Consider the following 72089-nt stretch of genomic DNA (forward strand, 5'->3'; position numbering starts at 1 on the left):
GCACATCGGTGGGTCTGATAACATGATGGAGGGGACCAGCTGGCCTTCAGATAGCACCGCATATTTCCAAAGCACTTTCTTATCTAGCCCTTTAAGTAGACTAGTACAGTGTGAAGAGCACTACCCTAGGAGTCAGGAATTTAAGCGCTAGCTCTGCCACTTACCAGCACTATGACCTTAAAGAGGACACTTAACCACTCCAGGCCTCAGCTTTTAGCATTTGTAAAATGAAGATAAGAGTAGTACTGTTCCTACAGAGTTGTTGTAGGGATGAAATAACGGTGCTTAGCACAGAGCCCGGCTTATGATAAGCATTCGTTAGCTTCCTCCGCCTCCTCCCCCATCATCCTCATCCCCATGTAACATACAAAGACTTGAAGTGTGACTGCCAACAAAATTAAGCCTGAACCTCGGCTTTACCACTTACAGGTCATAAGACCTTGGGCAAATCACATACCTCCCTGAGCCTGCTTCCTCATCCTCAGTTTAAAGCAAACTTGCCGATCAAACAAAATACAGTGTGTGGAAAGTATACAGTACCATCCAGATGCTCATTTTCTGTTTGAAAGAGCATCACCCCATTTTTACAGACAGGAAAAGGGACCTGAGAGGTAAAGGCGTTTTATCCAATGAAGCAATTGCAAACCAGGGATGAGAACCCAAGACCCCTCTACTCTCAAGCCAGGGCTCTTCCCACTCATGTCCTCTGGGAGCAGCAGTTGGTCCTCTACCCAGAAGAGAGGGTCCCATCCGGTCCCAGCAGCGGAGACTGCTGATGTGTGCTTCCCTGCTGCTCACCAGCCAGAAAGGCAGCAGCACAGACTGAGCCCCTTTCAGGCAGATGTCAGAAGCGAGAACTTCACAGCCTTCTCCTAACTCCTGTAGCAACTGAACAGTATTTGGAAATAGCAGGCTCCAGCTGTCCTCATACTCGAAATACTTTCCTATCCCCACTACCAGCCGACCTCGGCATCTGAACCTCCAGCAGGTGAGCATTGTTCCTTTAAGCCTCAGTCCTTATTCAAAAGATGAACTCCCTAGGACCTGCCTACAAGGCCTGCTACCAAGGATCAGTCATCAGCTCAGTAGTAGGAATCAGATTCTCCAGCTCTTTCTCTCTCTGGGAGGGGGGAAGAGGGAGATTTAAACTACAGGACACTGCTCAGGCCTCCTGTACAGCTAGAGAGCACTGGGAACAGCAGAGAAGACATGATAAACAGAGAGAGGGACACAAAAAGGGTAGGCTGATAAAGCAACTCATCTGTACCCTGTCTGGGGATGGAGGGACAGGGAGGACTGAAGAGACATCCCTAGAATGTTAAAAAGAGCACGGATTTGAATGCAAAGGTCAGGGTTCCCATGCTATCAGCAAACTTCTTAACCTGTCTAAGCCTCAGTTTTTTCACCTGTAAAATGGGAGGATAATACCATCTACCTCACCAGATTATATTGTAAGAAGAAATAATGTGTATGAACATGCTTAGAAATCCCTACCCAGACATAAGGGATTATTAGGACTCCAGCACTAAAGGCACCCAGTGAACCTCCCAAGGGAGGCTTAAGGGCGCAGTGACCTTGACAGCTAATGACCAGATGAGATGCAACTGGCGTGCCTCCCAGCCCCTCTGCTGTTAAGTGGAGCATGTCATGCACCTGCCATGCTTCATCTCTCAGTCTTTCTCCAGCAAAAGGGGAGTTTACAAGCTCTCCCAGAGGCCAGCAGTAGGTCTTAAGATCTCTGATCCCAGAGCAGAGGAGGTGGGCAATGGGCAGAGGTTCTTGAGACTACATGTCTTTCTGGCCACAACCTCCAGACAGACATAACACCCCTGGCACAAGCTGGGGAGGCAGAAACAATTAGGTTGACCTCTCAGAGACATGGCTCTGGAGTCATTAAAGCGGTGACATAATTGGCCTGCCAAATCTGAGACCACAGACACACATCCCAGCAATATGGCAAAACAGTTGTCTCAGGAAATAAAGCAATATATAAATAATTACTGAGACTATTAGCTATTTTTTCTCTCTCTCCCTTCCCCATCCCTGACACTACTGGGATCAAAGGCCCCACAAGGGTGACAGTCAGAGGAAGAGAGGTGACAGCGGAAGGAATAGCTGGGGCCAAGGACTCCGTTTGGCCAGAGGCTGAGAACGCTGCAAAAATGTCTGCCTGCAAAGCCCCAAGGGGCGCCACAGTCTTCTCTGTGAGGACAGCAGGCAGGGATAAGCTACCTCCAGTAAGAGATGGAAAAGAGATGAGACTGGTGATAGGACAGAGAGGTACCTAAGGCCCTCTTGTCAGGACCCCATGACTCAGCCCCAGCCCCAGAGAGGTGACTGGCCCCAAGCAAGGCTGAGCTTCCCAGTGTGTGAGACAGGGAAGTAGAGAGAGTGGCAGGATGCTGGGCTGTGCATTCCACCCTGCACGGGCATTCCCACCATACCTTCCTCTTTTCTTTTCCCAAATAAGCCCTGCACCTAAAGTGACAGGAATGGGGACAGTCATTATACAGAGGTAAAATCACACTTGGTAAGGAGGGAACAAGCCGGCCACATTAGCCCTCAAACCAAGCAATTTAAAGTTCTTTGTACTCTCCACTAGAATTTGTTTAATTTATTTTATTAAACACTTGCTTTATGCCAGATACTATTATACAAATATTAACTCATATAATCTTCATAACAGCCCTGTAATGTAAAGACTATGATACTTCCCATTTTACAGATGAGGAAAGCAGGATATTAGATAAATTGCCAAAAGCAACACAGCTAGTATATGGTAAACTCAGGATTTGACAAAACTACAATGAGGTATCACCTCACACCGGTCAGAATGGCCATCATCAAAAAATCTACAAACAACAAATGCTGGCGAGGGTGTGGAGAAAAGGGAACCCTCTTGCACTGTTGGTGGGAATGTAAATTGATACAGCCACTATGGAGAACAGTATGGAGGTTCCTTAAAAAACCACAAATAGAACTACCATATGACCCAGCAATCCCACTACTGGGCATATACCCTGAGAAAACCATAATCCAAAGAGTCATGTACCACAATGTTCATTGCAGCTCTATTTACAATAGCCAGGACATGGAAGCAGCCCAAGTGTCCATCGACAGATGAATGGATAAAGAAGATGTGGCACATATATACAATGCAATATTACTCAGCCATAAAAAGAAACGAAATTGAGTTATTTGTAGTGAGGTGGATGGACCTAGAGTCTGTCATACAGAGTGAAGTAAGTCAGAAGGAGAAAAACAAATACCATGTGCTAACACTTATATATGGAATCTTAAAAAAAATGGTTATGAAGAACCCAGGGGCAGGATAGGAATAAAGATGCAGATATACAGAATGGACTTGAGGACACAGGGAGGGGGAAGGGTAAGCTGGGACGAAGTGAGAGAGTGGCATGGACATATATACACTACCAGATGTAAAATAGATAGCTAGTGGGAAGCAGCCGCATAGCACAGGGAGATCAACTCGGTGCTTTGTGACCACCTAGGGGGTGGGATAGGGAGGGTGGGAGAGAGACGCAAGAGGGAGGAGATATGGGGATATATGTATATGCATAGCTGATTCACTTTGTTATAAAGCAGAAACTAACACACCACTGTAAAGCAATTATACTCCAGGAGGGAGGGAGACGAGACGCAAGAGGGAAGAGATAATGGGGATATATGTGTATGTCTAACTGATTCACTTTGTTATAAAGCAGAAACTAACACACCATTGTAAAGCAATTATACTCCAATAAAGATGTTTTTAAAAAGATCAGGATTTGAACCCAGGCTAGCCCAATTCCAGAGAAGAGACCATGCTCTTAACCTCTGTGTTATGCTTCCTGACAGCTGAAATTCAAACTGTACACCTGCTATGTTTTGCTGGAATTCTATAGTTGTTTGTGGGCATCCTCTACCAGTCTAAGCATTGATGGTGGGTTCCATAAGGGCCAGGCCAGGCGTTGCTGGGTCACTGCCAAATTCCTAGGGCCTAATATAGGGGCTCAATGATTAAATGAAGTTATTCATGAATTACAGATTCAATAAGTATTCTCTGAAAACCAACTAAATGCCAAATACTATGCAAATGTTTAGGTTGGCGGAGAAGTAGATAAGACCCATCTCCTTACCCCCAAGCTTGCTTTGTTTGTGGAAAAACAAATAACTGCAATACCTTGAGACAGCAGCTATTTTCAATGTATGGACAGAATTACAGACAACTCTGGGACCAGGAAAGCACAGAAGCAGGACTGTTTCGTTCTGCCTGGCGAAGTCAGGGAGAGCTACTGAGAGGGGAGGTGACATTTGAGCTGCAACTTGAAGGAGAAGTAGGTATTCACGAGCAGAGAACAGGTGTCAGGTGGCAGCATCCCAGGCAAAGAGAAAAGCATGAGGGAAGTTAGCAATGTGCTGGGGACAAGTAGTCTGGTGTGGCTGGAGTCTAGGATATGTGAGTGGGAGTAGCAGAAAGATACCTCTGGATAGCTAGGTAGGGGCCTACTGATCAATTCAAACTTGATCCTATAGCCAGAGGAAAATCAGCAAACTCTTAAGTATGGGAAAGATATGATCAGATTTGTGTTCTGGAAACCTCATAATCACTGAGTGAATGACAGAGAAGAGCATGAAGTCAGGGAGCTCACACAATAGGAGGTTACAAGAGTCCAATAGAGTGATGGCAATGTCCCAAACTCAGACAACAGCTATAGGAATAGAGAGAAGGGAATGGAGGTGAGAAACGTTTTCGAGGCTGTATTGACAGCACTTGGTGATGGGATGTGGGAGAGTGATGGAAAAGGGGGATTCAAGGATGACTCCCACTTTCCTGGCCTGGGAAACTGCATAGATGGTGTTGCCAAAGACTAATATAAAATATGTGTGGTAGATTAAGATGGGAGTGGTGATGAATTTGGTATTAGATCTGTTACGTTTGAGGTATGTGTAAAGGGATTACATACCAGTGGTGATGCCCAGTAAGGCAGTTGGACACATAAGTTCAGGAGGAAGGTAGAAAGAGATTAGATTTGCTATTCATGGCTATACAATTCAGTCACAGAAACTATGTGTGTGAGTGTGATTGATCTTTTTTAAAATGACCCAGACCATAACTTGATCCATCCTATGTTGAAAGGGAACTCTCTAGGTCTTCAGATGAAAAGATATGGCTTGCTTTTCTATGACCCCATTATCTAAACTTTTCAGTAGGGGGATTATTCCCATACAACATTTCTAGATGATTAAGGAAAATCAATCACTGATATGGACAAAGCAGAGGGTTGGCTCCCATTCTGAGGGCATTGAGCCAGAGACCCTGGGCACTTCCTTCCCATTTCCAAAGCTAGCTGTCTGAGATGTATGGGCTGCCATAGTGGAAAGCAGCTCCATGGACTCTACATTACAGAAGGGCCTTCATCTTTCTTCCAGTTGTCCCCTGCCCCTGATGACTCATTGACTAGAGGCCCAGAGCAAAGTCTGGCAATAGCTTTTTCTCTTCTGAGGAAAATTAAAAAAAAAAAGAAAAAGAAAAAGGGCGTTGATGGTAAATTGCTTGGTGACTTTGAGTAATTTATCCTCTCTGTTGCTTGGGAAATAATGGTATTTAGCTGATCTATTTCACCAGAAAGCTTTGAGAATGAAATGAGCTAAAGAGTATGAAAATGCCTTTTAAAATATATTGTATTGTAGGTGAAATAGATCATAATTTCAAGCACCAAGATCCTTGGACTGTACTTTACAATCTATCATTGTTCCAATCAAAAGTGATATTTTTACTCTGCCTTCATTTACTTTCCTGTATATGAAAGAAGTGACCATGGAACTTTGTTATTTTGAAGTGTTTGTATATTTGGGGTAGGGTGGGGAGTACGTTGGCTTGTCAACAAAGTGAATTTTTATAAATGGCTTTGGCATAAGTAAGCACTTAAAATGCTAAGTATATTTTTTATACTACCTGACATTATTCTTTTAATCTTTCATATATCTTCCTCCAGTGTCTCTTTTGCTACAAGGAATTCATTCAGGCATATACTACTGAACCCAAGCCCCTGTAAGGAAAGGGGAAAAAAAAAACCAATCTCCCTGTGCCTCTGTGCCTGCTCTACAGGCAGAAGGGCTCCTTTATTTAAATTAATAAAATAAAAATTAAGGCGTCGTTAATTTTCTAGGGCTGCTGCCTTCAGGTGCATTTAAAAAAAGGAGCAAGCATCAATCCCTGAGATGTCTATAGTTCTCAAAAGCCAAAAATGAGCATGAAGACGTGCTAATATCAAGCAGAGACAGTACTGCACAGGTGAGGAAGGAGGAAGACATGCCAATGAATAAGAGTTCTTCAGCCCATAAAAGGTAAGCCTGGATAAAGCCAACAGACTTGCAATCTGAATGAAATAGCAAGAAAGGTGAATCAGGACACAGTGAAATTAATGTCATAATTTTGGTTGGCCCTGCCTACAGTCCAGAGTTCAAACATGCCAGTCTAGAATCTCTAGGCCTCCTCAAGCCCCAGATTCCCACAATACAACAAAATGAAATGGACTTAAACAGCCTGAGACTTGTCCTTTTGCAAACTAGCCTAAGACGTCAGTAAACAACTTCTAAGCAGAGAAAACATTTCCGGTGATGCCACCACCGTTCTTCAGTCTCATGGACTAAAAGCCTGGGTCATCTTACCTTCCACCTTTCCTTTGCCCCACATGATGAAATCGAGTCAATAAGCCCAGTTTATTTATCTTCTACGTGGTGTTGCTGCATATCTTACTGCATTTTCCCACTGCTATTAGCCTAGTTACAGCCCTTATCACTTCCTGTCCAGACCACGCGGTAGCCTCCTGGCTGGTCCAACTGCCTCCAGTCTCTCCATCCTGCACACTGTCACCAGATTCATCCTCCCTCGACATTATCCTTTGCTCAAAACCTCCAGTGCTTCCTCACTGTGTACAGGATAAAGCTCAGACTCCTCTCCCAGGCCTCCTAGGCCTTTCCTTAGTTGGCCCTAACCACATTTTCAGTGTTATCTCCTCCATAAACCCTTCACTCTAGAAAAACAGCTACTTGCAGTTTCCCCCGGCACAACCTATGCTTCCCCCACATTTGCCTGTACCATGTATTCAATCAAGAATATATCGGGAGATTGGTATTGACATGTATACACTAATATGTATAAAATGGATAACTAATAAGAACCTGCTGTATAAAAAAATAAAATTTAAAAAATATATAGTTCCTGCTCTAAACTACCTCTCTAAATATTACCCATCCTTCGAGATCTAGCTCAAATTCTACCTCACCCAACAAATATATTGGGTTGGCCAACCCAATATGTTGCATGTCTAGTATGTACCAGACATTTTAAAGCCTTTGCTAGCCTTTGTAGTCTTTGATGACTGCTCCCTTCCCTGAGTCTAAATAATTCCCTTACATTAGTATTAGCCATGGTTTTCTGTCTATACATTTTTTTCTCTTCCCAAGTAGATTAAGCTCCTTGAGAGCAGGGACTCAGTTCTGTATTTCTTTCCATCCAACCCTCACTCCACACCCTGCAAATAACACATTGCCTTGTATAGGATAGCAAGGCAATAAACATTTCTTTCAATTATTTTTATAACAGCGTATTTACAATCAGAAATCTTATTGCTCTGGGAGGGAAATTCTGTCAGGCAGCATCGAAGCAGTCTAAATGAAGCAGGGCAAAAGTAAAACAAGTTGGTTATCTCAGCCACAGTACAATTGAATTCCAAGTCTAGAAGGCAAATATATCTTGCTGATTAAATGGAATGGCCTGGAGATATAAAGAACGCCTACAAAAAACATTTAGGAGAAAGATATATAGGAGAAAGAGAAAGATGACTGTAACTTATAAAGGAAAATCAAACCATTATATCATTGGGATAAACTGTTCCTGGTTTTAGTCAGAAGAACTAATTCAAAACTCTCAGTAACTTCCAGTTAGGAGTTAGTTTTAGGCTTCCTTACAGACTGTGGATTAGTGTAAAGAAAAAACACGGAGATGGGCTGGCACAAGAAGAACCTGCTTCTGGACTTTTTCCTTTACTCTGTCTTTCCCTCCCTCTCCTGTTATTTCATCCCTGCTGGGGTCCCAACCACCACTAGAGCCCATATATGCACACACGTGCATACACACACACACACACACACACACACGCTCAGGTTTTGAACATTAGAGTGTGGGTATGTGTGCGAGAGAGAGAGAGAGAGGGAAAGAGAGAGAGCCATTTAGCTGCCTTAGTAAATGTTGCTCCTCCCTGGCCTCCTTGGAAGACTCAGATTAAATTGGTGAGTGTGGGACTATAGTCCTAACCTGAAACCAAATGCCAGAGACTCCGGAGCTTCCTTCCTGAACCGCTCTGCCTTACTCAGTCCAGTCCAAGAAACCCTGTGGGTGCTTAATTAATAAACAGTTGTAGAGCAGCTTTGATGGCTTTCAAGCTGAATCAGACACAAATCAGGATGGAGTTAACCCAACAAATGTTTTCCTCACTAATGGAAGGAGGTTTCTAAAGAGGAAATAGAACATTAAGGTCTGGGAAATGGTCCATTGTTGGAGAGTCCAGGGAAAACCAAGATTAAGTCATCAAGCATCTTCATCTGAGTCCACAAAGTAAGAAAACCAAGAAAGACAGGTTTTCACCTTCTCCACTTCACAGGGGAACTATAGAGGCATGAACTTAGAGAGAAAGCAAATTGCAGCTAACAAACTAACTCTTTCTTGTGAAGCCTTTCAAAATAGGCTTTGTCACTGATTCACAACCATTTTTTTTTACCCCCATACCATTCATACAAACAACATCCTCCAATCAGCAACACATCTCATTGCACAGCATAATTTACTGTGGGAACTTCCCCTGGGAAGTTCTAATATGTTTATGGGCACCCCCAGTGGAGAACCACTGAGCTAAACTAGGGTGATCAATTCATCTAAACACAGGAATCAGAAAGCACCAATGTCTTTGACACAGGGCCTCAGATAAGGTTCTTTATTTCAAATATATTAATGTCCAAGTAATTGACTCTGCTAAATATATTACACTGATAGGAACACCCTCAGTGTATCAACATTGGAAAATGTTAGATCTTAAATCCTTCAAAAGACATATTACGAGTATTATTCACAATCTTGCCTGAATTTGTAAAAGTAATATCTTTTATTCCCTCTTGCTTCAAATTCTGAATGGTTGTATATGGCTCTGGGTGGATGCCCCTCCCTATACAGTATATAATTTCATCACTCTGAAGTAGTTTGGCAGGGGTTGTAAATTTAAATGTCTTCAGGGGCCAGAGGCAGATAATGTTAAGTGTGTAGAATGGTTGGATACAGGACAATTGGGAGTGGTGAGAATTGTGGTGATCAGGAAAGGATGTGCTCAACCAAAGGACTTAAATTCAAAACTTTGTAAAACTACATGCTGGCTAAACATAGGTTTCTAAGGTTGGGACTCAACTTTTGGGTACCTCATTTCCTGCCCCTAGTTAGTACTAGAAGGGAAGTGGGATGGGCTTGATGAGTCCTCAATGGCTTTCAAGTAGAGTATTTGGTCATGCTGTACTTAATGTTGCAAATCAACCAGAACTCTTTAAGGATCAGATTCTTTTTTTTTTTTTTAAATTTTAGAGTCACTTACTTTTTATTTATTTATTTTTTAGATTTATTATTTTTCTTTTCTTTTTTTTTCCACTTTGCTTTAAGGTTTAATTAAATATCACCTATTTCTGTGATAGCAACATCTATATAAATAACATGAGGCCAGTAAAATTGCATAGGATTCTGAAAGTCAAACTAGTCTCTATCTCCCTGGTATTGTCACAACACTAAGAGGCCAAAAGGAGAAGAAACATGGTATCAGGAGCAATTTGGTTTGTACATCTCACACGGTACAGTTTGTAATAGGTTCACGGAAAAGTCAGGTTGCCCTTTCTTTGACATTTGTTTTCTTTTATCAACATAGATGTCAGATTTTTTTATATACAGCAGGTTCTTATTAGTCATCAATTGTATACACATCAGTGTATACATGTCAATCCCAATCAGCCAATTCATCACACCACCATCCCCACCCTCCCACCGCTTTCCCCCCTTGGTGTCCATACGTTTGTTCTCTACATCTGTGTCTCAATTTCTGCCCTGCAAACTGATTCATCTGTACCATTTTTCTAGGTTCCACATATATGTGTTAATATATGACATTTGTTTTTCTCTTTCTGACTTACTTCACTCTGTATGACAGTCTCTAGATCCATCCATGTCTAAACAAATGACCCAATTTTGTTCCTTCCTATGGCTGAGTAATATTCCATTGTATATATTGTACCACATCTTCTTTATCCATTCGTCTGTCGATGGGCATTTAGGTTGCTTCCATGACCTGGCTATTGTAAATAGTGCTGCAATGAACATTGGGGTGCATGTGTCTTTTTGGATTATGGTTTTCTCTGGGTATATGCCCAGTAGTGGGATTGCTGGGTCATATGGTAATTCTATTTTTAGTTTTTTAGGGAACCTCCATACTGTTCTCCATAGTGGCTGTATCAACTTACATTCCCACCAACAGTGCAAGAGGGTTCCCTTTTCTCCACACCCTCTCCAGCATTTGTTGTTTGTAGATTTTCTGATGATGCCCATTCAAACCGGTGTGAGGTGACACCTCATTGTAGCTTTGATTTGCATTTCTCTAATAATTAGTGATGTTGAGCAGCTTTTCATGTGCCTTTTGGCCATCTGTATGTCTTCTTTGGAGAAATGTCTATTTAGGTCTTCTGCCCATTTTTGGATTGGGTTGTTTGTTTTTTTAATATTGAGCTGCATGAGCTGTTTATATATTTTAGAGATGAATCCTTTGTCCGTTGATTCGTTTGCAAATATTTTCTCCCATTCTAAGGGTTGTCTTTTCATCTTGTTTCTGGTTTCCTTTGCTATGCAAAAGCTTTGAAGTCTCATTAGGTCCCATTTGTTTATTTTTGTTTTTATTTCCATTACTCTAGGAGGTGGATCAAAAAAGATCTTGCTGTGATTTATGTCAAAGAGTGTCCTTCCTATGTTTTCCTCTAAGAGTTTTATAGTGTCCAGTGTTACATTTAGGTCTCGAATCCATTTTGAGTTTATTTTTGTGTATGGTGTTAGGGAGTGTTCTAATTTGATTCTTTTACATGTAGCTGTCCAGTTTTCCCAGTATAGATTTATTATTTATTTATTTTGGGCTGCGTCGAGTCTTAGTTGCGGCGCACGGGATCTTCCTTGAGGCATGTGGGATCTTCCGTTGTGGCACAAGGGTTCTTCATTGTGGTGCATGGGCTTCTCTCCAGTTGTGGCATGTGGGTTTTCTCTTCTCTAGTTGTGGCACTCGGGTTCCAGATTGTGTGGGCTCTGTAGTTTGTGGCACATGGGCTAGCTAGTTGAGGTGCGCAAGCTCAGTATTTGTGGCATGCGGCCCTGCAGCATGTGGGATCTTAGTTCCCTGACCAGAGATTGAACCCATGTCCCCTGCGCTGTAAGGCGGATTCTTTACCACTGGACCACCAGGGAAGTCCCTAAGGATCAGATTCTTAATGAGGTTCAGTAAAAGTTAATTTTTCACACCTTAATACCACTCTCCTTATTCTATCCTCCAGGACAGAAGTTTTGCATGGTTCTCCTTTAACTGAAACATCTCCATAACATTTCTTTCATTCACCATCAACATTGTCTCTAGCTATTTTCTGGAGAGCTATTCTGGCATTTTGGACAGTATGGAGCTACTGCCCTAGCTTGGCCCTGTTCTGAGATCAACACAGGTGAAAACTCCAAGAAACAGTCACTTTAGGCTGAGTTTCTGATGGTAGGGATGGGCATGGAGCTTTAGAGTTAGCAAAATAAATCACTGGCATGGTCGTGGGGCTCTCTTTTCTCACCTTCTTAACCTTCCATCCTTTAAACTACAGCATGAGATAATTCAGGAAGTCCAGATAGTTACCTTGTCCACTGGGTGAATACCCTGAACCACAGTCTTTAAATGGGTTTTACATCACTAATTTGAACAGTCCTAGAAATGGAACTGCATCATGTGGCAGAGGCCGTAGCAACTAAAATAATAGTATGCAACGAGAAGCTGTGCTGCCCATGGCAGCTGCAGAGATGCTTTAGATGTAACATTTCTTAGAGGCCAGAGGTCATTCCAGGTGTTGTGCATAGAATAGTACCAAACACATTTTAGCAATGCTAAAAAAAACCAGCTGGGGAGGGGGGAGGGATGAATTGGAAGATTGGGATTGGCATATACACACTACTATATATAAAATGGATAACTAATAGGTACCTACTGTACAGCACAGGGAACTCTACTCAATACTCTGTAATAACCTATACGGGCAAAGAATCTGAAAAAGAGTGGATACATGTATATGTATAACTGAATCACTTTGCTGTACGCCTGAATTGTTGCAAGCAGGATCCAATGTGGGTTTTGAGCAGGGGATTGACAGGATGGGGAGAGTTCGATGAAGATTATTTTGGTAATCCTACCGCTTGTGTTTGAGAGGCAGGATGTGTACTGGTTAAGCTCATAGTTTCTGGAGTCAGACTCTCAGCATTCTAATCACAACTCTAAGGCTATCTGTGAGGCCTTTTGGGCAATTTGCTTAATTTCCCTGTGCCTAGTTCCTTCATCTATAAAATGAGGATGGTAATAACACTATCTACCCTACAGTTTTGCTGTCGGGATTAAACATGAAGCGCATAGAATATGCAATGAATACTCAAATAGATTAGCTATTATTAATATACTTTCCTCTTAAAAGCTATTTTAAGAGTAACAATTGAAATCAATGCTGAATATTTAAAAGTCTGAAGAGATCTTAAACAAGTCATGTCTGCTCTCTAGATCTTAGCTGACTCACCTGTAAAATGAGGCGGTGGGATGATATCATAGATTTTTCAAGCATTTTTTGGTAGCACAACTTTTATTCAAGATCAGTTGATGCTTCTTTTTACCTAAATCTTGGTATATGGGAATGGTATCCAACATATGCCTTAGGTTCTCTTAGTGCCCAAGACTAAGAGTCGTCCTTCCCATGCTGCCTTGACTCCACGAGACCAAAACTGTGGAATCAAAGTCTCCTGCCCCCAGTTCATCTGCTCATGCCAGCTGCTAGAGGACAGGAGAGATCATCCTTTAGCAGTGAAAGCTGCAGCAAGCATCTGAGGGCAATGTGTTATTTATCAATGGTTCCATTTTGTTCCCCATCAAACCTAACTGGTCAATGGAATTACCCAGGCCAGCTAGTAGGTAAAAGGACTAACGTTATTGCATTGGCTTGCTTTCCATCCTGGCCTGTTCTTATGCTGAAGAACATAAGAAGCAATCTTAGGGTAAGACTGCTCTAAGAAGTCTGGCCTAGGAGATCAGCTCCAAGCTGGGAGAGGAAACTCCAGTACTGTTCCTTCTCCACTGGCTGGGGCCTCTGGAGAAGTCACATCACCTCTTTGAACCTGAAGAAAACAGAATTTGCTATCACCGTCCCTGCTTCTCTCACAAAGACACTGCATGAGGGGCAGAAACAAGATAGTCCAGGGGCCAGAGAAATGGAAAGCAGGGACTACCATTAGATGATAGCCTCTCTCCATTACCATCTTTTAAGTGAAGTGTTTCTCCAATTTTGGACCACTGATCACTTGTAGCGAAGTCATCTGGAGTGCATGTTAAAATATTAGATTCCTAAGTGCTACCCAAACCCACTGGAGCTGAATCTGTGGTAGTGGGGCCCGGGAATTTCAATTTTAATAAGCTCCCCAACTGATTCAGTTGTCCACTAAACTTGCTTTAAAGCCTCTGGTCTAACCAATCACTAGCTCCCTGAATACACCTTGAAAGACTGATTAGCTATTTGTGGGGGGCATCTCACTTATGGACAAGTTAGTTATTGACTGGAAATAGGTGTTAATTGTTGCTGAAGGGAATTGAATTTCTGGCAAAGTGGTTAGGCGCATAGGAATACGAAACCAATATAAGCTATGTAAATCTTAGCATATATTTCTGTTTTTAAAATAAGGTGACTAGGTTTGGTAGTTCAGGGAAAAGCTTGAACCATATGAAGCCTGAATTACCTGAAGAGAGGGTCATGTTTCTGTCTCCAGGAATAATAATAAAAGGATAAGTGAAAAAATTCCTCTGATTGCGCTCTGTACATTTCTTGAGCTCCTTGAACTCAAATGAACTATTTTACAACTAAGGAGACTGGGGCTTAGAGAGTGGAAGTCATTTTTCCAAGATCACATAACTAGTTAATTGGTTATAAGTATTAGATGTCACTGTTGGGAAGACCAAACTTCCTTGGCTTGTTTGCCTATCTGCCCACATTTCCCTCCCCTCCCCCAATTTTGAGAAGAAAGCACCATTTCTCCCACTATATTTTTGCCTTCCAATTAGGGTTTATTGCTTGTCAGCTGAAGCAGAAACTCTTCTGAGAGTTTGGGCAGAGCATCTAAAGGAGATCTGATGGCACTTTGTGACTGAAAGTGAAAAAGCTCAAAAACCACTTTTCACAGATCTTTAGCTGCTCTGATCAAGCTTCCAAATTGTTGAAGCTAGACCTTTGGCTTCACAGCTTTCTACTGGAGCAGGCAGGAAAGAAAAGTTTTTGAATAATTTACAAGATATATGAGTAAATATGGTATTCAATTAAGCATATAGTTATATGAAGGATAATCAAACAATTGTACTTGCCATTCTGTTTGGCTGTAAATGCTGCCTGTACTGCAACCCTACTTTAGAGATGCCTGCTAGACACTTGCAAGAGAAAGACAGTGCAGTTAATGGTAAAAATGGCCCCTCTCTAAAAACAGAGTTAAAGTGAACATATGCCTTCAACCCTCTCAGGAAAATGAGCCAAAGCCAGCCAGTAAAACGTAGCTACACAGGCTGCCTGTCAGAGAATTTTCATGCATCGATAAGCAGCAAAATGCATTGAACATACGGTGCTATGGCTGGAAAGGACCTTCTAGATCATCTAGTTCAACTCTTTCATTTTATAACTGAAGAAACTGAGGCTCAGAGAAGGAAAGTGATTAAACCAGGGTCACACAGCCAGATCATTGGTTATAAACATTCCCTAAATCAAACGCATTGGTGGCAAGGCAAGTTTAGTGAGATGTCAGAATTATAGACCAGTTTTTAAAATGCATTTCTCTTAAGAATTCTACAAAGTTTATACAATAAATAAGTAAACATAGTATTATGTAAGCTAGTAGTTCATAACTTCGGCTGGTCATCAGAATCATTTGGGAAGACTCCTGGGCATATAGCCAGAGAAAACCCTAATTTGAAAAGATATATGCACCACAATGTTCACAGCAGCACTATTTACAATCACCAAGACATGGAAGCAACCTAAATGCCCATCAACGGATGAATGGATAAAGACGATGTGGTACATATACACGATGGAATATTACTCAGCCATTAAAAAGAATAGTGCCATTTGCAGCAACGTGGGTGGACCTAGAGATTATCATACTAAGTGAAGTAAGCCAGACAAAGTCAGATATCATATGATATCACTTATATATGGAATTTAAAAAATGATACAAATGAACTTATTTACAGAACAGAAACAGACTCACAGAAAACAAACTTTTGGTCACCAAAGAAGAAAGGCGGGGGCAGGATAAATTAGGAGTTTGGAATTAGCAGATACAAATTACAATGTAAAACAAATAAACAACAAGGTCCTACTGTATAGCACAAGGAACTATATTCAATATCCTGTAATAAACTATAATGAAAAAGAATATATATGTGTGTGTGTGTGTGTGTGTGTGTGTGTGTGTGTATATATATATATATATATATATATATATATATATATAAAACTGAATCACTTTGCTGTATACCAGAAAGTAACACAACATTGTAAATCAACTATATATCAGTAAAAATTAAAAGAATCACTTGGGGAGGCTTTTTAAGTGAATCTGCCACTTATTAAGTATTCTCATGCAGGGCCACTGTATACAGCTGTGCAGGTTATGCATTGCACGAGAGTGCCCACCAGTGGGGGCCATGAACCCTGGTATGGGCTGCGTCTGCTTGGAGGAAGGTGTACCTTTTTCTGAAATTTATACAAAGACGCAATATGGATTAGCATCAGCCCCATCTCCATGGCTCCCACCTCTCTCAGGTATTACTACCACTCCCTGCTCTACCCCAATATTCTTGAACCCTCTCCCGATCCTAAAATAGGCTCAGTTTGGTGGTTGCCTCTTCTGTGTCTCTGGGCAGAAAAAGCCCTTTCAATGGGTAGTAACCTTTCCCCATGCTCCTCACTGAAACTATGTCGTTGCTTAATGCAATGGTTTTCAAGTTATATTTATAATTAAATGTGCTACTGTACTACTACATTGTGTATCTTATAAAACAACACAAAAAAGAAATCTGAAAGTGTACCAAAAAAAGATGAAATTGACCATGCTTTAAATACACTCCAAAATCTTTTTGCTCTCACTGAAAAAAAAAGTAGTAAAATCATGCCTTTACAGAGAGCAAGTGATTTAATAAACTTTGTTAAATCTTAGTTTGATTCTTCATTCTCTAGCTATCTGAAGTTCCAATTCTAAGTTCAATAATTTCAATTCTTGGTATTAATGGCTGTCATAACCCAAAAAAAGATACTTCACAAAGACTTTTGGCAAATTTTTTTAGCCCACTTCTTATCAGTTTATTAATTAGATTGTTGCTGTTTTGATTTGGTGATATGACTGACAACAAGCTTATTCTAGGAATAGAACCTTCTAGGAGCAGAATGGCTTTAGTTCTGCCATTTTCTTATTGTTCTCTTGTGTGTACAGTATGTTTCTCCTTAATCCCTGGTTTATTTGCAGGAAAAATTTTAAACTATTTGCTCTTTTTGTTTTAGGTTGATTAAAACTAGAAAACATAATCTGTAATTCCACATAAGCAGACACACACGAGCTCCAATACATTTCAAGAATGTGAAGAATAAATGAAGGAATGAGGATGATATCATCAACCTCTTCTTGTTCTGTAACTTCCATTCTGCCCTTCACATCCTTCCCTTATTATCATGTCCTGTGATTGGCTGAGTTCCTCCAATTCCCTTCTGAAATCTAGTCCTATGGTCTCTTCATATCCTGTCTCATACTAATCACAGGAGAGGTTACAGCAGTTGGGAGGGAGACATGGACCAGGGAGGGCTTCTCAGGGAAAGGTACAGCTCAGCTGGGCCTTGAATAATGGGCAGAATTTTCAAGGAGATGGAGAGAAAAGGTATCCCAGGAAGAGGCAACAATATGAGAACTGTCAACACGAGTGGTGGTTATGTTCATAGACTTTGGACACAAGCGGGTTTCTGGACTTTGATCCCTAGTTCTGGCCATGAACCTCATCCGTCTCACATGTCACCATTGACTCCCTATGCCCACCTTTCTCAGACCTATCCCTTGAATCAGAATTTTGGGGGATGCCACCTGGGCATCTGTATTTCTCAAGCTAGGTTTGAGAATCACCAAAGTAAACCACGGCCATGACCATGGTTATATGGTATTTTTACCCACATCCTGTCACTCCCTATTGCAATATTGCATAGTGGTACCCTATGGCCTCCTGAGTTAAATCCATGTGCCTTAGTCCAGCCTCTAGCACCCTCACCTCACCCATCTCATCTTGGTGGGCTAAGATATTTTCTTGAGCCAACCCAAACACATCTCCCATTAGCATTTTTTAACACGACATTCCACTCCCTTGATGATTCATCCCCCATCACTCTCTTCAAGGCCCAGCCCAAAACACATAGCCTCCAGGAGGTATTCCCCATATTCTTCTACCCCACCCTGCTTACCTTATAGTCCCGCATCACCTCCAGCTGTAATCTCTTTGTACCACAGTCAAACCTCACCTATTTTAGATCAGCTCAGCATTCCAGTGAATGAAAACAAAAATCAAATTTGAAGAATGTGGAACTTGCAATACTTTTTAAGTGCATGTATCCACCTAAACTGTTTACTCATAGAGTACTACCAAATGGCAGCCAGGCCAGGTCTGCTTTATTAAGATTTGGGTAAAATTGTAACTAGTACAACAATTAGATACATTATAAGTTAGATACATGTGAGCTAATTCAGTACATGTGAGCTAATGGGTTACTTAAAAACAGTTTTATTAAATACATTAAGCACTCTCATATATGGAAAGACACATACCTGGTGCTATGTCCCGTCACCTGCCATATCCTTTCTCCAACCTCAGGGAAAATGTGCACTTAAAGTACTCCCCGTGTTCCTCCACGCAGTCTCGCCAGGAAATTCTTTCATACACACATACACTATCTTCCACCCCCTTCCTATATCTCCTCTCTAGGCCAGCTCTTGATCTGTTATACCAGAAAATAAACCTCTCCACCACTCAGCCATATAGCTCTAACTAGTCATTCCTCTAATAACTTTAAATAATGGGGTCAAGGGATGGTGCTATGGATACACCAGCATCAGAACTGGTGCCATTAACTTCTAAAGCCCTTAAAATGTAAGGGAACAGTGTTTATTAAGTGCCTACTATGGACCAAGTACTATGATATGTGCTAAGCATACAGAATTTCATTTAATCTCCCAAAACATAGGTGCTACTATTACCATTTTATAGATAAGGAAGTAGAAGCTCAAAGAATCTAAGTCATACTAGCTAGAAAGAAGGACACTTACCTCACCTCAGAGTCCTTCCCTTATCACTCTTCTCCATAGTCTGGCAAGGTTCATTCAGACTCTCCAAGTCTTCACCAATCTCCTCTTTGATCCTCAAACTCAATTTGTTTTTGCTCCAGGACTAGCCTTCAAAATACACCAAACAAAGTATTATCTCCATTCATTGTCTTTCAAAGAGTAAAATGGTATTCCAGCCTATCATATTTTTTATTACTAATAGCCACTATTTCAAACATATCCTGGGTTAAATTGTCTTTTATGATCTGGCTTTAGAAGGAAGGCACCATACATGCCTTCTTTCTACAGGAAAATGCAAACCAAGTTTCCAAAGTTGATTTAAATGTCAGCTTCTGGAATTTGAACCATTAAAGGATTTGTACCCATGAGTGAGCTCCTTTGTAAAGTTGCCCATTTTGTTTCTCCAGTTAGACTGCTTTCTCCTTGAGTACACTACTGTTAATGTTGCCATTAGCTAACAGGTTTTCTTCACATTCCCTGGTATTACCACCTGATTCCTCCCCTGACTCAGTTGCTGCTACCCCACCCCATAACTCAAAGGGTGAGGGGAGCCAGCACCATACTAAAAAAATAAAAATTATTTAGAGCTCTCCATAAAAGTTTTGCTGGCACATAAAGAAAGACATAAACCAATTGAATAGAATAGAAAGCCCAAAGATAAACCTTCATATATATGCTCAAATGATTTCTGACAAGGCTGTCAAGACCGTTCAATGGGGAAAGGACAGTCTTTCAACAAGTGGCACTGAGAAAACTCAATATCAACATGCAAAAAATGAAATTGAAACTTTACCTTACGCTACATACAAAAATGAACTTAAAATGGATCAAAGACCTAAACATGTAAGAGTTAAAATTATAAAACTCTTAGAAGAAAACATAGAAAACGTCATGACATTGGATTTGGCAATGATTACTTGGATATGACACCAAGAGCACAAGCAACAAAAGTAGAGATAAACTGGATTACATCAAAATTTAAAACTTCTATGCATCTAAAAGATGCAATCAACAGTGAAAAGGCAACCTACAGAATGGGAGAGAATATCTGCAAGTAATATACCTGTTAAGGGATTAATATACAGAATAAATACAGAGCTCCTACAACTCAATAATAAAAATAAACTAACAATCCTATTAAAAATTGGGCAGGGCTTCCCTGGTGGCGCAGTGGTTGAGAGTCCACCTGCCGATGCAGGGGACAGGGGTTCGTGCCCCGGTCTGGGAGGATCCCGCATGCCGCGGAGCGGCTAGGCCCGTGAGCCATGGCCGCTGAGCCTGCGCGTCCGGAGCCTGTGCTCCGCAACGGGAGAGGCCACAACAGTGAGAGGCCCGCGTACCGCAAAAAAAAAAAAAAAAAAAAAAAAAAATGGGCAAACGACTTGAATAGACATTTCTCTAAAGATAAACAAATGACCAACAAGCACATGCAAAGATGCACAACATCACTAATTATTAGAGAAATGTTAATCAAAATCACCATGAGTTACCACCTCACACCCAGTAGGATGGCTATTATCAAATAAATAAATACATACATAACAAGTATTGCAAAGGATGTGGAGAAACCGGAATCCTTGTGAAATGTTGGTGGGAATACAAAATGGTGCAGCCACTATGGAAAACAATATGGAGGTTCCTCAAAAAATTAAAAATAGAGTTACCATATGACGCAGCAAGTCCACTTCTGGGTACATTACCAAAAGAATTGAAAGCAGGGTATTGAAAAGATATTTGTTCATCCATGTTCATAGCAACATTACTCATAACAGCCAAAAGGTAGAAACAACCCAAGTGTCCATCAACAGATAAATGTGTAAACAAAATGTGATATATACATACAATGGAATATTATTCAGCCTTGAAAAAAAGGAAACCCTGACACATACTACAACATTGAAGAACCTTGAGGGCATTATGCTAAATGAAATGAGCCAGATACAGAAGGACAAATATGGTATGATTCCAGTTATAAGAGGTACCTAGAGCGGTCAAATTCATGGGGACACTAAAATGGTGGTGGTTGCCAGGGGCTGGGGGAGGGGAAAATGGGGAGTTGTTTAATGGGTATAGAGTTTTGGTTTTACAAGATGAAAAGAGTTCTGGAGATCGGTTGCATAACAAGGTTAATGTACTTAACACTACTGAACTGTACATCTAAAAAGGTTAATATGGTAAATTTTATGTTACATGTATTTAGCCACAATTTTTTAAAAAAATGCTTCCCTGGCAAAACTGGCTCCAAGATCAGGTGGGGCAATGCAAAAGCATACTTTCTCCTGAGTGTTCAGTTTCTGTGTCTATTTCTATCATCTTTGGAGCACATGAATATTGCTTTGGAAAATATCTCTAGTCCCTGCTCCCATGTTACTGAGGCAGAAGGTGGAGGGGAAAAGCAGTGGATGTTGAGTTGACACGACACACTGTGTCAGACAGGGTCTCAGCAGGAAACAGAATTCACCCCAGATATTCAGAGAAATTCTAATAAAGAGAGTGGATAAAGGGATGATGAGGTACCCAGAGACTAGCAACACCAGAACTCCACTGTCACCCCTAAAGGTGAAGAAATAAGAGGAGGAAATAGTACTAGAAACTTGAAGGGGGAGCTGCCTGCCAGAAGCTGGAGTCATGGCACCAAGGAAATGGCACCAAAGAGAGAAGAAGCAGAGAAGGAATATCCTGAGCTCTCTCTCTTCCCACCTTTAAGTATTCTGCAGCAACCTCCCATTGGCTGATCCCAACTGGAAACCAGCCAGCAAAGGACCTAGGCTATATATTCTGCTGGAGTTAGTCTCTAAATGCACAGAGCAGGGCAGAGGATGGATATGGGGTATATGTGCTGAGGTGGCAAACAGAATAAGCAGCCCACTTGGGTCCTAGTCCTAGGCCTGTTACTAACCATGGGCTCTTAGGCAAGTCAGTTCACCTATTCAGATTTTTGACCCACTTAGGAATCTGTACAGAGTAACCCCTGTCTTGCTCCCTAATGGGGGCTCTATGAAACTCAAATAGTAAATGACAAACCCTTTTTTACCCTACGAAGTACTGTTAAACACGGAAAAATAATGTTTCTTCCACTGTTTTGTAACCCTTTTCTTCTCTACCTGGGAACATCAGAAAGCAATATGGCATAGTAGGAAAAACTAAAGTGGTAGGTGGTAGGTGGGAGATATGTTGGTCTCAAGCGAGTGACTTTTCCTCTCTGGTCTCAGTTTTTGCATGTATCAGTATAAATATCTGAACTATATGTTCTTATCAATGCCCCTAATTCCAGAGATTTTTTCAGTAATATGTACAAACACACACACAGTCCTTGTTCTCCCTCTGCCTCAATTCACACACATACATTTGCTCAGACCCAGCCATTTGTTTTTGCTTTCATAAAACCAATATTGCCACTCATGAGAGTTGGAGCCAGGGCATTAATTGTTACTTTGTTTCTTTTACATCGTATCATTAACGGGAGACCAGTTATTCCTGGGATAATCACCTAAGGCAATACTGCCCAGCATGTGTTCATCTAGAATGTTAACAAGTGTTACAAGGGGGAAAAAGTCAAATTTGTCTGGAAAATGCTGGAATAAACAAACATAAACAGGCACCTTTACTGCAGGACTTCTCATAGCCTTTAATGTTCGAATATATGTTGTGAATTTCTGAGTACTCTAGTAGTAAAATATATGGCATTTTCCTTTTTCTTTTGTTCAATTTATTTGACCGTTGTGCCCACAGCATCTCAAGTTCTTTTGGAATGATCTGAATCGCTAAACCAAGTCATATATCCAGACAACCTCTTTGTACACTTATACTTCGGTCCCCAATAATGCTATATTCACAATTAAAAATATTTTTTAGCCCATAACATATGCTCTCTCTCTCTCAGTTCCTGCTCTGGTGACCCCTTCAGTTGGCGGTGCTTCCAGATAGATTTTTGCAGGCATTAGGGGGCATCAAAAGGCATAATTTCTTTTTGTTTTGTTTTTTCAAGATTCCTTGTATGGCATTTATTCTTTTTCTATTTTTTATTTTTCCTTTTTTAATTATTTATTCTTTTTTTCCTTTTTATGGTATTTATTCTTTTTTTATAATATGAATAATATTATATTATTTGTTAGTATACAACATAGTGATTCGATATTTTTATAGATTACACACCATACAAAAAAAGGCATAATTTCTAACTCAAATCAGAAAAAGCACTCAAGAATGACATTAATACAAGGCAGTCCCTTGGTACCTGGCACTATTTAAGCAAGATGAAATGTGGCTGCTGAATGTGCACTAATAATAACAATTCACATTTGAAGAGCAGTTCACAGTTGCAAAGAACTTTCACATGCACCATGCCATTTCTGAACAACTGAGGTAGGTATGACCATCTCCATTTTACAAATGAAAAAGAGCAAGATTATGTATATCTTCCAAGGTTACTCAGCAGAGCCAGGACTCAAAAGCAGGTCGAGACGTTTCACACACTAATGTTTCCAGACTTTGGCCCTATCTCCCAATGGATGTTCACAGTTGATGTGGTAGTGCCTCCCTCATGAACATGGTTAGGGTTATCATATAGATGATGTGTCTTACAGTCATGGCATCTTAGAGTCAAAGAGAAATCTTTCTTTTCCCCAAATTATGCCAGATTGCTGTTTTGAAACCTGCTTTTATCATCCCCTATATCTCTTGGCATCATTACATGTCAACAGATAAATTTCTATAATATATTTAGTGGATGCTAAACTCTCCACTGACTGGATGTACCTTATGTTTTTAACCACCTACCTATTGCTGGCCATTTAAATTGTTTACAATGTTCCTCAACTACAAACAGCACTGAGCAACAGATATTAATTGAGGAAGTGAGGTCCTACTAGGTGCCAGACATAGTGCTAGGTGCTAGAGGTAGCGCAATGAACAAAATAGATATGGACCCAATATTCCAGGGATTGATAGTATAGTAGGGACAGGAGGCATTAAACCAGTAAAAACATTAATAAATACTTATAGGGATTTATAACATCAAACACTATGAAGGAAAAGAAAAATCTTTCTTGGGATTAGGCAAGCATGGAAGGCTTCTCTAAGGAAGGGGCAATTAAGCTCAGATCTGAAGGATAAGAAAGAAAATAGCCAATGAGGAGAAGGCTGCGCCAAAGTAGATTCCCCCAAGTAAAGTATGAAGTACCCACTCTCTTGCTTATATTGAATAGTCTCCTTTTTCTTTACCAGTCTGCTTGGGCCAGGGGGCTCATTATTTTTTAGTTAGCATTTAAAACATTATTTGTAAGGTTGAACATTTATTTTTACCTCATGCTGTTTCCTCTCCATCAGAAGAGCTAATCAATAGCATTGTGTTCTCAGCTGTGACCAGATCGGGTCGGCTACACATAACCATACCATAAACCTAGGGGCAGTGGTTCTCAAAGTATCCCCCCACCTCTGGAAACTTTAGAGTACACTGGCATCACCTGGGAACTTGTTAGAAATATAAATTCTTAAGCCAAGACCAAGTAAATCAGAAACTCTGGGGCTGGGGCCCAGCAATCTGTGTTTTAACAAGCCCGCCACAAGATTCTGATGTATGATTAAGTTTAAAACACACTTTCAAGGAGACACTCAACAGATATTTGTGAATGGATATAGGTCATCTGGCCAATCACTCCACCAAAGATGCAAATCAGAGAATATGGGCCTCAGTTGCAGAAAGGAAAAAAAAAAAAAAAACTTGAGAGTTCATTCATCCATTTATCCAACAAATATTTTTTGTATTACCTACTATGCACCAGACACCATGCTAGGTACTGAAGATTCAATAAAGAAGTAAGACAAGGGTCCCTGCCCTCACAAAGCTAATTGTCTAGTGGAGCAATTCATTGTCAAAGTGGGTTGGATAGCCAAGGAAAGACCTAGCTTGCACTTTTTTTGAACTCTCGAAGATCAGGAAAAATGAAGCAATGATAATATAAGTACCTTCTGGTTAGTATAGGGGAACCAAAAGCAGAAAGAGAGAAGTGGACACAGTTGGTCCATCCAACTTGGTCCTGCCGCAATTCCTTTACAGACTGCTCCACAACAGAGGTAAACTCCAGATGGGAGAGATGCCAAGGCTCTACACAGTTCTCGTTATCTACGTTATTTCTCTAAATTGCATGCATCTTTTCCCTTTTCTAGGCAGATAGCCACGACTTCCTTGGATTCCTGAAGTGTGCCCCGAGGATTTACAGTTCTATGTTAATGTGATACATAAAATAGAGTCACCTTGACTTTGCCTTTATCTGGCTTATGTAAGCTCTAACCTTTTACTGCAGTGCAACAGAAGTGCCAGATCCATTTTGTCTAGGAACATAAACAAACATTCTGATTCTAAATAATATATGGGGGCCCTGGTGAGTGTGAGAGCATGATCACCTGCAGGCCGTCAGGAATTAAGCTACTGATCCAAGCCCTGGTATGGAGGGAAATACCAAGCTCTGGCTCAGCTCCTCTTCCCAGGAGAACTGCTCCTTGCACTAAGAGTTTTGCAAAGAGCTCCAAAACTTCTCCTTCTTCTGACTGTTAACCATGCAGAGAAGCAAAGCCATCCAGAGAAGGGGTCTGATGGGCTCACTATCCCACCAAATCCCACAGCCTTGAACAAACTGTATTTTTTAAATAAATTTATTTATTTATTTTTGGCTGCGTTGGGTCTTCATTGCTACACACGGTCCTCCTCTAGTTGTGGCAAGCGGGGGCCACTCTTCGTTGTGGTGTGCAGGCCTCTCCTTGCGGTGGCTTCTCTTGTTGCGGAGCATGGGCTCCAGGTGCATGGGCTTTAGCAGCTGTGGCACGTGGGCTCAGTAGTTGTGGCTCGCTGGCTCTAGAGCGCAGGCTCAGTAGTTGTGGTGCACGGGCTTAGTTGCTCCACGGCATGTGGGATCTTCCCGGACCAGGGCTTGAACCTGTGTCCCCTGCATTGGCAGGCGGACTCCCAACCACTGCACCACCAGGGAAGTCCTGAACAAACTGTTTTAAAATTCCTCTGTTCTAACCCAGAAGAAATAAATCGAAAAACAGAGGGAATGAGTTAGGCTGCTACTAGTTTTCTCTCCCCACAGAGCAGGATTTCTCAGCCTCGGCACTCTTAATGTTTTAGGCCAGATAAGTATTTGTTGTAGAGGACTGTCCTGTACATTGTAAGATGTTTAGCCATCCTTGGCCCCCAGCCACTAGATGCCAGTAGCTTCCCCCACCAAAATTGTGACAACCGAAAATATATTGTGATATTACCAATGTTCTCTGAGCGGGGCCGGGGGGCGGGGTGCAAAAAATCACCTCCAACTGAGAACCACTGCCCTAGAAATTAGAGCAGTTAGAGATCCTGGACATTAACTCTTGGGAGACCACACAGACTATATTTTCCAAACCTAATGGATCAGATGAGTCTAAATACACAGGACATCACTCCAGGGTTCACATCAATAATCTGGATAGTTAACTGCCTTCTACCTATATTTTCTCAACTGCCTCCATTGATTTCAAACAACCCAGCATCATTGGAGCAATGTCTTCACTCACTAAATATGAATTCCTGAGCGCCAACATTTAGGGGACCCAAAATCAAATTATGATGACTACCCTTTACAAATGTATGGCACTTCGTGTTTTCCACATCTGTCACTTTATTTGAATTCAGTTCAACATTCATTGGTTGTTTTCTATGCACCAGGAGCTTTTAATCTTCATACTCCCTATATTAGTTTACTGTGGCTGCTATAACAAATTACCACATACTTGGTGGTTTAAAACAACAAATTTATTCTCTCTCAGCTCTGGAGACCAGAAGTCTGAAATCAAAATCACTGGGCTGAAATCAAGGTGTTGACAGGGTTACACTTCCTCTAGAGGGTCTAGGGGAGAATCTTCTATTCCTTGACTCTCCCAGCTTCTGGAAGCTGCCAGAATCCCTTGACTTTTAACCATATCACTTTAATCTCTGCCTCTGTGGTCACATTACCTCTTCCTTTTCTGTGTATTATTAAATCTCCCTCTTTTTCCCTCTTATAAGGATATGTATGATTACATTTAGGGCCAAATAATCCAGGATAATTTCTTCGAATCCTTAATTTGATCACATCTGACTCTTTTTTTGTTGTTGGTGGTGGTGTTTTGTTGGTTTTTTCCCCCTGGTTTTTGGCCATATAAGGTAACATTCACAAGTTCCAGAGTTTAGGGTATGGATATTTTTTGGAGAGGGGAGGGCTATTATCAGCCTACCACCCTTGTGAAGCAGATAAAAATTATTATTTCCATTTTATATATGAGGAAATACTGGCATAAAGAAGTTAAATCAATCACTTATAAGAGGTTGCATGGTGAGAGACTGGTAGAGGTGGGGCAAGAATCCAGGGCTTCTAACTCCTCTTTTTAATTAACTATGGCCTGGAAGGATAGAGACCTATTTCCCCTTCCTCCAGAAAACATAGTGAAAGGCCCTGTGGACTCTGTATAATCATGAGGGATTAGGTGGAGTTTCTAGGTTAGGGAGGATTCTGGAAAAAATCTCATATCATGCTGAGAGGTTTAAGGGTAGGCAAACACATAAGAGTCTCCCAAGATATTGGAACAGCACAAGGGAAACAAAAGGAGACAACCCAGCATGAGAAGGCAAACTGTAGCCTTTTAATATTCATTGAGCCCATGACAACATTCTGTTTCACCTGCTATTCACCATTACACATAGGCAGCACTGAGTAGGCATATGCTATATCCAGTTCTATAAAACTTTCTCACACAATAGTCTCCAGTTGGATTCTCACAACACCTCTGTACGGAAGGGCATTATCGTCATTTCATTTTATAGATGAGGAAACTGAGGTTTGAGAAGTGATTTTCCCAAGCTGGATAAAATCTAAGCCTTCATCCTCTTACCACAATTGTCTCGTCTAAATATTATCTCATTTGAGAATTACATATCCAGATCTCTTATAAAGTTATGACCCATAGCTACTGAGATGTCAATATAGATGGCCAATGTCACTTTACATGTAGTTCAACCCTCAAGAGACTCAAATACCCTTCTGGCACTTTTCATGTAATTTAGATTCATGAACAACAGGTGGCAGTAAGACCCTTGGGTAAGTGGTTTGAATGATCAAATTTAAACTGTTAGGTATGCTTACCTTAGACAACAACAAAAATTGTGGATTTCTAGGACTTTACATTTTAGAAAAAATATTACACTTTGCTGGTCTATTTTATTTTAAGTAGTATGTTCAGATATGCTTAAAGATCAGGCACACAAAATCATTTAAAGAAAATGAAATATATCTATATATATAATTTCTTGTCTTTTGAAATAATCCCTGTTATCAACTACAGTTTAACTAAATCTTGGTCTTATTCTCAGACATAATTAGAATTTTCCACTTTACTTCACTCTAAATCTTTATTTTTAAATCAAATTTCTTTCCTGACTAGTACAGGGCTTCAGGATTTCTCTTTGCCTTACCAATAAAAGAGTTACGGGCCCTTTTTCTCAGGTGGAAACAGCTTTTATTCTTTCGCACTTTCTAAGATTTCAGGGAAAGAACGTCTCGAATGAGAAAAGAGTAGGCAAGACAGTTTCTCCTTTTGAGTTTCCTATCTCGATCTTTTCTGCTTCTCAGCAGAAAATCAAACAACAATGTGTTATTACTGAAAGCATAGAGCCCCATAGCTTTTCTTACTATAAGAATGAGGTAAATTTTCAATCTAGTCCTAAAAATATACCGTTTTAGTCTGTTAGGGCTGCTATAACAAAATACCATAGATGGGTAGCTTATAAACAGACATTTATTTTTCACGGTCCCGTAGGCCAGGAAGTCCAAGATCAAGGCACCAGCAGATTCTGAGTCTAGTGAAGATCTACTTCCTGGCTCATAGGCATCCAACAAAACATCCACAGACATTAGACTGTGTCCTCACATGGCAGAAGGGGCTAGAGAGCTCTATGGGGTCTCCTTTATAAGAACACTAATCCCATTCATGAGGGTTTCACTGTCATGACCTAATGATTTCCCAAACTCCCCACCTCCTAATATTGTCACATTGGGCATTAGGTTTCAATATTTGGAGGGACACAAATATTCAGTCTATGGAAGACAACAACATCCGTCCTCCTAGCAGATATTTCCAATGGTAACTAACCTCTGGCTTAGTGTAACTTAAAATTTACATGTGATGAGTTTCCTCAGCAAATCTCTTAACTACCTGCAACATCCACACATTACCTTCTGCCACAGATGGGGTCTTTTTTTTTTTCCAAGCTAAGGGATACAAACTTAAGGTCACACCAAAACAACAAATCAAAAACCCCACACATTTAAGTGTTTTTTTTATAAAGAAGTATTCAATGGCTGCATCACAGATATACTGGCACATCGTAGTAAACAACGTCCAGGTTGTCACCAACCTTAATGGTGAGGCTGTCTAGACTTGCCACTCTGCTAGGAATTGTGAGAACTCAGGAGAAATGTAAGCTACAGTTCCTGTTTCAGGAGGTTTACAATTCACTTGAGATGAGATTCGTAAATGAAGCGTATCTATAATATAAATATAATGTATACATAAGTACCTGTTCAAAAGAGTGATTGCAGATCGTATGAAGCATAGTGGATTATGATAGGCAGGTCTCATGGAGAAGAACTTAAAAGTTGGATAGGTTTTACATGAGCGTGTATTGATACAAGAGGCAAGAATAGTTCAGGTGGAATGAATAAGGCTCACAAAGGCAGAGAGGTGAGAACCTGGTAGGATTGCAGGTCAGAATAGGGACTTGCCTGGATAAAGCAGAAATCAGGATGGAGAAATATAGCCAAGTTATGTCATGTATGGTCTTAAAAGGCAGAGTTTAGAAAAGATGTTTGGCTTATAATACTTTTCGCTGTCTCAGTATGCAGACTGGGCTCTCGAAGTAAGAATGAAGGCTTAGGTCAGAGAAGGTCTGCAATTAGGATTAGTTACAGAGAAGAAGCGAGGTGTGGGGAATTGAAGAGAGTCAATCCATGAGAAGAGGAGAAAAAGGAGGGACCATGACCTTGAGCCAAGGAGAAGAAAGCCATCAGCACTAATAGCCCAAAAAGAGTTGGAGGATGGTGAGTTCTGTTTGGTATGGTTAGTCTCAGAGGATGATAGAAACATGCACAGAAGAGACAACTGAAGATGCTGTTTCAGGTGGGGAAGAGAGTTAAAGGAACAGTATTCTTACCTCTTGGAGCAACTGAGCACAGCCCATCAATAACATCAGAGTACCCAGGCCCAATGCGGCACCTTCTACTGTTCCTCCAAATGTTCAATGTCATTTACCTTCCCCTCCCATGGATCATGCATTTAATGGCTGTCACATCGTTTGGGAAACTTGACTGCAACACTGTCATTTCATGGGCAGCAGTAAGAAGGCTTATACCAAAGTCCTTGCAGAAGACAATTTTAAGATAAGATATGCACTTGTCATACCTTCAGTGAGCATCTGTCAGCTTCATCACAGGTGCACATAGAGAATTATTTTCTAATCCTTAACACTCTGGTTTCCCCATGCTGCTTCTCCTGAGTGGATTGAGACTTGCAAATTAAGCTTAGTTTATTTGATTGTATTTATGTAATCACCCCACTGTCCATAAAGTGACAGGTGAAACAAAAAGTATTTTCCAAATTGGTCAGCTTGCCTAAGGCCATTGAGAACTAGAGAAAGAGTCAAGCTATAAAATATCTTCTTGCAGTAAGGAGAGCCATGTTCATAAAACAAGTTGATTTCTTTCCCTTTACAGAGCTCTATGCAATGTAACCTGTAAAAAAATAGATCAGAGGTTCCTGTCATATTCAAGGCACTGGTCCAGAAACCAGCAAACAAAACGTCAGCAAGATATCTTAAATCCTCTTTACCAGCTGAGGCAGTTGGTTATAAATGAAAAATTAAAGGAAACGGTATCTTAAATGTCACCAAAGAGGCTGCTCTGCCCCTTATCCCAAGGGTTGTAGGTAGGATATAGTCTTTTAAGAGTACGGACTTCAGGGGCTTCCCTTGGTGGCACAGTGGTTAAGAATCCGCCTGCCAACCTAGAGTCTGTCATACAGAGTGAAGTAAGTCAGAAAGAGAAAGACAAATACCGTATGCTAACACATATATATGGAATTTAACAAAAAAAAATGTCATGAAGAACCTAGGGGTAAGACAGGAATAAAGACACAGACCTACTAGAGAATGGACTTGAGGATATGGGGAGGGGGAAGGGTGAGCTGTGACAAAGTGAGAGAGTGGCATGGACATATATACACTACCAAACGTAAAATAGCTAGCTAGTGGGAAGCGGCCGCAAAGCACAGGGAGATCAGCTCGGTGCTTTGTGACCACATAGAGGGGTGGGATAGGGAGGGTGAGAGGGAGGGAGACGCAAGAGGGAAGAGATATGGGAACATATGTATATGTATAACTGATTCACTTTGTTATAAAGCAGAAACTAACACACCATTGTAAAGCAATTATACGCCAATAAAGATGAAAAAAAAAAAAGAATCCGCCTGCCAATGCAGGGGACACGGGTTCGAGCCCTGGTCGGGGAAGACCCCTCATGCCTCAGAGCAACTAAGCCCCTGCACCACAACTACTGAGCCTGCGCTCTAGCGCCTGCAAGCCACAACTACTGAGCTGGCGTGCCACAACTACTGAAGCCTGTGCGCCTAGAGCCCACGCTCCACAACAAGAGGAGCCACCGCAATGAGAAGCCCACGCACCGCAGCGAAGAGTAGCCCCCGCTCGCCACAACTAGAGAAAGCCCATGCACAGCAACGAAGACACAACACAGCCAAAAGTGAAAATAAATAAATTTGTTAAAAAGAAAAAAGAGTATGGACTTCATAGTTTGACTGCCAGGGTTCAAATCCCAGATCTGCCGTTTAATAGCTCTGTGACCCTGAGTGAGTTATGTCAGCTGTCTGAACTTCAGTCTTATAAGATAGAGATAATAACAATATTTAGCTCATAAAGAGGATTAAATGAATCAACGTATTTAAAACATGTCATGATATCTGACATATAGTAAGTGTTCGATAGAAGTTATGATTACAATCATTTCCATTTTTTCCAGCCATATGGCTTTTTGTCATCACTTTCATGGGTATTAGCAGGTACCTAGAATTCTAACGCTTATAATTACTAAGAACTTTTATTAATACAAAATACATTCACTTAAAGACGCAGATGTAGAGAACGGACTTGAGGACACGGTGAGGGGGGAGGGTAAACTGGGACGAAGTGAGAGAGTGGCATGGACATATATACACTAACAAATGTGAAATAGATAGCTAGTGGGAAGCAGCCCCATGGCACAGGGAGATCAGCTCAGTGCTTTGTGACCGCCTGGAGGGGTGGGATAGGGAGGGTGGGAGGGAGGGAGACGCAAGAGGGAAGAGATATGGGAACATATGTATAACTGATTCACTTTGTTATAAAGCAGAAACTAACACATCACTGTAAAGCAATTATACTCCAATAAAGGTGTTAAAAAATTACATTCACTTATACCCTTGTACTAAATGTAGCAGGTGCTATCATGCCTACACTTCTTTACTCTTACCACTTCAGAGCATGCTACCCTACCCCAACTCCCTACTGCCAGCACCTGCATTTCTTTCACTGAGGATTTTCTCTGGATAGTGAAGCCCACTTTACCAACCTGTGTGTCAGGTACGACGTACGGAGGTGTTAACAGCCCTCAACCAAAGACTGACAGGAGTTGGTGTCGCCTCACCCCTCAGGTGGGATCACTCTGAAGCAGATGTCTTACACTGCCTCCCAGACTTTCCCCTCAAGGCTGAAGCCGTAGTCACTCTCTGTGGTAGCTAGTTTGATAATGCTACCTTTAATCCCTGCTTTCTTCCCTTCCTTGTTTCATTGCCCCATTCTTCTGTTCTCAAACAAACTACTTATACTTGAATCCTTGTTTAGTTTGGGAAGCCCAAACTAAGATCTTCTCATAAACCTGTGAGATATATAAGGGTAGACATCATAATTTTGTAGTAGGTAAACTGAGTTGTGTGGGTCATGTGGGTATTTAATGGAAGAGCTGGGCCTGGAACCAAGTCTCTTGTCACCATATATATTCTTTTTCTGTTACCAGAGTATATATCATAGCTTTTTCCAGCTGTGCACAAACAGACTAATAATGTCAGTAATCCCCCATTATCCTTCTCCTCATTGCATATCAGTTGATCTCCCAAAAGTATGTCTGGACAAGGCAAGAAAGGGTCACATTCCAACCGACCGATATCATTGAACTTTTCCATGTGTGAAAGGAATATTTATCAGTTTGTTCTTTAAGTGTCTGATCTTAACTAGCCATCTACCTAATGAAAATAGAATTATCTGTCAGAGTCTGGAAATGGATTGTTCTAGTTCATCAAAGAGTCTAGCTAATAAAGAAGTTGTGAATTAGCTGAAACTGATTTTTTAAAGTAACATTTAGCACAGTTGTCACACTGAATGTAAATTAAGCTTCCTTTGATGATTTAGAAGGAAACTGGGGAACCAACTTTGCCTCAGGATCGTGTGTGTACATATCAATACATATGAATTCTCATTACATCGGAAGACATACAAAAGAGCTGGGTGCTGACGGTTCCTCAGTGGATGCACCACTGGGTAATAAGGATTTATTTATGTGATGTGCCCTCCTTTCTGGGCCATCTCTATGTTCTGTATCTCCTACCCGAAAGAGAAGTACCCTATAACCCTGGATTCTATAACTGAGGCTAGTTAGACTGAGCACCTGCTAGATGTAGGGCACAAGAAGGTTCTGTACATTGGGGTCTCTTATTTGGAGAGCCTCTTTAATTAATGGCCATCTGGTCCCCCATAAAGGATTGTAATTAGGGAAACAGTGTATGAGCAGATACATCAGTGAAAGCCTTGCCTGTGCTTGCCTTCCCTCCAAGATACTCAGTACTCAGGTGAATGGCAAGGTCACATTGGGCTATTTTTATTTTTCATAAAAAATGATTTGGGTCTAGAGGTTGGGATAAAATAAATCACTGATCCAATTAAGTGGCAGACACAGGACTTACTAACATCTGAATGCTCCTTACCGAATGTGATTCAGCACAGATCTGCTGTTTTCACTGTCCCTGTTTTTTCCAGTTGATTTTAAGCTCTGCGTGACAGTAACAGAGGCTCCCTGCAGCTTTGGGATAGATAAAAGAACTGAACAAGCCCCTTGGCTTTGTCAAAAGGATCTGCACGTGTCTTTTTCACTACAAACATAAGTGAAAACTCCTATCACGGTTATTCCTTAAGAGTATAATAAAAGGAGTATTCTTCATCCAATCTCCCAAAGAGGAGTTGCCGAGTTAGAAATCATCTCTGTTGCAATGTTCAAATCTATGGATGTGATCAAACCAGAATTGTGTCTTTTCATGCAAAAGTAAACAATAAAAGGGGCTCTACCCTGACCCTTGCTGCCTACCTTAACTCCTGCATCTGCAGGACCCATGGGTTAAAGCCTTCAGAGTCCTGGGCATTAGGTATAAGGTGTTCATGAGATCAGAAACTGAGGTTGTGGGAATGAGGTACAACCCAATGATATGCTTACATTATGGACCTCAGCTATGGCTTTAATATATTTCTCTGAAAGGTGCAATAATAGGGGTATCATTTTAGAACAGTGGAGTGCAACAGGAAGCACACTGTCAACTACCTCCTGGCTTTGTAGTAACTTGAATGTTACTGTAAAAAGTGACCCTTCACCTTTCCCAACCTCACCTTACAACCTCAGCAACATCACTTACCTATAACGCAGCTAAGAACCAGGAACAAAACAAAGAGGATATCTGAGCATCATATCCATGCATTTTAATGTGTGTGCTTCCCTTAAGGCGAACCTAGATAGGATTTGATTCAGAATCTATACACCTGTATTTTTCGTATAATTCTAACCAAGTTTGGATATCTCCGGTGCTACCAAAGATTAGGAACATCATGTCAAATGCTAGACAGTGGATGTTCAAACAAAGACAAGAGAATACTTAGAGAAAGGGGACAGAGAGGGAAAAAAACTAGGAAAAAGCTGACAAAATAATTCTCTGCAGTCTGGGAACATTTAGTGTTGGAGCAAATATTCTTATAGCCTGTAATAGGCCCTGAGGGTATCACTGGATACAGCACAGTGAGAAGATGAAAATCATAGCATGCACCCTGAGTCATAGAGAAAAGATGAAATTATATTCAGTATATTCTGCTTAAGGAGGCAAGGAAGTGTGCAATACACGTTAGAAAATGTTTTATCCAAAATGATTAACTTAAAATCATTGCGATGCAAAGAGTAACTCTGAACTCCAGAAAACTCTACCATCCAGAAAGATCCTTTTTTAAGAGTTCCATGTGTTGTGGTTTCACTCTATATCATTCTGACCTTATCTTTTACAGCCTTGGTCACCTCTTGGTGAAAGATGATGATTTTGCATCTTACGCTCCTTTTTGCAGTGGAAAAATACATGTTCCTATTTTTGCCAAGTTTTACAACTCTTGGAAAGAAAGGGGGATCTTTATTTTTAATTGCATATTTTGTATGCTTCTAAGGGGTCATAAAGTGCCCTCATTCTTATATTAGCAGTGAATTTCCAGTAAAAATTCTGGTGCAAATATAGATACCCCCCCTCCAAAGTAAAAGCAAATTACCCACAATGCATCTTTGCAGTAGAATGTTCATCCAGTTAGATCGCAAGGCAATTAGTATGATTACTCATCTGTATACTCAGTACTTAGTTTCCATTTTGCCTGCAGCAACTGCAGCTTTGACAATTTATCTGACAGGTCCACAACGTACATTTCTGAAAATGCCAAAGAAATGGAAGCTACCTGTATTTGTAAGGTATACTTCAGAGATTTTGGAAAAGGGTGAGAATAATGGGCCCAGAACAGAGGGAGAGAGAATTGAGATGGAGAGGAAATTGTATGGCTGAATTCTAAGAGCTACTATCATGACTAAAAAAGTACCTCTGAGGGCAATACTGCAGGAAAGATTTAGGGGGAAAAATGATAAAGTCAAGATGGCAAAAGAAAGTTGGCATGAATTTCCCAGTAAGTAAAAAGGTCAGATTCCAGAGGAAGTAGCCAGTGCAAGCCAGATAAAGCAAATCTGATTCTTTTTTTTTTTCTTTACTTAGACTTTGGTGGCAGGGGTGGGGAGGGGAATTAGAGAAGCAACAGGAGTAGTAGCCTTTGAGGGATCTCAGCCTTCAGTATTAAGGAGTCCAGACTAGGACAGGTAGGTGAACTGCAGAAAGTGGTAAGTATGGACTGAGAGAAAAGGACCACTAAGGTAAACCTAGATACCAGAGATATTACATAGCATGGTGGGAATCTTTTCCTACCACCCATCAACATTCAAATGCCCATGGGTATCCACTAGGCCTAAGTCTAAGCAAGAAGTCCTATGTGGGGAAGACATACAGAGGTCAGGGTTCTTTTTAAGGCTCTCTGGAGAGAAGTGTCTTAAGCCAAGATTCCAGGACAAGCCCTGGATTCAGTGACCCAGTTAAAACTTTGTTGGTGAGAGTGACATCAGCAAATTGTCAGGGTAGGCAGCTCCAAACTCCTGTCCCTTCTCAGAAACATTGAAAACCAGCAGAAAGTCATAATCAACTTTGTCAGAAATCTGGAAAACAGTCAAAGATTTACAGAAACCAAGAATGTGCTGAGTCAAGGGAAAAAATCAACTTCCATATGGTAAGAAAGCTATGTGGCATTTTTACTGCCCTTGCTCCACCACCTCCCTAGCTCAGCAGTGGTTTTGAAGACAGCAACTCCCATTTCTTGTGTGAGATCCTAATCCCTGGTTCTAGAAGGAGCAGAGCAGACCTTATCTGAGACTTATTATGTTTACCTGTTCTAAACTGTCTATGGGCTTCCTGAAAGGACTGATGCAAGGCACTCATCTCTGTTTCACCTAACTCAGAAATCACTCAGGACAGTAAAATGGTGGACTTTGCCCCAAAACACTGTAAGGCAAATGAAAACCCTGCACACACCTGGGGCAAAAGATTGTAGTTTGACAAACAATAGACTGCCTAAAGCCTGAAAGGATATTTGGGGAGAGAGAATTTTTTGGGAAGTAGGACATTCAAAAGCACCCATGTATACTGGGGAATCTAGAAAGCCATACACATTCCCAGAGTGGGACACATGTTCAGAAAAGACCTAAGAAGACCCTAAGTTTTCACCTCTGGCTGATCTCTGAGCTCAGTGTAAGCAGGAAGTAAAGTCTAAGCCAGAGTTATAAACAGTCTAGCTAGGTTTTGAAAGAGTGTCCCAGCATAGAACCAATCTTCAAAGACTGGGAAAGGTGGATTTTTGGCTTTTTTAACTATCAGGGTGTGTGCCCGTATGTGTGTGTATTCTGGAGTTAAAGGAAATCTCTGTCAAAATATTAGTTGAACACTAACTGAAGGAACAGAGACTTCACTGAACACACATGACAAGGAATAGTCTTTGCAAAAATAGTTTGGAAAAGTAATTAAACAAATGGACAACTACAGCCTTCCACAGTCAAGAAGAGCAAATCCTAGAGAAGGGGAATAATTTGCTTTCTAGAGATGCATAACATTATAATATTCAATGTCCAATTTTCAACAAAAAGTTACAGCATACACAAAGAAACAGGAAAGTATGGCCCATTCACAGGAGAAAAGAAGTAGACAGAAACCACCTCTGAGGGAATCTATTGTTAAGAGATAAAATCATAGTTCTAAGCTCCTACATTAAAAAAAAGAAAAACCTCAAATCAATACCATAAATTTATGCCTTAAAGAACTAGAGAAATAAGAGCAAAGTAAATGCCTATCTGGCAGAGAAAAGGAAATAATAATGATTAGAGATAAACAAAATAGAGAACAGAAAAATAACAGAATCAAAGAGCCCAAAAGTTCGTTCTTTGAAAAGAAGAACGATATTGACAAACCTTTAGGTAGACTGACAAAGAAAAAATTGAAATAATACAAAGAACTAAAATCAGAAATGAAAATGGGAACATTACTACCAACCTTACAGAAATAACAAGGATTATTAGAGAATGCCATGAATAACTATATCACAGCAAATAAAATGACCTGGATGAAATGGACAAATTCCTAGGAACTTACAAATTACCAAAACTGACTGAAGAAGAAATAGAAATTCTGAACAGTAAATATATTGAATTTGTAATAAAGCAAAACATCTCAGCAAAGAAAAATTCAGGACCCGATGGCTTCACTGGTGAACTCTGCCAAACATTTAGAGAGTAATTAACACTAATTCAAACTTCTCAAAAAAAAATAGGAGAAAGCTCCCTAACTCATTGTATGAGGCTAGCATTACTCTGATAAAGACATCCAAGAAAACTACAGAACAATATTATCTTATGAATATACATTCAAATATCCTCACCAAAATACTAGCCAATTGAATACACAGCATATTAAAAGGATTATATACCATGACCAGGTGGGATTTATCCCAGAAATGCAAGAATGGTTCAACACAAGAAAATCCATCAGTGTAAACATAACTTAAAAGAAAGCAGGAGAAAAACCACATCATCATCTCAATTGATGCAGAAAAGCTAATAAAGAAATTAAGCAAAATGTCAGGATGCAAAATCAACATACACCAACAATGAAGAATCCAAAAAGGAAATTATTTAAATAACTCCATTTACCATATTGGTCAAGAGAATAAAATATCCAGGAATAAATTTACCCAAGGAGGTGAAAGACATATACTGAAAACTTTTTTAAAAAATGCTAAAAGAAATTAAAAGAAACCTCAATAAATGGGAAGACATTCTGTACATTCTGTGTTCATGGTTTACAAGATTTAATATTGTTAATATGTCAGTTCTGCCTTAAAGGGATATACAGATTCAGTGCAATCTCTATCAAAACTCCAGCAGCCTTTTTTTTTTTTTTTTTTGCAGAAATGGAAAAGCTAATTCTCAAGTTCATGTGGATTTGCAAGGGGTCCTAAATAGCCAAAACAATCTTGAAAAGGAAGAACAAAGTTAGAGGACTCACACTTCTGATTTCAAAACTCCCTACAAATCTACAGTAATCAATACAGTATGTCACTGGCATAAGAGCTAACATACAAATCAATGGAATAGAATTAAGAGTCCAGAATAGACCATGTAGACTTCAAGATCAAGATGAAAGAATAGGAGGATGCTGGGCTCACCTCCCCTCACAAACACATGAAGATTACAATTATGTGTAGAGTGACTCTCGCTGAAATAGACCTGGCTAGCAGGCCGTCTTTTCTAAGCCAAGGCTGTGAAGAAAGATCCACATGGAGTCTGGTAGGAAGGGAGAAGTGATCTGGTCGGGGCCCACACCCCTAGTGGGGGACCCAGAATAGGAAGGGGATATCACAGACTCAAGGCTCCTCCCTACAGAGCGAGAGATTCAAGCTATATATTGGGCAGCCCAGATTAGCCAGATAAAGAGTTCAAAACAATAGTAATAAGAATGCTACATAGGGACTTCCCTGGTAGCACAGTGGTTAAGAATCTGCCTGCCAATGCAGGGGACATGGGTTCAAGCTCTGGTCCGGGAACATCCTACATTCCATGGAGCAACTAAGCCCATGTGCCACAACTACTGAGCCTGTGTGCCACAACTACTGAAGTCCATGCGCCTACAGCCCGTGCTCCGCAACAAGAGAAGCCACCGCAATAAGAAGCCCACGCACCACAACAAAGAACAGCCCCCGTTCATGGCAACTAGAGAAAGCCTGCTTGCAGCAACGAAGACCCAACGCAGCCAAAAATAAAAAAGAAGAATGCTAAATAGATGCTCACAGTGAGAATTTTAACAAAGAACTAGAAAATATAAAAAAGAAACTGTCAGAGCTGAAGAACACAATAACTGAAAAGAAAAATACGCAAGAGGGAATTAACAGAAGATTAGATGATACAGAATAAAACATGTGTGATATGAAGGATAGAATAGTGGAAATCACCCAACCAGAAGGGCAAAAAGAAAAACAAATTTTGAAAAAATGAGAATAGTTTAAGGGATCTCTGAGACAACATCAAGTGTACTAACATTTGCATTATAGGGGTCCCAGAAGGAGAAGAGTGAAAGGGGTAGAAGATGTATTTGATGAAATTATGGCTGAAAACTTCTTGAACCAGATATCTAGGTACAGGAGACACAGTGAGTCTCAAACAAGATGAACCAAAAGAGACCCACACCAAGATATATCATCATTAAAATGGCAAAAGTTAAAGATAATTAGAATTTTAAAGGCAGCAAGAGAAAAACAAAGACTCACATATAAGGGAACACCCCCCCAATAAGGTTATCAGATGATTGTTCAGTAGAAATTTTGCAGGCCAGAATGTAGTGTCATATATATTTAAAGCACTGAAAAGAAAAAGCCTACAACCTAAGTTACTCTACACAGCAAGGTTATCATTCAGAATTGAAGGAAAGATAAAGATACTAAACCTACCCTAAAAGTAATGTGATATATATAAAGCTATAAAGTCTCCACCAAAAAACTAGTAGAATTAATAAATGAATTCAGTAAAGTTGCAAGGTACTCTATACACTAATAATAAACTATCAAAAAGAAAATGCAAGAAAACAATCCCATTTACAATCCCATCAAAAAGAATAAAATACCTACCAATAAACTTAGCCAAGGAGGTAAAAGACCTATACTTCAAAAACTATAAGACACTGATGAAGGAAATGGAAGATGATACATATAAATGGAAGGATATCCCATGTTCATGGATTGGAAGAATTAATATTGTTAATACTATCCAAAGCGATTTCCTCCCGTACATCACCAGTGCTTCCAGGTCATGGTCATTTTGAGCCTGTATCTGGGTGACTTCTAGGCGGTCGTGTCATTGACTGCTCCCCACCCCCCAACTCCGCTGTGGTCCTGCGTGTCTCCTGCCCTCCCATCCCCACTGAGCCCTCTCGGGTCCCCTCTGGGCCTTCTGCCCCTGGTCACCAAGGTTTGCTGTGCTCTCACCCACTGGTGTCATTTGGAGGAAAGATGAATGGGAGGGCTGATTTTCAAGAGACAAATACAGAAGTTCCAAGACCAATTCCCCACATAAGGACTGATTACATTCCAACAGAGGAAGAAAGAAGAGTCTTTGCAGAAGGCAATGATGAAAGCTTCTGGCCCAGATGAATCCTTTCAGGTCATCCCAAATATGGTTCCATCCCTAAACATATTTGCTTGCATCATGGGATACTTTGCTGGAAAGCTTTCCTATGTGAAAACTTGCCAAGAGAAGTTAAAGAATCTTGAGAATTCCCCTCCTGGAGAAGCTTTATGATCAGGACAGGCATGACGATCTTCACCAACTGGGCACTATTCTCAGAAGTCAAAATATGACTCAAACATGAGGGGTCATTTATCTTTTGTGACAACCCCAGCAGCAGACAACATAGAAAAAGAGATGCTTCCTCATTATGAGCCAACTCCATTCAGTGCTTCTATGAATGAATCTACTCCCACTGGTATTACTGATCATATTGCCCAAGTCAAAGTAAACAAATATGGAGATACCTGGGATGAGTGAAAAATTGCATCATTGGACCTACTGAAGAAGTTTCAATATCCAGCGTCATCTAGGTGGTCATGAACATCTGCATGCTTTGAGCTCAGCAGCAGTCTTCATAAACACATTTAAAACTAGAACCTGGGTTTTTGTGGTTTGGCTTATGAAGATGATGTTCTAAAAACTTACATTTTAATGTAATATTGTGTGAATATATTCATTTGGGGGAACTCTCTGAATGATGGTAGTATACCATGATTGTACACAGTTTGGGAAATTGTTTCAAGTTACAGGGCAAGGATACTGTTATAAAACTATCAAGTGAGTGCAATGCTCTAGAATCACTGTATCTGGAAATAAATGATACCTGCATGTTGAATTGGGGTGGGTGGGTGTAGCAATCATAATTTTAAGTCTTAAACTTTATATCAAAAATTAATCAAAATTCTTTCTCCAGTGTTTGCTGTATTCTCTTAATGTTTATGGTAAATAAAATATAAAGGAACATGCATTAAAAAAATACTATCCAAAGCAATCTACAAAGTTAATGCAATCCCTAACAAAATACCCATGATATTTTTCACAGAACTAGAACAAATAATCCTAAAATTTGTATGAAACCACAGAAGACTGAAAATAGCCAAAGCAATCTTGAGAAAAAAAAAGAACAAAGCTGGAGATATCATGCTCCCTGACTTCAAACTATACTACAAAGCCACAGTAATCAAAACAGTGTGGAACTGACACAAAAACAGACACATAGATCAAGGAAACAAAATAGAGAGCTCAGAAATAACCCCCCTCACATATTATCAATTAATCTATGACAAAGGATGCAAAAATATACAATTGGGGAAAAGACAGTCTCTTCAATATGTACTGTTGAGAAAACTGGACAGCTACATATAATAGAATGAAATTAGAACATTTTCTCATACCATATACAAAAATAAACTCAAAATGCATTAAAGACCTAAATGTAAGACTGGAAACCATAAAATTCCTTGAATAAAACATAGGCAGTACACTCTTTGACATGTCTTATCGATATTTTTTGGATCTATTGCTTCAGGCAAAGGAAGCAAAAATAAACAAATGGGACCTAATTATATTTAAAAGCATTGCACAGTGAAGGAAACCATCAACAAAATAAAATGACAACCTACTAAACAAGAGAAGTTATTTCCCAATGATTTATCTGATAAAGAGTTAATATCCAAAATATATAAAGAGCACATACAACTCAATATAAAAAAACCAAACAATGCGATTAAAAAATGGACAAAAGACCTGAATAGACATTTTTTCCAAAGAAGACATACAGATAGCTAACAGGCACATGAAAAGATGCTCAACATCACTAATCATCAGGGAAAGGCAAATCAAAACCTCAATGAAATATCACCTCACACCTTTCAGAATGACTATTATCAAAAAGAAAATAAATATAATAAATATTAGTGAGAAAGTAGAGAAAGGGGAAATTTAGTTCACTGTTGGGGGAATGTAAATTGGTACAGCCACTGTGGAAAACAGTATAAAGTTTCCTCAAGAAATTAAAAATAAAACTACAATATGATCCAGCAATTCCACTCCTGGGTATGTATCTGAAGAAAATGAAAACAATAATACAAAAAGATACATGCAATGCAATGTTCATAGCAGAATTATTTATAATAGCTAAGATGTGGAAGCAACCTAAGTGTCTATCAATAGGTGTATGGATAAAGAAGATGTGATTGATATATGATAAATACATACACACACACACACACACACACACACACACACACACAAAATGGAATATTACTCAGCCATAAAAAAGAATGAAATTTTGCCATTTCCAACATGTATGTACCTGTATCATGCTTAGTGAAGTTAAGTCAGACAGAGAAAGACAAATACTGTGTTTCACTTACACGTGGAATCTAAAAAATAAAACGAATGAATATAACAAAACAGAAACAGACTCGTAGATACAGAGAACAAACTAGTGGTTACCAGTGGGAGAGTGGTGAGGGGAGGGTCATGATAGGAGAAGGGGATTATGAGGTACAAACTACTAGGTATAAAATAAATAAGATACAAGGATATAATATACAGCAAAGGGGATATAGCCAATATTCTATAATAACTTTAAATAGAATATAATCTATAAAAATAATGAACTACTGTGTTGTATACCTGAAACTAATATAACATTGTAAATCAACTATACTTCAATAAAAACTGCAAAAAATGCAAATTAAAAAAATATTGTACTACTTCATGGATAAAGTAAGTATCTTGCAGCAATACAATTCCATTTATACCTTGGCCCTGTTTTGTGCTATTATTATCATATGTTACATAGTACTGTCATTACTGATACATATGTTATAACCCTTCACAATAAATTGTTTGTTTTAATTATCAAAAATGAATAAATAAATAAACCATCTATGGCCAATTGATTTTTGACATGATGTCAAGACCATTCAATGGAAAAAGAATAGTCTCTTCGACAAATGGTGCTGGGACAGCTAGATATCCACGTGCAAAAGAATGAAACTGGATCCTTATTTCACACCATATATAAAAATTAACTCAACATAGATCAACAATCTAAATATAAGAGCTAAAACCATAAAAATTCATAGAAGAAATAATATGGGTAGATCTTCATGACCTTGACTTTCACAATGATTTTTAGATATTATACAAAAAATACAAGCAACAAAAGAAAAAATGGATAAAGTGGATTTCATCAAAATTAAAGACATGTCATCAAAGGCCATTATCAAAAAGTGGACAAGATAACCTACAAAATTAGAGAAAGTGTTTGCAAATCATATACCAAATAAGGGTTTGTATCCAGAATATATAGAGAACTATTGCAAGTCAACAACAAAAAGATAAAAACCCAATTTAAAATGAGCAAAGGACTTGAATATACATTTCTCCAAAGAAGATAAACAAACGGACAACAAGCACATGAAAAGATGCTTAACATCATTAGTCATTAGGGAAACGAAATTCAAAACCACAATAAGGAACTTCACAGCCATTAGGATACCTCATAATATAAAAAGGAGAATCAGAAGTGTTGGTAAATGTGGAGAAATTGGAACTCTTGTACACTGCTGATGAGAATGTAAAATGTTTCAGCCATTTTGGAAAATTGTTTGGTGTTTCCTCTAAAAGTTAAACAGAGAACAGAATGGCAATATAAACCTACATTCCATCCTTAGGTATATACCTAAAATAATCGAAAACAGGTCCCAAAGCAAGTATATGTACACACATGTTCATAACAGCACTAGTCACAACAGTCAAAAGGTGTTAACAGCCCAAATGTTCACCAACGGAATTTATGGATAAAGAAATTGTGGTATATACATACAATGGAATATCACTTCTCCATAGAAAAGCAATGAAGTACTAATAAATGCTACAGTGTGGATGAACCTTGAAAACATTATGCTATGTGAAAGAAGCCAGACAAAAATAAGGTCACATATTTTATGATTCCATTTGTATGAAATATCCAGAATACGTAAATCCATTGAGACAGAACGCAGACTGGTATTAGCCAGGGGCTGGGGTGGAGGTGGCAGGGTGCGAATGACGAGAAATTGCTTTCCGGATTAGGGGTTTTACTCTGTAGTGATGGAAATGTTTCAGAACTAGGTAAAAGTGTTAGTTGCCCAACATTGAGAATGTGTTAAATGCCACTGAATTGCTCACATTAAAATGGTTAATTTTATGTTATGTGAATTGTACCTCAATAAATTATTTTTTTAAAACTTTGCTGGTGCCCAGTATGTGTTTTAAATGTTAATCTTCTAAGTAGTTTATCCCTATTAACATAATTAAGAATACACAAGCTTCAGAAAACTGAAAACAAAATTAGTCAATTAGCAGATGCAGGAATTGGAAACAGGAGGTTAGAGGAAATGCTTGCAGTTAAAATGACAATAAAAACGCCATCCGACTTTTTGTAGCCAAGATGACACACCCAGGTGCCTGTCCTTGACTTGACTAGAGGCAGGAGAGGTATATCCAGACCTTTCATTCAGGGCAGGGACAGGAAGAAACAGGAAATAATCCTTCAAGTCCATGTCAGGAAGCTGTGCTTTCTGCATTTTTTTCTTTCTGAAAAAGGTGGTAGATTGTGTTCATTCGACTGCAGGGAAAACTTCAGAGACGGGGAGCCAGGACTGAGAGAGAATTGAGCAAGACTGAGATTTCTCAGCTTGCCTAGATACTTGTAGAAGGCAATAACTGTGTTTTAAATGAAGGTTGAGTATTATAGTAGAATAGACCTTGGACTTTATTTATTTATTTATTTATTTATTTATTTAGCTGCATTGGGTCTTTGTTGCTGTACGTGGGCTTTCTCTAGTTGCAGCAAGCGGGGGCTACTCTTCGTTGCGGTGTGCGGGCTCCTTATTTGTGGTGGCTTCTCTTGTTGCAGAGCACAGGCTCTAGGCACGCAAGCTTCAGTAGTTATGGCACATGGGCTCAGTAGTTGCGGTGCACAGGCTCTAGGGCTTGTGGGCTTCAGTAGTTGTGGCACACGGGCTTAGTTGCTCCGCGGCATGTGGGATCTTCCCGGACCAGGGCTTGAACCCGTGTCCCCTGCGTGGGCAGGCGGATTCTTAACCACTGTGCCACCATGGAAGTCCAAGACCTTGGATTTTAGAGTGAAATAGACCTGAGTTCAAATCCCAACTCTGCCCCTTAATAGCCATGTGACCTCATGTTATTTACTTAGCCATTTCAAACCACAGTTTTCCTTTCTCTTAAATGTGAATATATAACTCTGAAAGATTATTGTGAAGATTAAGTGAGGTAGATACAAAGTACCCAGCACATGCCAGCACACAGTAGATACTTGATGCTAGTTATTTTTCTTCAATCAAATTACAGATGACTTCTCCCTCCCACTTCACTCCCCCTCCAAAAAAAGTAATTAGAGTTGGTTGATGAAGAAGGATAATAAACCAAACCTTCAATTACAAAAGATACCAAAACAATTATACCAGGTGATGAAGACGAGTATTCAAAGCAATGCTTTTTCACCTGGTAAAACATCCTGCATGAGGAGGGATAAAAGCATATTCCTCGCAGAGAGATCAGCAGAATGACAGAAAGGATGCTGAACAATTTCATCCCAGAATCCTTGCCCTTTCTATTGGCCCCATAAGAAACCAAAGGTATCCACATCCCATGAGCAAAAGGAAGCTCAGCTGGGGAATGAATAACAATGAAATCATATGAACAAGAAGAGTAATGGTTTTCTTATCCTCCTCAGGAGGTTCTAGGGTTCAGAATGCTATAGTGACTAATAAGAATGTGGGTATAGGGCTTCCCTGGTGGCGCAGTGGTTGAGAGTCCGCCTGCCAATGCAGGGGACACGGGTTCGTGCCCCGGTCCGGGAAGATCCCACATTCCGCGGAGCGGCTGGGCCCGTGAACCATGGCCGCTGAGCCTGCGCTCCGCAATGGGAGAGGCCACAACAGTGAGAGGCCCGCGTACCGCAAAAAAAAAAAGAATGTGGGTATAGATCCATACAGATGTTTGTTCAATTCCCAGATCTCCTACTCACTAGCTATGGACCTTAGGCAAGTCACTTTCCTTCTCTGAGAATTGGAATTCTCACTTATAATGAATAATACTTACCTTGTAGGGTTGTTATGTGTATTATGCAAGATAAATACATGTAAAGTGCTTAGCACAATGCCAAGCACATAGTCAACAACTCATAAATGTTCATTCCCTCCCTCTTCCTATCACATAAAATTCTACCCTATTTTACAGAAAGGGACTCCTTTTAAAGATGAGACTGTCATGAAAATGAATCATTATTCTACATTTCTTTTCATTCAAATTACCATTTAAGGGCCCCCTACATTACATTATGTAGGCTCCTATCAATATGGCTCAATTTAAAAGTTGAAGGATAAGAGGCTTTTGTCAGTGGAAAATACAACAAATTAAAAGTTAGAAACACTGAGTTTAGCCCTAGCTTTTCTGCTAACTAGCACACCATCTTTCTGGGCCTGTTCCCATATAATGAATGGAGGAGTGTGGGCTCGAGTATCCCTTCCAGTTTTAAACTTACATGAAACTAATCACTAAAGCTGAAGGACAAGTCACAGCCTTTGCTAGTAAGAAGAGTCATGGACATTAGGCTATTTGAGAGACTTCAAGAGGTCAACTAGTTTATTTAATGTTAGAATGACTTAAGCCCAGCACCTAGGATGGAGATTCTATATAATTCCTTTTTGGCATTTTCTTAAATATTTATTTATTTAGGCTGTGCTGGGTCTTAGTTGTGGCATGAAAGATCTTTGTTGCTGTGTGCAGGATCTTCGTTGCTGCATGCGGGCTCTTTAGTTGCAGCATGCAGGATCTTTAGTTACAGCATGCATGTGGGATATAGTTCCCTGACCAGGGATCGAACCTGGGCCCCCTGCATTGGGAGCACGGAGTCTTAGCCACTGGACCACCAGGGAAGTCCTCCTTGTTGGCATTTTCTAAGGTTTATTCTCTCTGAAAGTAAGCCTCTGATTTTATATGCATAGAATAATTAGACTATGCAAATAAAATGAGTATATAATAGTCACTACGTTGATACAATGAATCAACCTATATTCAGAGATACGATGATGAATTCTTTGGTATGGAATATTTTTAAAGTAATCATAAAAGGGGACCTAGAAAAGAGAATTTTGTTATTTGGTCTGAAATATCAACATAGTCTACTTTCAGGGCTGAGGGCATTTTCTCCTATTTTCAAAGCAACTTAGTTAAGCTTTGATCCCTTTGCTTTGAAAGATGAAACATAACAAAAAACTTCACATATATGTATACGTGTGGCACATACACATACATACACTCCTCTTCTCCTAAAGGAAATAAGATCTATCTATCTCTCAAATTACATCAGTTAGATGTGAGTCCAAGGAGACTTGAATTGTCTTTACCTAGTAAATCAAGCAATCTATGAATACTACCATGGGTAGAGCTTCTAGGAGGCCAAAACTTAGGGAAGATTATTTAAAGGGCAGATTCAAAGTCTCAAGGTTAAGGACAGAGTGTGGTAGCGTATTGAGTCCATCTCCCTAGTCCAAGAAATAGGCAAAAACTTCTTCAGACTATTGAACAGAAGACCAAATGCCTCCAGGGGAGTCCATGCTCCTCTTTGGCCTACATATCTTAATGTAGCACCTTCTCTCCACAGACAATGTGAAATCTAGAGACCCAATGTCATACATGATCACTGCCCTCAAGATGCTTGCAGTCCAGCCAAGATTCCACATGTGCACATAGAAACATACACTACAGAGGCTGGAAAAGTTCTTTAGAGATCATAGAGTTCAGTGGTTTTCACACTCTTTCATAGAGCTTTCAAGGGTTCCACAGAAGGGCCTCAAACTGACATTAAGAAGGGCCATAGGGGGATTTTTTGCACTCAGAAGGCTCTAGATCCACAGGCTTATTTTTTGAAAGAAACTCCCTTTTTTGTCTCAATGTTGTATATTGGAGTTCTACAGATTTTATTAGTAGAAAGGGTTTCATAAGTAAAAGAAAGACTGAAAACCACAGCTTGGATCCAAATTTTTCATTTCAAAGATGAAGAAATGGAGGTCCAGATGCATCCAGCAATCCGTCCAAGGTTTTGCTGCAAGTGTTTAGCCAAGTCATGAAGTACTGAAGAGAGGAGAATACATTTTGCCTTGTGGTATTTCTGCTGTTGCTAAATGCCAAATAAGTGCTGGAGAAAAATTATGTGAGTGGGCACAATCACAGGGGCCTGTGGTACATATGGGGCTGCTTCCTAGGAGAGGTTGGACTTAAACTGGGTTATGGCCTTTGGGGAGGGTTTCATGAGTTGGAAGGAGGAGGGCGTCCTGGCAGAGGTACAGTCATGAGTAAAGGTGCAGGGACACGGATGCATCAAGAATGTTTTTCCAGCCATTCCTTGTGGACCTATGTCTCCTACTCAGAAAACTTTTTTATTCCTATTCTGACAGAATCTTTTCCTATTGACCCTTTCATACTGGCATCAGTACTGGAGGATTCAGCTTTGATATGAGCCCTAATAAGCTGCCGTTTCGACAATTGGCACGATCAGCTAATTCTTGCTTTTATCTCCAACAGCAAGCTTGGAATAAAATATCAAATCTTATCCCATATACTGATATACCATAATTTACAGGGCTTTTTGATTATGTGTGGCTAGACTTTTTTCATAATATCTGGGTACCCATTTCCTGCACATAATTCTGTTGAATTGTCATGGTCACAAAAACCATTCTTCCTAGGAGACATTGTATCTCTATTTCTATTTAAAGGACACAAAACAAAGCAAGGGATTCACGTTGCCTTTGGTATAATTAGCATCAGAAAAGATTATAACAAATTGTTCTTGGTTAAAAGTAAAAAAATATATTGGGAGTTGATATTATTGCTCAGTAACAATGATTGAGTTGCTTGACTTTTTATAGCATAACCATGGCATCGGTATGCACTGAGCATTCATTAGAACAACCTATGGTATAGGTGTGGGGTGCGTGTTCATTACAACAGTTTATCTCACTATAAAATGGGAGTAATACAAGGGAGATGACGTATTGAAAGTCATGCCACAAATAAATTATTTGAATCAGGATTACAACTTTGGTCTCTTAATTCTTAATAAGGCTTCCTTTCTCCAAAATCACCCTGATTTGAAATATTTTCTCAAGTATGATAAGACTGCTTGAAATTTTCTTCCATCTTTTCTCTTGTTCTTCATGGAGCAGCCAATGTGGAAGGGCAGATATATTAGTCAGGGTTCTCCAGAGAAAGAAACACAGTAAGATAATTAAGGGGTGTGGGGGGGGGAGAGGGGGAGAGGGGGAGGGGGGGAGAGGGGGAGGGGGAGAGGGGGAGGGGGGAGAGGGGGAGGGGGGAGAGGGGAGAGGGGAGAGGGGGGAGAGAGAGAGAGACACGGGAGAGAGAGGGAGAGAGAGGGAGAGAGAGGGAGAGAGAGGGAGAGAGAGGGAGAGAGAGGGAGAGAGAGGGAGAGAGAGGGGGAAAGAGGGGGAGAGAGGGGGAGAGAGGGGGAGAGAGGGGGAGAGAGGGGGAGAGAGGGGGAGGTTATGAGAAATTGGGTCACATAATTATAGAGCCTGAGAAGTTCCAACATCTGCAGGATGGGTCAGCAAGGTGGAAACCTAGGAAAGCCAATGGTATAGTTCCAATCCAAGTCCAAAGGCCTGAGAACCAGAAGAGCCAATGTTTAAGTTCTGGTCCAAAAGCTGGGCAGTCCTGAGACACAAGAAGAGCCAACGTTTCAGTTTAAGTCTAAAGGCAGGTAAAGGCCTACGTCCTGCTCAAGTAGTTGGGCAGGAGAGGTTCTCTCCTCCTCAGGGGAGGGTCAGCCTTTTTATTCTGTTCAGACCTTCAACGGATTGGATGAGGGCCACTCACATTAGGGAAGACAATCTGCTTTACTCAGTCTACCGATTCAAATGTTAATCTCATTCAAAAATACCCTTACGGATACACTCAGAATAATATTTGACCATATACCTGGGCACCCGTGGTCCAGTCAAGTTGACACAAAATTAACCATCACAGCAGGGATGGGGGAAACTCTTACCTCATCTGGGGAAATAGGACTTGGGGATTCATCAGTTCCTTTCTGCTCAGAGATGGACCAGCATCTCCAATAAAGTAGGGTTCATTTTTTTAAGAACTTCTAGATTGAATGAAGTTTCCGAGACCAGAATTCCTATGGAAGAGATTTCTAGAGATTGAGGAAACCATGTCCCTAGGTCTTTAAATAGGGGGAAGATGTAAAATCACTAGTTGAAACTGCCCTCACTCCCTTTGCAAATTGTCTTTTATTCGGACTGGTCCTACCTTGCATTTTCCCCTCTGTTGGAGCTTAGGCAGGGTTTGGAGTATCACGGGTTATCAGGCAAAGGAGCCATGATCTACAGAAAAACATGGAACTATAGCTGTAGATTAAGGTAGATTATAGAACCAAAATATAGGGACACGTCAAGAAAATAGTCCACTTCCAGGGAGTTTACGGAAACTGAAGGTCAGAATAAAATAACAGATCGGAGCCAGGAAAGTAATCAATAGAAGAGTCCAGAAGCTAGATGGCAAGGCAAGTCCAAGGAAGGGGTCAGAATAGGAGAGGCTGACACAAGGATCCAGAGACAAGAAGAAACCAGACAACTTCTGTCTCTGACAGGAAACCTTTTAGACTTTTTCACAGGAGCCTAGGACCTGCTCACCAGGATCTGGCCGTTCTAGTACCAATATGGCCATATGTCACAGAATCAGGATCCTTGTCAGAAGCACCTGCCAAGGACTGTGAGAAACCCACCAGAGGCTGGAGGTTGGGAACAGATTTCAGTGACAGGTAGGAGAACTGCAAAGACAAGGCCAAGAAGAAAGAAGATAGTAAAGAATTTTTAAGTATCTAAGTCCTGTTTGTAACAAATCTTCCTCAGCCCCCAAGGATGGGTTTCATGGAGGGCTTCACTGTGTTGAAATCAGACTACACAAATGGTAGAAAATGCTAGTCTTGCTGTTGGTAAATTTCATCGTTAATGTTGCTCCAGTGAAATATTACTTCCAGTAAATCCCATGGCAATTAACGCTTTTTTCTCTTTTCCTGAAAACTTGAGCCAAGTTGGAAAGCCTTACCAACCTAATTTCTTTTTGTGGTTATAATTTTGGGACTACCATAAACTTCTCTTTCTCTCATCCCCATGCCTTTTCTAGATTCCACAGTCCCACTCCATGACAACTACAATACAAAGGAATATATAGGTATTGGTTACAATGTCCTACCTTGAATGACGAATGAGAGTACTTATTCATTCATTCAACACATGTATTGAGTTCCTACTACGTGCCAGGTATTTTTCTATGCACTAGATATACAGCAGTGAGAAAACCACACAAAAATCCCCTTTCTCATAAAGCTTGTGTTTCTGTGAGATTCCTAACGTGCTTTTGGGAGAGCCTGGTAAGTAGGACTTTCGATCTTTCCTCGTACACACATGAAGAATCAGCTTTTCACTGTAACCAGAAGTTCTTTCTTCTCTGCCTGCACTTTAATGGTTTAATGGAGCATCTGAGTCCTAGAAAATTATTTCTATTCTCCATCAAATATGACCAAGGATTGGGATAAATGGAAATCTGAGTGTGGCTTAGAACATCCAATTCTTACAGTATAAATACAGTATCTGCCCTCACTAATTCCTTCGACTTCTATCTACTCCAAAATGTACACCTAAGCTCTATTCATCAAGCTCCTGGGCCTCTTGAAGCCAGACCCCTGAGGTCCATCATTCAGAGTCTACATATATTTATTGAATAGCCATTAAGTTCCAGGCATGCTCACATAATTATTTCACTTATTCCTCACAACAACCCTATGGGAGATGCAGAATAGGTATTCCTAACCTTCCTAGACTTCAGTTTTCCGAGCAAGATGTGTCAATGACTCACGCAAGGTCAATAAGCTAGTAAGTAGTTCTTTAAAATATGAAAATCATTCTTTTGACTCCATGGCCCTTGTCCCCTAGTGTCCTTATGGGGGACTCTTTTTCTTTATTAATCATTCTGTGTGCATGAAACATGGTCACAAGCACAGCATATGCAGTAGCCTCACTCCTTGGAGCAGGTATATTCAATCATCTTGACTGTTCAGTAGCTCATATTCCCTTTAGATTCCACATCTGCATGGAGGCACCAAGAGGGGACAGGAGGATAGTGGTGGTAGTGAAAGATTCATTCAATAGCATATGACTGAGAGTCTGCACTTCTATCCCTACTCAGTTTGGAATTGGGAAACCTGAGGTCTGGGCAGTTTCACAGTAGAGATTAATGCAAAAAAAGTTTAATGCAAAAATTCATTCATATCTGTATGAGTGGTGAAATTTATGAATATTCTACTTCACCATTGGTTGGTGGAGAACCTTCAGTTTTGACTTGGCTACAAGGAGTTAATTAGATAGAAGCACCTATACTGATCATCTGGAGGTTTTTCGGTATTGTTTTTTGTTTGTTTTCTTCTTATTGTTTTTTACCTGCCTATCACATTTACTGTGTGGGTTGGCACAGCGGACACCCTTTAATATTGCAGATCCAAAGGGTTTCTTGGATTCACCAAGTCAGTTCTCATTTATATGTAAGGATGGGACAGACAGGAGAACAAGAGAAAGCGAGACGTGACATAATTCCCCGCAGACCATTAGAATCAATACTTTGTTTCTAGCCCAACTCCTACTAGTCCTTTCCTTAAAGCTTCAAACAAAAAGAAAATAAACTGATTTTCTGCCAGTTCCTTCTATCCTCTTGTGACCCTGTGGTGGAGATGGTAATAGGGAGGATAAAGACTGCGAAGACCTGAAGCCAATGGAAGTCATCAAGCAAGTAGCCCAAAGCATCAGGCAACTAGATAAACATCCCCTGGAGAGTTGAGAATTGACTGCTGTTACGAGTGGGAAAAGTCAGCTGCAGTCAGGTTACTGATTATTTTGCAGTAGAAAAATTATCCTCAGTGCCTGAACCCCTGGAAACATGAACAATGAGAAGGAAACATTTTCAATAAATAACCTAAGCTGATTTGACAGGGATCTGAATCGGGCTCCAGCCCAAATCCAAAGGTAAGAAATAAAGGAGGCAGCTGTACCTTTAAATTCAGTCCTTGACAAAGTCCCAAGAGACTCCATTTTTATTTTTTTCCGCCTCTGCAAAAATAATACTTGCTCATCTCATCACATTGATAGTGTACTGTCAGCACTGGAGGAACAAACTGTATGTGTGAATTTTTAAAATTTGGGCCTAAGAATGTCACTCAGGTAATGTTCCTTTGAGATCCCAGGGGTTTTACATTCCCTTCTGTGTTCCTTATCAGATCCTTTGGCTGGGGGCAGGGGAAGGAGCTGAACAGAGGACTTTGAGGCTCAAAGGTTATTTCCATCCGAAGCTGTCAAGACTGTTTGCCCTCAATGGCCCAGAGCCTCTACATCCCTCCCCTTAAAAGTCTGCTCTCAAATAATTCCATCACTGTACTTTGTCCTGAATGAGAAATAGTCACTTCTTTGCCCAAATTCCTCATCTCTTAAACAATTGGTTTAAAGAAAAATATACATCTGAAAATCAGGAAATTTAGCACAATTCATAACATTAACAACCAGTACATTCAGTGTTAGATATGAATGAGAGGAGGACTGCATTGTTAAATACAAAGTAAACTTATTTATCTAAACCCCAAAAAATACAAGTGTTTTTAGGCTGTCAGTTGTTTCAGAATACAGGTAATCACGGGAAAAGGGAGAAAGTTAGTTTGGAGGAGAGGTTTTAATCTTACCGGATTTCCAATGTTCCATCTGCCAGCCCTTCCGACAGTCAACAGATTTTACGGAGGGGACATGAGGTAGCTGCAGTGACCGCTCCCAAAAGGCTTCCACTCTCTGGGCCTCTGTATCCTCAACTGTAAAACAGGAGGGTTATTTTATATTATCTTCAACACGCCTTCCAGTGCCGACATTTCCTGATTTCAGAGTCCCTTCCACAGGTCCTGTGGCCACTTCCTAAATAGGCCTTCTCCAGCTCTAAAGGCACTGGCTTCTTCTGTAAACTCAAAGTTTCTGCTCACAATTTTATTCTCACTGAAGCAGTGGAGGATCTTGTCTGAGGTCTTGTGGTAGGCAGAATTCTAAGATGGGCTCCCAAGATTCCCAGTCACTGGTGCATACACACCTTCCCCCAATTATTCAATAAAACACTAATCTATCAGTAGGTACTGCTGTGAAGGTATCGAAGATGTAATTAAGGTCCCGAATCAGCTGACCTTAAGATAGGATGATTATCTGGGTAGTGCTGACTTAATTGCATGAGCCCTTTAAAAGCAGCCTTTTCTCTGGCTGATGAGAAAGAAGAGAGATATGCTCCAGCTGGCTCGGAAGAAAGCAAACATTCATCTTGTGAACTGCCTTTGGGGGCTACACGGCAAAGAACTGTGGGCAGCCTCTAGGAACTGAGAGCAGCCCCCAACCAGCAACACCCAGAAGAAAACCAAATTCTTCCAACAACCTGAATGGAATTAGAAGAGGCCCTGAGCCCAGATGAGAAATGGCAGCCCTGACTGGACACCTTGATTTCAGTGCAGTGAGACCCTGAGCAGAGAATCCAAGCATGCTGTGCCCAGGCTTTTGGCCCACAAAAACTGTTGCCTGATAAACTTATGTTGTCTTAAGCCATTAAGTTCGTAGTAAGTTTTAATACAGCAGTACAACACTAATACAAGTTCTTTTAGCCACATAGTCTTGGCTCCTGTTGACCTCTCCATTAATTTTTTTGCTTTAAATCTCCCTTAGCTTGTGAATTATTTCCTCTTCTTCACATCACTTTCTCTGAACAGACATGAGCAGGATTTACAGATAATAAATCTGTAAGTGGAGCAACATTACATCACTTAGCCACAGCTACAACTTCCTGTCATCAGTGAAATTAAAGACATGAAATCCAGTAATGTGAATTAAATACCTGGTCATCCAGAGGAATGGAAAAATAAATCCAAGATGATTCCACACATCTAGCTAAAGTTCCGGGGTTCAATGCAAATCCAGATACAAGATCAATTCCTTCATTTGGTTATTTAGAAATATCTAGGGAGCACTACTCTGTGGCAGGCAATGGGGATTCCATGATAAGCAAGACAGACAAGGCATCTGCCCTCACGGACCTGACAGTCCAGTGCAGGGTGGTCCAACAGAAGTATTATGTGAGCCACATTTGTCATCTTAAATTTTCTAGTATCCACCTTTAGAAAAGCAGATAAAAAACAGATGAAATTAATTTTAATATATTTTATTTGACCCAAGGTATCCAAAATATGATTTCAACATGTAATCAATATACAGAATTATTAATGGTTTGTATTTTACACTTACAACATATCTCATTCCAGACTAGCCACATTTCAAGTGCTCAGTAAGCACATGTGGCTCATGGCTACTGTACTGGACAGCACATCTACTTGATACTATGATGCACAGTGATAACTTGTTAGGCTGTGGAAACGTGAAGGCAAGGCATTGAACTTAGACTGGGAAAGGGAGAAAACAAGGGAGACAATCATGTTAACCGGGTGAATGGTGGGTACAAGGGTGTTCCAGGATGAGGGGCTAGCATAAGCAAAGAACAGGCAGTGTGAGAAGAATGAGTTTGCTCAAAGGCCAGAGAGAGGAAAGTGGACCATTCCCAGAGAACTGCAGGTATTTCAGACACTGCTGGAGTGTGGACAGGGAAGGAAGAAGAAAGGCCCATGGAATTAGGCTCACTGTCTACTGATCCACTCTGTCAGCTCTGCCTCTTCCTACTTAGGGTCACTCATAAGCAAATCCTGCCCAGTCCTTTCTCTGCTTGGAATTGTTACTCTCTAAACCCCTTTTCCCAAGAGTATCTTACACGTCAGACCCTGTTAAATAGTCAGCTTCGTTTGGCCATAATGTTAATAGCAATCACCCAAGGAAAAGTCTATCCTGGGGGGCCAAAATACTGGTTTTACAGTGCCCCAGACATTTAGGTCATGTTGCCAACCGCTGTGGGCTTCTCTGCTTGCCCCAGAAGTCTCTCTTTTCTTCCATAAAAGTAATGATAATGATAACAACAGATGACATGCTTAGAGTGGTGAAGTGATTTGTTCAAGGCAGTACAGCTAATAGAATGTACAGTTGGGATCTAAATCCAAGGAGTCTGAATTTAGAGGGTCAACAAGCTGTAGTACATCTTCACCTCCCTCTCCACACACACACAGACACACACGCACACACAGCAAAAGCTTAGCCCTGAGAAATGCATGGTTAGGTTGGACCAGGCTCTCAAAATGGTGAGCTGGTGGTCATTCTGAGGGAAGGGACCTGAGAGGACGTGGAGCCAGGAAGAGAAAAGGTATCAGGATTGAGCCTCCAACCCTGAATTCTGAGTACCCCTAGCTAGGCCAGCAGTTATGCCCACTCATCCCTACTCTGGGCTGTGCAAGAGAATATTTAGTAAGAAAGACTGAATATCTAATAAAGTTGTTATTGTTGGGGGAGACACATGCGTGCACACACACACACTCCAACCTCCCAGAGGTGCTTCCCTGCAAGGTATAATCTAATTGGTGTCTCGAGGCTGTTGGGCTAATTTGTCGCCTCTGTTCTTGTCTTTGATCCAGGAGAGAAGAGGGAATGGATGGCAAATGCGGGAGCTGTGTTGCCAGTCATTCTGAGCCAACAGAGTGACTAACCAGTTCCCTCCCAACCTCATCATCCCTATCTAGCTACCCACCCCTCCCCCATCTTTGTGGCAAATAATTAAGCTTGTAAGCACTGGGCAGTGTTAGCTAAAGCTGACTGAGATATTCAAAAACAACCCAAAACATTCTTCTTTCTGGTCTGCTGCCCTGGATTAGGAATGGCTTATGATTTGTTTTGCTCTGCTTTCTTGCTGCCTGTGATCTCTAATTTACCCTCGTGCTTTAACAATGAACCTGTTTCTCTTTAAATGGTAGAAGACAGTTCTAACCATGGCAGGTGGAGATGGAGGCAAATGCCCAAGTCCTACAGAGACTGAATCAAGATAAACAACCTAATGATTTAACTCTTTCCTCAGCTGCTAGCTGCCTCGCATTACCCAAGAGTACACGTGCTCATTTGTCTTTCACTTGTCTTTGCAAGTGGACACTTGGTAACTTTGGTGTCGCTCTCCCCAACACAGCTGTGTGGGTGTGCACACGCTTACAGTGTTGGAAAATTATCATGGAGATTGAGGGTAAAGAAAAAAATCACACATCACAACTGTCTGGTAAGGGGTACTAGATGAAGAGAATTGCGTCACTTCCCTGAACACCCATGGTTTGCAGCACCCACACCACGGGGGATCTTAGAAATCCAGATTCCCAGGGGGCACCCCAGTGCTACACAATCAGAATCTCCGGGAGTGAGGTCAGAAGTCTGTGGGACTCAGTCACTCTGATGCCCACTCACTAATGTTTCAGAACCACCGCTTTACTGAATCCCTTCTGAGACTCTGCTTAAAAAGGCAAGAAGGCAGAGTAAAGGGAAAAGTGGCTTTGGTTTTAACAGAGGTTCTCAGCCTTGGATGCACATTAGAATCATCTGGAGAGCTCTAAAAATACTGATGGCTGGGCCCTGGCTGCAGAGGTTTGAACTCAGATGGTCTGATGTAGGGCCCAGGCAACATAATGTTCTAAAAGTTATCCAGATGATTCTAATGTGCAACCAGGGCTGAGAACCACCATTTACAGAAATATATGGTAGACTGTCACCTGGAGGACTTTCCATTTTCAGTTATCTCCTGGTCAATGCCCTGGTTTGGAGCCAGGATGGCTCCTGTGTAATGGGGACGTATTACCAGTTTGTAGGCAAGGAAGCTAATACACATTGAGTGCGGTTATGCATCAAGCACTACAATAGGCATTAGGCCCACAGAGCCCAGAGCAGGTAAATTCCCTGGGAACAACCACCGGCAAACATCCAAGGGGAAGAATTAAGATAAAGAGGTGATTAGTTCACAGGACCAGACAGAGAGGTGCTGATCATAATCATTCAAGGAATAAATGAACAAAAGAAGTAGGAGGCTCCAGGCATATATTTGGATTAGGTTAGGCACATTCCAGCTTAGATGCAGAAGGCTAGACTAAATGACCTCATGTTTCTTCCAAACTTCTTCCACAATGCTCTGAAAAAGGATAAGGGCAGATATGATTTGGAAGTTGTTCCTGCACGTTCAAAATGATGGAGAAAACTGAGGTCTGATGTCCAAAACCATTCTCAACTAAAACTTTGAGATGACCCTTAGAGAGGAACCAAGTCAAGCATTATCATACCCATTTTATAGACTAGAACAGTGGTTCTCGATCTGTGGCCCCTAAAACTTATTAGAAATGTAATTCTAGTCCTAGTAAATGAGAAACTCTAGGGGTGGGGCCCTGCAATCTGTGTTGTAACAAGCTCTCCAGGTAACCCTGATGCAGGCTCAAGTTTGAGAAGCACAGCTCTAGTGAGTTCGTTCAACTGATCCTCAAAGGAAGAGTCGACTTTTCCTTTTTTTCACATCAATAAGTATTCACCAAGGAGCTTGCCTATCTAGCCCTCAATCACCCCCTTCTCAGAACTGCGCTGGAGAATGCTGAGGTGCAGGGCTGCGATGAGAGCGGGCATTGTGGCTGGGAGGATACACTGGAGATTGGGCCTCTAAACCCTGACGTGTGCTTGCAGTGTGACCCCACGGAAACCAACTAACATCTCTGACTCAAAATCTGGCACACGTCAGGTGCTCAATAAATATTTATCTGGGTACCTGTAAACCAAGGGTAATAGTGCTGGAGGAGGCAGGGTACTGTGAAGTCAGACATATCTGAGTTTGGGTCCTGGCTCTGCCTTTAAACTAGCCTCTTGACCTGGAGCAAAGCACTTCCCACTTTAGCCTCGGATTTCTCAGCTATAAAATGGAGGAGAGGGATTCTGATTACAAGCTCTCCAAGGGCTCTGTTGACATCTAAAATATTTTGTTTAAAGATCTGCACTTCGATATTGAGAGAGTTTAGTGACCCAGACAGTTTCTGTAAAGATACAGCCATACAAACACAAACTCTTCTGTAGCCTCAGAATACAGAATTCTGTAGCCTCTATATGCTGATCAATTTCCAGTACCCAGTAAATGACTACTTCTACTAACACTACCACTGCTACTATAGGAGGTGGTTTACTCATTAATATGGGGCAAGCAACCACCTGATTAAACATTACCCCAACCCACTTATCGCTTTCCATTGAGTAGTACACAGCGGTCTCTCTCTGTGGCAGGAAGCTGCTTGGAGTAGCTGGGAGACACGCGCAAATGACTGGGGAAGCCGCTGAGCTCATTAGGCTTGCAGGGCTGGGTGAACCCCTCAGTGGCCCTTAAACATTAGAAGGTGAAAAATATAACAAAGGGTCAAGGAAAACATCATAGGAAGGAAGGGAAATAGTGAAAAGAGCTAGGGCAGTGGGAAGAGGCTGGCCAGGGATGCGAATCCCTGCTCCACAGTAGCTGTGTGGACTACATCTCTGAGCCACAGACTCATGTGTGAAAGGGAGACCATAACACTGGCTTTATAAAGTTGTTCTCCTCACTAAATACGACAATGCAATATAAAATAGAAAGGTTTTAAAAAATAGGACTATGGACTATGTAAAGCACCCAGTTTCGAACCCAACACAATCTTAATTGCTCAGTCAATGAGAGGGGATATTATTATCCTGATTTACCTTTGCATGTGAAATTCAAGGGAGTTGTGAGATCCTGGCAGCCTGCAACTTAATCAAACAAAATAACGGGTTTGACAAGTACCTGCTACATACAGAGCTCTGTACCAGGTACTGTGAGGCATAGCCCAGAAATGGCAGGCGGAATCATACAAAATTGCAACATTTGACCATTTAACAAATAAACCCACCAAAGTTATATGATTCAACCTAATATACGAGCCTGTGCCTCATTTCATGGAAGGTCTGATACTGTGGAGGAATGACTGATTTGCACAGGAAAACAATAGCAATCCCCCAATGTTTAAGCAAGTGCTAAATTGAATGTAATGTAAAATGAGCTTTTCCTGGCTGAGTGACCTACTGAGATCCCCATACTTTCTGAGTTGCTTTTTCAAAATACTACCTTCCGTTTTTTTCAAAATACCACCCACCTGGCCCTGCTCCCTTCCTTCCAGCCAGCTCATGGATAGGAGGCCAGTGGCACACTCAACCCTCCCTGGAGGAGCCTGGCATGCTGAAGGAGCTCAGCACAGCCAAAGGGAGGCCGACGTGCGGAACAGAATGCTCCTTGAGATTCCACGAGCCTCCGACCGACGGCAATGGGCTGTTTCATAGAGCTGATCTCTGTCATCATGACACCTGCAACCCTTTCATTATAAAAATATATGCATATCCCACAGGGCCCTACCACTTCCACCTTCCTTGAGTGGCTGCTGGGTTTTACACCCACCAGATTAGATACATTCTGACTTGTTCAGACACCGGCAGTTTAGGTCCCTTGGTTCCGGAAGCCAAGGGGATTAAGGGCCGCTGAATCAAAGGAGAAATTGGAGGCACTTTCCCAGGTGGAGGTTTCCCAAAGGCAGCCTCATCTCACCTGATGTTAGAATCAGACTCATCGTTTTCCCCCCACTGCCTCCTTAGACGGAGCCTGTCTTTTACCCTCGTCAAATTGGGGACAGTGGCACATCCCTGCTGTAGAGGACTAAGGCCACTCTGTTTCCAGCCTGGACACTCTTCATGCTCTCCCCTGAGGGAAGCGGGTGGCTGGCTGGCCCTCTCCCAGGTAGGAAGTTTGGCTGCCAGGCTTCTCTGGTTCCACATTTATTTCACAAACATTTATGTAACACTCACCATGTGGCAGGCGCTGTTCTAGGCGCTATGCACATAGTAACGCATCCATCATTCTCATAACAACCCTGTGCAATCTGTAGAGTTATTAAACCCATTTTACAGATGAGGAACCTGAGGCACAGAAAGATGATGTAACCCACCCAAGGTCACAGAGCTGGTAAGTGGGAGAGCTGAGATTCAACCAGGCAGTCTGGCTCCACAGCCTACTCCCTGAACTACTAGAATATCATGCCTCTGGAAGTAAGACCTTTCTAAGGGGTGAATCGGGGCAGAGGGAAGGTCAGAGGTCTTACTTAAAGGTACAGCCACTTGCAGTAAGGCTTGCGTTGGGGGGCACTAAAGACATCTGCTCTAAAATGTCTCCCCCTTGCCCTGCTGAGTCAGAGTTCATACTCTGATCCCTCTTCTGAGGTATCCAAAGCCCTTCCTGAGTTGTGAATAAAACTTGGCAGGGGTAATATAGTCACCTTTGGTCATGAACACCCAGGCCCAAAGCACGTTATCATAGTCAAAGCAGAGTCCTAAGAGTTTGGCTCCCTAAACAGGCAAGTTGTGAAGGTGAGGGAGGGAGTTTAGGAAATGTCTATGGCTGCCAGAGTTACCCAGGAGAGACAGGCCTGAGAATGACCATGAGGAGGATCCCTAAGTAGCCAGGGATTTCATGTGAAAATACTGGCTACCTGGGGGCGGCAAGGCCCCACAAGAACAAACAAGCCTACATTGAAGATAGTCGTTACCTCCTCCCTGGTTTGGCCCCCAATCTGACTTCTTTAACCCCGAGTCAAAGCTGATGGGCAGCAGCAAGGCCCTCTTCTGCCAGAGAAGAGGCTCCCCCATTAATGAGTGAGGCCCCTGGTGAGTGGGTGTCCAGACTCAAAGTTGCCCCCATCGTGGCTCTGACACCAGTCAATGAAGTCTGTGTTCAGCTCACCCACCTTGCGGCATCACTTGAGAGAACAAGGTGACAGCAAAGCATCCAGATCGGAAGGAACAAGAAAGCCCTTTAAAGGTCTGAATGAGCCAAGGTCATTGACTGTGGCAGTGACAGGCAGGTCCCCTGGGAAGGCTTACAACCCAGACTCTCAGCTTGTGGTGGCTGTACTACACACACACCCTAACCACGCAGCTTCTATCATTAACATTAAGATGAATCTCCCCTTTATCAAACATCTGATTTGTACCAGACACCATTATAGGTGTTTTACATGTATTAACTCATTTAGTCTTCATAGTGACTTTATTATGTATTTATTATTATGAAGAAAACTGAGACTCCGAGAAGTTAAGTAACTGCTTAAAGGTCACATAACCACTAAGTGGCAAATGGGGGACTTTCTGTTTGTTCCCAGAGCTATCTTCTCTGTACCGAAAATACAGTGGGGTCCATGCAAAAGGAGGTGACTTTTGCGTGTCCCCATCAATCTTTTATCTCTCATTTGGAAGTAGGTATAAAGGATTGTGAGTTACTTGGCAGGCCAAGGACCTAGCAGGTTGGGGATCACGGAGGAGGTGGGCCACTGCCACTCACATCATCACCAAGGCACCCATCTCTCCTCACTTATGTCCAACCCAGGCCCTCCTCACCAGGATAAACTCATACATGACCATGTGTTTGGTGGGTTTCACCTTGGATGGAGTGGAGAGCCTACTTTCTTTGTAGGGTACCATTTGCCAGACACTTCATGCACAGGAGACAGGCAGGGAATGAATAGTAGGACATACAGTGGCTATTTGTTGAAATTCCTCTCCCCTTAGGTCTCCCTACCACCCAGATGATTAGGCCATGTTGAGTGGACTCCTCCATTCTGGTTCTTTAATGTGGAGCTGCCCGAGCACTAGTCAACAAGTAAACCTGCCAGGCTACACTGAGACTGAGACCTCTGTCATTTCTGTGGATCCAGACTGTCCCTTGGTCAGGGTGACTTGGTTGGAGAGCAAGGCTACCAGCTATGGAACCATTCAAAGGCTTTCATTTGGGACAAGGATCACCTAGAGTGCCTCTGTGTCCTAAGGGGCAGAGTAAGGGGAACAGGGCCAAGTAAATGCTGAGAACATAGGGGATGCTGTGCATCAAGGTCACAAATCTTACACTGCCTCATCCTCTTGTACTTGGAATGACCTTCAGGATCCACACAGACTCTTAGGCGTGGAAGGAGGAAGAAGTTCTGCTGTGTACCCTCTAACTCTAATCCATGTAGGAACTCCCTTTCTAGTCCCAAGAAAGCAGATTGGAGGAGAGTTTACTTTGCCCACCTCTAGCTCCCAGGGACAAACTTTAAATAAATCTGTCTCAGGAGGGAAGCAAAACATAGCTTCATGACTCAGCAAGAAACCAAGTCCCTTACAGGACAACATCTAGCGTGAATTAAGAACATTCGTACCCACCTAAACACCAAGCGTGCAGGTGGAACTGCGTAGGTTTCCAAAGCAAGTTTATCAATTTCTGTCTCAAATCAGCTCCTCTATCCTGATCCTTCCATTCAGTCATCCAGACTTGATGTCAGAGTTGTCACTGAATATGGGGGGGTGAAAGAGAGAGGACCATTCATGAAATTGTGTTGCTTCTCCTTCCTAATGAGGCTTGCACTCATTCTTTTCTTTCTATCCCCTCTACCACCACCCCAGTCCCTGACTTTATCCGTACCCCGCCCCCTCTGCTATGCACTACCTTCTTGACTATCTTCCCGTCTCCGGGGCTGGCCTCATGAGCATGCTACCTGTACGCTTTCATTTTGCAGTGGGCCTGCCAATTAAGTAGCCAGTCCTGTCTGTCTCTCCCCATCTAGACGCATCTTACACAGAATATTTATTGCCAGAGATTTTTTGCTAATATCAATAATAATGCCTTAATATCTCTAATGGCTCTCCAGTGTCTCTAGAATCAGACTCAAACCCCTCAGCCTGGCCTACTGTTTTCTGGCCTCTGTCTAAGCTTCCATACATCCCATACAAATTCCACCCATTCCAGAACTGGGGATGGTTTTACCATTAACTAACTGTAGCAGAATGGTTAACAGCTCACATTTTAGAGTCAGACAGACCTGGCTTAGGGTCCTGATTCTATACTTACTGGCTGTATGACTCTGGGCAAATGTCTTAACCTCTCTGAACCTCAGTATCCTCATCTGTAAAGAGGGAATACCAACAGTGCCTGTCTCATAAGGTCGGTGTAAGAACTAAATGAGATAATAGAAACGAATCTCTAAGCACAGTGCCTGGCCTAAAGCTCTCAGTCAATACTAGCTACTAATGTTGTTTGTTGTAATTATTACAGACAGAGCTGAGTGGTTCTAAAAGTCACCATGCCTTTGTTCCAGTCTACTCAGCCATATTGCTGACTGGATTTCAGGTATCTCACAGTGACCTGCTGTGTTCTTCTTCCTCCCCCTATGTACACTTCAATTACCCTCCTCTGGTTGTAGATCATCATAATTTGCATGCTGCCAGTCACTAAACTCTGACGCTGCATTTTCTCATCTGTAATATACGAATCTCATAACACTTTGCAGGGTTATCACAAAGAATGAAATAAAATAATGTATGTAAATCATAAACCTGGCATGTATTAAGTGCTCAATAAATAGTTGCTATTACAAATGCATTCAAACTTTACTATTAATATCTGGTGAGCTCTTGCCCAATTATCCCCTCTACCACCCACCCCAGGCAGCCTTTGCATTCTAACAACAACCTTGTCAGAGAGGGTCTCTGGGAAAACCCTCCATTTTTTGCACTTCAGCCAGAATAATCTTCTGTTTTTAAAGGGACTGACTTTCTCCTTTTAAATTCCAAGTGTACATCTGAATCAAATCTTCATGTCCTACCTTCAGTATTATGACAGTGATCCTCTGGGCTTCCTTTGCTTTTTTTTAAAAAAAAATAGACTTTATTTTTTAAAGCAGTTTTAGGTTCACGTCAAAATTGAGTGGAAGGTACGAAGATTTCCCATACGCCCCTGACTCACGTACAGCCTCCCCTATAACCAACATCCCCCAATTGATGACCCTACATTGACACATTATAACCACCCAAGTCCATAGTTTACATTAGGGTTCACTCTCGGTGTTGTACATTCTATAGATTTGGACAAATGTATAATAACGTGTACCTACCACTATATTATCATACGAAAAATCTTGTGTTCTGTTGAAACACTCCCCACTAACCTCTGGCAATCACTGATCTTTTTACTATCTCCAGAGTTCTGTCTTTTCGAGAATGCCATATAGTTGGAATTATACCGGAGGTAGCCTTTTCAGATTGGCTACTTTCACTTAGTAATATGCATTTACAGAATGATCTTTTCAGAATATAAATTGAATCACTTTCGTTTCTTCCTCTGCTTAAACTGTTTCCCATTGTTTTCCCCTTGCTTGTAGGACAAAACCCTAAATCCTTAAATGATCGAGAAGGCCCTTCATTCAGCAGTTCTTAACTAGGAGGTGTTTGGAAGTTTAGGGAATTTGGGGTTGTCATAAATACCAAGGGGACAGTTTGGCATTTAGTAGGCAGGGACCAGGGAGGCTAAACTTCCTGCAACCTTGCATATGCAAACTAGCACCTCCCACCCCCATGTAGAATTGTCCTGCCCCAAAGCCAATGGCACCTCCATTGAGAAATACCCCCATCAAACTCTCCAGCTTCATCTCCCACCTCTCCCTTGCAGTCTGGACTGCAGCCTCCCTGACCTCGTTTCTAGTCCGCCACAGCACCTTGAGCCTGGTATTCTTTCTATTGGAATACAATTTTTTTCTGTCTCATTCGTGCCAACGGACCCTTCAAATCTCAGTTTAAGCGCTATTTCTTCAAGTAGGCCTTCATTAACTCCCTGCTAGAGTGTACATTTCCTTAGAACTGTGTTTCTAGCCTTCAGAATATTTATCTCAGTTTATAATTATATACTCATTTATGTAATTATGTAATTAATGTCTATCTCACCCGTGAGATCAGAAGCTCCAAGAAAGCAGGCCTCACATCTGTTTTTGATCACCATTATATACCAGCACCTTGCCCAGTGCTTGCTTGACTAGTAGTAGGCACCCATACACTCTCTCTGAAATGAATGTGCACATAATTAGTCCCTAGTCTTACTCATGTCCTAAGGGAGACGGAGCAGCTATCAACATCTTCTGTTTGTAGGGGTCTTAGAACAACTGACTCCCACTGAGCTCTTTGCAGTAGAGGAATTATTATGCTTGCATTCAAGCTGATTAGAATGGAGTCACAATGGTTCTATTTCCAACTTCTTCCTGCTTCCAAAATGCTACACATAGACACTCTGATTGACTGCTGGCTCCCAAACCTAATTATATTAAAACAAATGAAGGAGTATTTAAAGCATGTTGTCTACTCACTTTTTGACGTTTTCAAGACATGCCGTGTACCTGTCTAATTTGGGGAAAATTTGAAAAACACGCTGACAAGAGTCTAAGAGTCTTGAAACATGGTACTACAAGTAGCGGAGCCACGTACACCTCAACTCTCTAGTGAGCTCTGTGTTGAAAATCAAAGCAACAGGCGGCTTCAAAGCTAAGTGGTTTGGGTTGGTTTGTTTGTCTTTTTAATTCCATGGTCTAGGCAATCAGAAAGAAAGAGCAGGAGGTATATTTGGGTGTACAATGGGAAAGGAGCTGCTGAGAAGAGCAGAAACACACTTTATAGGCACTGGGCCTAAAGAACAGTGGTGCCAATCAGTGGAGAAATGGTGACACAAGGCACACTGACAGTCTTGCCGGATGCAGGGGAAGCTGTATCTGCGTTATGGGATGTCTACTACTCAAGGACATTGCCTGGACATCTAGGAAGTAGCATTCAGGTGAGGTCAGGTTTAGGAAACAGTTGGCCCTATTTGCTTTCCCCATCCTCACCCCCAAGCCTGAGTTCTGGGCAGCCGCCTTGCCTCTCCTCCTCAGTAGTTACAATTTGGGTCAAAAGCAAAGAAGCTGAAGGCTCTGCCCTGAATTGTTCAGTCTGGCAGCCTAGCGCTGCTCCCTGACTGTTAGCCACTGTGTGCAAAACCCCAAGAAGAGGCTCAGAGAGTTCTGGTGGACTTGTGCTTTGTAAAAGCAAAGAGCTTCCCCCTTCTCCCCACAGCTCATTGTGACTCATCTGATTATATGGATTTAACATAGATGGGAAGACCAGAGACTTCCTAATTTTTAAGTCCCCTCCTCTCCAGAGCATAAATTCACAGCCCCAAGCAAAGATCTATGAATCAAACATTTTATGTGAAGCTGCAACAAACTTAAATAATCCGAAGCTTCAATAACCTTGCCAATAGCTTTTAGGTTTAAAATTTTCCTGCCACTTGCCCACTATAAAGATTTTTTTTAAGTTAGAATGCCATCAATTTTTTAAAATACAATAGAAAGAGTTGTCATCAATTGTTATTTTCCAAGGTTTCACCCCCAAGGGGAAAAAAGTCAGAACACAGAAGCATTCTTGTTTAAAAAGCTAATTGTTGCTCTATGTAATTAATAATACAGAGTTATATAAACGCCTGCTTGTCCCTTCCCTTGCACCCATACTCCTCTGCCAAAAAAAAAAAAAAAATTTCCCAGAAAACACCGTTAACAGTTTGAGTCTTTTGAAAGATGTTATTTTATAAAAATAATGGAACAGACTCTTCAGAATGGTTTTTAAATACAGCCAAAGGGAGCTGACCCTCAGTACTTCTGGCCTCATGCTGGCAAGGTTTTAACTAGGCTCACAGTTCAGAAGAGAGATGCCACAATAGGATCACTGCCCCTCCAAATTTTCATCCCCAAGGCCTTTTGTTAATATTTCCTCCCCCCCATGAACCCCATGTTTTCCTATATTTTGCCTACCAAACTGATCTTATCAAGAAAAAATTTATTTTTCCCACTCTCCAGTAATCAAAGCCAAATATAGCTGGCCCTGGAATGAGGTTATATAGAATATAAACTGTTCCTTAGAGTAAGAAGACTCCAGCGAGGGGCATTACTTTTTAAAGACCATTTATCTATTCATTCAACAAATAATTATTGAAGAATCAAAATATTCCAAGCACTGTCCAGGCACTGGTGATGTAGCAGTGAACAAAACTGTCCAAGTACCTTCCGTGTTAGAGATGACATTTTGATGAGGCGAGACAGACAATAACTAATCGACACATACTAAATGTGTCAGGTGATGATAAATGCTACGGAGAAAACTAGATCAGAGTAAGGTGGTTAGGGCATGCTAGGGATTGGGATGCTGTTTTATATAGAATGATCAGAAATGGTCTCTCTAGTGGCAATATTTAAGCAGAGAGCTGAAGGAAGTGAGGAACTAAACTAAGGGCATATCTTGGAGAAGAGCATTCCTGGCAGGAGGAACAGCAAGTACGAGGATGCTGAGGCAGGAGCATGTGCCTGGTGTGTTACAGAAATTCTATTCTATTGCAATGTGCCTGGAATACAACAAGCAAGAGGGAAAGTAGTAGAAGATGAGATCAGAGAGGTAGGTAAGAGCAGATCAGGTAAAAATTTTGCCCTTTGCTGTGAATGAACTGGGAGTCATGGGAGGGTTTTGAGGAGAGGAGCAGCATGTTTAAAAGGGATCACATTGAGTGCTGTTTGAAGACAAGATTCTGGGCAGGGAGCAAGGAGGCAGGTTTTGGAGGGTAAAGAAAAAAAAAAGTGAATTAGAATGCTGTTAGAATTCAAGTTAGAATGCTGTTGTGATCATTCAAGTGAAAGGAGGTAGAAGATATTAACCAGATGGTAGCAGAGAAGGCAGTGAAAACTGGTTAAATTGTAGCTATATTTTGAAAGTAGAACTAATAGATTGAATATGAGGTGTGAAAGAAAGGAAGTAAAAATTTATTCATTTATTCAACAAATATTTACTGAGCACCTTCTATGTACCAGGTGCTGTTCGGTGTGCTTGAGACAGAGCAGTGAACAAAGCAAAAAAATAATCCCTACCTTCATGGAGGTTGCCTTCTTTTTTTTTTTTTTTTTGAATTTTTGAATTTTATTTATTTTTTTATACAGCAGGTTCTTATTAGTCATCCATTGTATACACATCAGTGTATACATGTCAATCCCAATCGCCCAATTCATCCCACCACCACCACCACCCCACCGCGGCTCTCCCTTGTTAGTGTCCATACCTTTGTTCACTACATCTGTGTCTCAATTTCTGCCCTGCAAACTGGTTCATCGGTACCATTTCGAGGTTCCACATATATGCGTTAATATACGATATTTGCTTTTCTCTTTCTGACTTACTTCACTCTATATGACAGTCTCTAGATCCATCCATGTCTCAACAAATGACCCAATTTCATTCCTTTTTACGGCTGAGTAATACTCCATTGTATATATGTACCACATCTTTATCCATTCATCTGTCAATGTGCATTTAGGTTGCTTCTATGACCTGGCTTTTGTAAATAGTGCTGCATTGAACATTGGGGTGCACGTATCTTTTCGAATTATGGTTTTCTCTGGGCATATGCCCAGCAGTGGAATTGCTGGGTCATATGGTAATTCTATTTTAAGTTTTTTAAGGAACCTCCGTACTGTTCTCCATAGTGGCTGTATCAATTTACATTCCCACCAACAGTGCAAGAGGGTTCCCTTTTCTCCACACCCTCTCCAGCATTTGTTGTTTGTAGATTTTTTGATGATGGCCATTCTGACTGGTGTGAGGTGATACCTCATTGTAGTTTTGACTTGTATTTCTATAATAATTAGTGATGTTGAGCAGCTTTCCATGTGCTTCTTGGCCATCTGTATGTCTTCTTTGGAGAAATGTCTATTTAGGACTTCTGCCCATTTTTGGATTGGGTTATTTGGTTTTTTTTAATATTGACCTGCATGAGCTGTTTATATATTTAGGAGACGAATCCTTTGTCCATTGATTCGTTGGCAAATATTTTCTCCCATTCTGAGGATTGGCTTTTCATCTTGTTTATGGTTTCCTTTGCTGTGCAAAAGCTTTGAAGTTTCATTAGGTCCCATTTGTTCATTTTTGTTTTTATTTCCATTACTCTAGGAGGTGGATCAAAAAAGATCTTCCTGTGATTTATGTCAGAGAGTGTTCTTCCTATGTTTTCCTCTAAGAGTTTTATGGTGTCCAGTCTTACATTTAGGTCTTTAATCAATTTTGAGTTTATTTTTGTGTATGGTATTAGGGAGTGTTCTAATTTCATTCTTTTACATGTAGCTGTCCAGTTTCCCCAGCACCACTTATTAAAGAGACTGTCTTTTCTCCATTGTATATCCTTGCCTCCTTTTTCATAGATTAGTTGACAGTAGATGCGTGGGTTTATCTCTGGGCTTTCTATCCTTTTCCATTGAACTGTATTTCTGTTTTTGTGCCAGTACCATATTGTCCTGATTACTGTAGCTTTGTAGTATAGTCTGAAGTCAGGGAGTCTCATTCCTCCAGCTCTGCTTTTTTCCCTCAAGACTGCTTTGGCTATTGGGGGTCTTTTGTGTCTCCATATAAATTTTAAGATTTTTTGTTCTAGTTCTGTAAAAAATGTGATTGGTAATTTGATAGGGATTGCATTGAATCGGTAGATTGCTTTGGGTAGTATAGTCATTTTCACAATATTGATTCTTCCAATCCAAGAACATGGTATATCTCTCCATCTGTTGGTATCATCTTTAATTTCTTTCATCAGTGTCTTATAGTTTTCTGCATACAGGTCTTTTGTCTCCCTAGGTAGGTTTATTCCTAGGTATTTTATTATTTTTGTGGCAATGGTAAATGGAAGTGTTTCCTTAATTTCTATTTCAGATTTTTCACCATTAGTGTATAGGAATGCAAGAGATTTCTGTGCATTAATTTTGTATCCTGCAACTTTCCCAAATTCATTGATTAGCTCTAGTAGTTTTCTGGTGGCATCTTTAGGATTCTCTATGTATACTATCATGTCATCTGCAAACAGTGACAGTTTTACTTCTTCTTTTCCAATTTGTATTCCTTTTATTTCTTTTTCTACTCTGATTGCCGTGGCTAGGACTTCCAAAACTATGTTGAATAATAGTGGTGAGAGTGGACATCCTTGTCTTGTTCCTGATCTTAGAGGAATGCTTTCAGTTTTTTACCATTGAGAATGATGTTTGCTGTGGGTTTGTTGTATATGGCCTTTATTATGTTGAGGTAGGTTGCCTCTATGCCCACTATCTGGAGAGTTTTTATCATAAATGGGTGTTGAATTTTGTCAAAAGCTTTTTCTGCGTGTATTGAGATGATCATGTGGTTTTGATTCTTCAATTTGTTAATATGGTATATCACATTGATTGATTTGCATATATTGAAGAATCTTTGCATCCCTGGGATAAATCCCACTTGATCATGGTGTATGATCGTTTTAATGTGTTG

The 72089-nt window shown here is 40.9% G+C and overlaps 1 pseudogene; it reads left to right on the forward strand.

Annotated features, from left to right (window-relative positions):
* Window positions 1-40775: 40775 nt before the first annotated feature.
* LOC111165797 (OCIA domain-containing protein 1 pseudogene) lies at window positions 40776-42157 on the forward strand (annotated as a pseudogene).
* The last annotated feature ends 29932 nt before the right edge of the window (window positions 42158-72089 follow it).

This window comes from Delphinapterus leucas, chromosome X, assembly GCF_059928025.1.
Source record: "Delphinapterus leucas isolate spDelLeu-1000000601 "Yukka" chromosome X, BTC_Dleu_Yukka2, whole genome shotgun sequence".
NCBI lineage: Eukaryota > Metazoa > Chordata > Mammalia > Artiodactyla > Monodontidae > Delphinapterus > Delphinapterus leucas.